This window comes from Manis pentadactyla, chromosome 13, assembly GCF_030020395.1.
Source record: "Manis pentadactyla isolate mManPen7 chromosome 13, mManPen7.hap1, whole genome shotgun sequence".
Lineage (NCBI taxonomy): Eukaryota > Metazoa > Chordata > Mammalia > Pholidota > Manidae > Manis > Manis pentadactyla.
Window position 1 is genome coordinate 44,905,173 of NC_080031.1, and position 72,089 is coordinate 44,977,261.

The 72,089-nt window shown below is 42.0% G+C and overlaps 2 long non-coding RNA genes across 2 annotated transcripts in view; both read left to right on the forward strand.

Annotated features, from left to right (window-relative positions):
* The first annotated feature begins 23,070 nt into the window (after positions 1-23,070).
* On the forward strand, positions 23,071-57,694 carry LOC130680395 (uncharacterized). Its single transcript, XR_008993387.1, has 3 exons — positions 23,071-23,173; positions 38,284-38,368; positions 57,613-57,694. It is a non-coding gene; the product is annotated as an uncharacterized LOC130680395 (long non-coding RNA).
* Positions 57,695-70,620: 12,926 nt separating this feature from the next.
* LOC130680349 (uncharacterized) overlaps positions 70,621-72,089 on the forward strand; it is an 18,253-nt gene continuing 16,784 nt past the window's right edge. Inside the window, exon 1 of the long non-coding RNA XR_008993334.1 lies at positions 70,621-70,703. This is a non-coding gene — a long non-coding RNA (uncharacterized LOC130680349). The remainder of the gene's footprint in view (positions 70,704-72,089) is intronic.

Consider the following 72,089-nt stretch of genomic DNA (forward strand, 5'->3'; position numbering starts at 1 on the left):
CTTTTGTATTTCTTTATTTTGTCTGATTGCCCTGGCTAGGGCCTACAGTACTATGTTAAATAACAGTGGAGAGAGTGGGCATCCCTGTCTAGTTCCCGACCTCAGAGGAAATGCTGTCAGCTTCTCGCTGTTCAATATAATGTTGGTTGTGGGTTTATCATAGATGGCCTTTATTATGTTGAGGTACTTTCCCTCTATTCCCATTTTGCTGAGTGTTTTTAACATGAATGGATGTTAAACTTTGTCAAATGCTTTTTCAGCATCTATGGAGATGATCATGTGGTTTTTGTCTTTCTTTTTGTTGATGTGGTGGATGATGTTGATGGACTTTCGAATGTTGTACCATCCTTGCATTCCTGGTATGAATCCCACTTGGTCATGTTGTATGATCCTTTTAATGTATTTTTGAATTTGGTTTGCTAATATTTTGTTTTGTATTTTTGCATCTACGTTCATCAGGGATATTGGTCTGTAGTTTTCTTTAATGGTGGTGTCTTTGCCTGGTTTTGGTATTAGGGTGATGTTAGCTTCATAGAATAAGTTTGGGAGTAACCCCTCCTCCTCTATTTTTTGGAAAACTCTGAGGAGAATGGGTATTATGTCTTCCCTGCATGACTAATAAAATTTCGAGGTATATCCACAAGGCCCGTGGTTTTGTTCTTTGGTAGTTTTTTAATTACCGCTTCAATTTCGTTGCTGGTAATTTGTTCTGTTTAGATTTTCTGTTTCTTTCTGGGTCAGTCTCGGAAGGTTGTGTTTTTGAAGGAAATTTTTCATTTCTCCTAGGTTTCCCAGCTTGTTAGCATATAGGTTTTCATAGTATTCTCTAAAAATTCTTTGTATTTCTGTATGGTTTCTCGTGATTTTTCCTTTCCCCTTTCTGATACTGTTGATTTGTGTTGACTCTCTTTTCTTCTTAATAAGTCTGGCTAGAGGCTTATCTATTTTGTTTATTTTCTCGAAGAACCTGCTTTTGGTGTAATTGATTTTTGCTATTGTTTTATTCTTCTCAATTTTATTTATTTCTTCTCTGAACTTTATTATGTCCCTCCTTCTGGTGACCTTTGGCCTCATTTGTACTTCTTTTTCCTATTTCGATAATTGTGACATTAGACCATTCATTTGGGATTGTTCTTCCTTTTTTAAATATGCTTGGATTTGTATTACTATATATTTTCCTCTTAGGACTCTTTTTGCTGTGTCACACAGAAGTTGGGGCTTAGGGTTGTTTTTGTCATGTGTTTCCATATATTGCTGGATCTCCATTTTGATTTTGTCATTGATCCTTTGATTATTAAGAGCGTGTTGTTAAGTCTCCATATATTTGTCAGCCTTTGCTTTCTTTGTATGGTTTATTTCTAGTTTTATGAATTTATGGTCAGAAAAATTGGTTGGTAGAATTTCGATCTTTTGGAATTTTCTGAGGCTCTTTTTGTGGCCTATTATGTGGTCTATTCTGGAGAATGTTCCATGTGCACTTGATAAGAATGTATATCCTGTTGCTTTTGGATGTAGCGTTCGATAGATGTCTATTAGGTCCATCTGCTCTACTGTGTTGTTCAGTGCTTCCGTGTCCTTACTTATTTTCTGCCCGGAGGATCTATCCTTTGCGGTGAGTGGTGTGTTGAAGTCTCCTAGAATGAATGCATTGCAGAATATTTCCCCCTTTAGTTTTTTTAGTATTTGTTTCATATATGCTGGTGCTCCTGTTTTGGGTGCATATATATTTAGAATGGTTATATCCTCTTGTTGGTCTGATAGCTTTATCATTATGAAGTGTCCTTCTTTATCTCCTCTTACTTTCTTTGTTTTGAAGTCTATTTTGTCTGATATTAGTACTGCAACCCTTGATTTCTTCTTGCTGTTGTTTGCTTGAAATATGTTTTTCCATCCCTTGACTTTTAGTCTGTACATGTCTTTGGGTTTGAGGTGAGTTTCTTGTAAGCAGCACATAGATGGGTCTTGCTTGTTTATCCATTCTATTACTCTGTGTCTTTTGATTGGTGCATTCAGCCCATTAACATTTAGGGTTACTATTGAAAGATATGTACTTACTGCCATTGCAGGCTTTAAATTCGTCGTTACCAAAGGTTCAAGGTTAGCCTCTTTAGTACCTTACTGCCTATCTTAGCTCGCTTATTGAGCTGTTATATGCACTGTCTGGAGATTCATTTCTTCTCTCCCTTCTTATTCCTCCTCCTCGATTCTTCATACGTTGGGTGTTTTGTGCTGTGCTCTTTCTAGGAGTGCTCCCATCTAGAGCAGTCCCTGTAAGATGTTCTGTAGAGGTGGTTTGTGGGAAGCAAATTCCCTCAGCTTTTGTTTGTCTGGGAATTGTTTAATCCCACCGTCATATTTGAATGGTAGTCGTGCTGGATACAGTATCCTTGGTTCAAGGCCCTTCTGTTTCATTGTATTAAATATATCATGCCATTCTCTTCTGGCCTGTACGGTTTCTGTCGAGAAGTCTGATGTTAGCCTGATGGGTTTTCCTTTATAGGTGACCTTTTTCTCTCTAGCTGCCTTTAAAACTCTTTCCTTGTCCTTGATCTTTGCCATTTTAATTATTATGCATCTTTGTGTTGTCCTCCTTGGATCCTTTCTGTTGGGGTTCTGTGTATTTCCGTGGTCTGTTCGATTATTTCCTCCCCCAGTTTGGGGAAGTTTTCAGCAATTATTTCTTCTAAGATACTTTCCATCTCTTTTCCTCTCTCTTCTTCTTCCGAAACCCCTATAATACGGATATTGTTCCTTTTGGATTGGTCACACAGTTCTCTTAATATTGTTTCATTCCTGGAGATCCTTTTATCTCCCTATATGTCAGCTTCTATGCGTTCCTGTTCTCTGGTTTCAGTTCAATCAATGGTCTCTTGCATCCTATCCATTCTGCTTATAAACCATTCCAGAGTTTGTTTCATTCCTGTGATCTCCTTTCTGGCATCTTTGAACTCCCTCCGTACTTCATCCCATATCTCTTGCATATTTCTCTGCATCTCTGTCAGCATGTTTGTGACTTTATTTTGAATTCTTTGTCAGGAAGACTGATTAGGTCTGTCTCCTTCTCTGGTGTTTCCTCTGTGATCTTTGACTGCCTGTTGCTTTGCCTTTTCATGGTGATAGGAATAGTTTGCAGAGGTGGGACGAGTGACGGCTGGAAGGACATCACTTCTTGTGGGTTTGTGGTCCTGCTCTCCAGGAATAACAGCGTCCTCTAGTGGCTTGTGCTGGGCGGCTGCGTGCAGACACAGTTTCTGCTTCCTCCCTGGCTGCTATGGAGTTTATCTCTGCTGTTGCTCTGGGCGTGGCCTGGCTTGGGCAGCTGCTCCAAAGTGGTTGAGTCGTGTTGGAGGGGGAGCGGCTGGGAGGCTATTTATCTCTGTAAGGTGCCTCCCTGCTCCCTGCAGCCCAGGGTTTAGGGTGCCCAGAGATCCCCAGATTCCCTACAACTGGATTAAGTGTCCCACCCTGCCCCTTTAAGACTTCCAAAAAATACCCGCCAAAACAAAATGAGAACTACAAGAAAAAATTTTTAATTAAGAAAACAAAAAATATGTTGTCCGCTTGTTTTACTTTATTCTCTGGCGCCAGCCTCAGGCATCTTCTCACGAGTCTTTCTGCCCTCTTTCCCTAGTATTGGGGTCCGTATCCCTTTAAGACTTCCAAAAAGCGCTCGCCAAAACAAAACAGAAAAAAAAAATTGTCACTCGCTTTTTTGGTGTCCTCCGGTGCCAGGCCTCTGGTGCCCGCTCACTGTTCTTGCTGCCCTGTTTTCCTAGTATCCAGGGTCCCCTGAAAACGCATTGTGTCTACACTCTAGCCAGGATGGCTGGGGCTGGGTGTTCGGCAGTCCTGGGCTCCTTCTCCCTTCTGCTCTGCCTATTCTTCTCCCACCGGGAGTTGGGGGTATGGGCGCTCGGCTCCCGCCCGGCTGGTGCTTGTATCTTACCGCCTTTGCATGGCGCTGGGTTCTCTCAGTTGTGGATGTTGTCGGATATTTTCCTGTGTCCTCTGGTCTTTATTCTAGGAAGAGTTGTCTTTGTTATATTTTCATAGATATATGTGGTTTGGGGAGGAGATTTCCGCTGCTCTACTCACAACGCCATCTTCCGATCCCTCCTCCTGGTATATACTTCTTGATATCACATTTATATCTACCCAGTTGATCTTACATTTCCAAATTCTCTTCTGAGCAGACGATTGATATAGGGCTAGTAACATGACTCTATATCATGTAAGCCTGGCTTTAAAAATATTAATGATTATGAGATATTCCTATCAACATTTACCAAAAGAAACAATCAATCAATATTGCCACCTTTACTGGGCAGCCTGCATAGAATTACTACTTCTAGGTCTGCCTTTAGATTGAATAATTCACTCCATTAAATTACATCTATAGCTATAAAAGAGGAGAGAAAAAGTGTGATAGAAATTTTAATGCCTTGACATTTTAATAGCTTCCTATAGAAGAAACCATTGTTTTATAGTCCTAAAAATTTATCAAATATTGAAGTAAAAACGTCTGCCAAAAGTCAGATCCACAATAAATAGCTACTCCAAAAATGACATATTCATCTTTTATGGCTTTCCAATTTTTTAGAAAACATTATGAATACATGGAATTCTTTTAAATGAAAAAAATTAAAAACATGAAAGTAAAGAACACACTTGTGATACCACAGGCCCTTTAAGAAGATTCCAGAAAGAAATGGCCTGTGCCTCTAGCTCCTGGTGAGGATGCCACCCCCCAGTGACTTAGTGGCCAGGAAGACTATACCCTGAACCCCAGAGCCAAGAGTAAATCCCATTGCTCCACTGCCGACACTCCATGCAGTCTAACTTTTATTTAATGTCCAGCCCAATACTGACATGATACACTTCTATTTTTCATCCAGAGAGCAAACAAATACAAGTATTGAACAAGAGAAAACAAAAAGAGCCAAATTTGGCTATTATTCCTCATTAAAACTTAAAGAGTGTCAAGCTCCAAACCCCAAGGAAGATGCTGAGGCCGTAGCAGGAGACTTCACCACCCGGGAAAGGCAGGGAGAGGTGGAGAGAAGCATAGAGCGATCGCCCCTGATCGTCTCTGTCATTTTACAGGTCTCACTGTGGGGATCCCGGGCTGCAGCAGGAGTTTGCTTCGTGTGCCCGAGGCCACGTCTGTCACACTTCAGCCCCCACTGCTGCATCCCAAGGCCTGCGGTCTCGGCTGTGTTCATGCCAGGAGGGATGACGTGGGTCCTGTCTGTGCAGCAGACCTGGGGAAACATCGCAGACTCACCACTAACAGAAACAAAAATGCCCTATCTCGTTTACTCTTCACTCCGACCCATTGTAAGGCCGTCTCCATCCTCATTTTGTACTTGAGGAAATTGAGGTTTAGAGAGATTACAGAGGTTGGAAGTGATTACAACCATTAAAAGATGTCTCAGGATGCAATCTTGGTGCCTCCTGTCTGGGGTGCGGGCAGAAATGGCAAAAGCGCCCCCTTTAAAAAGACGTGTGTTTCCTACATTTTCTAGTTGCTCCTGAGTAGCAAGGGGGTAGAAACATCGATGAGGTGTGAGGTAGTGGATGGAGGCAGAGTGGCCCTGGGGACGCCAGGTGTATGGGAGTTGCCATCAGTCCTCACGGCATTCCTGGGAGGCATCAGCATCTTTCCCATTTGCTCACAAGGGGCTGAGGCTACTGCTCCACATGGGCCCCAGGCCACATAGGCAGGAAATGGAGTTGCTGAAAGGGGAGACCTGCCCACTCTCATCAGCTGCCCCTGAACTCTCCCTGTCCTGGGATATGCCCCAAGCTGCACTGTGTGCCTATTATTTACTTAATGCCCACGGCAGCCTGCCTATGTGGTGTTTCACTGTGCATTTACAATTACCTAGTGTTAGAGCTTTGAGAATGCCGCATGAAATGCAGTCTCTTTAGTTTTCAATCCTTGGATTGTATCCAAGGTTTGGGCATTCTGAGAACAGTCAGGCAGGGGACACATTGTCCATTTTCACTATATTTCATCTCTGGGTCTGAGAGACCTAGAGATCAGAAGAAGGGAAAAAGTCATAAAATATGCGGAGAAGATTAGAGTTCTTTTTTATTAAAACAAATTAAAAATGGAGAAAAGCTTATTTCTCTGTTGATTCAACTAGCCTAAGTAACAAGCAACACCTCAGGTCACCTCTTAACATCACTCCACATGACAGCAGACAGCCTCCTCGACATTACCATTACTCATTTGAGGCCGACACTGAGGTTACTTTAAATAACACATAAATTTCTTCATCCCACCATCATAGAATTTTGCGTTTGCACCTTTTATGACTTTATGTTCTTGAAATTAGCTGTGAATCAGGAAAAAGCTTGCCTGGAGCTGCTGCATTTACTTGATATTATAAAGTGAGAGTCACATGTGTAATACACATGTCTGAGTTGTGATGTTCTGTGAAATTTTGCAAATAGGTCCTTTTGAACAAAAGGGAAAATGTAGGATCATCCTTTTGTCTGGCAAGGTAATACTCAGAGGAATGTTGGGGGCTGGGCTCTAAACTCTGCTTCTGCTCCTCACAGTGGCATTCTGAGTCCTGCTCTTGGGGAGGGTGTGGAGGTGAGTGGGGTCCTGGGAGACTCCTGGCTGACGGGCAGGACTCTGGGTCCTGTGGGTGGTGGCGGTATTACTGCCGAACAATTCATTAATCTGTCTATCTGTTTTAGGAAGTGTTCTGGGTTTGTGTTACATTTAACAGTTTTAAAAAGTAGGTTGGCTTTAAAGAGGCTTACTGTATACAAGGCAGCGTACCTAGCTCCAGAGGTTAATGATCCATTGTGTATGTTTCATTCAGAGTTGAATCTTCAGCACCTAGAAAAGTTCCTGGCTTCCAGTAGGGGCATTATAAACATTTTTTTAGAAAGATTACAACAGATGAAAAAGTCATTAATTCACTCATTCCTTCATTGAGATGGGTTATGTGGTAAAATACAGATGTCAGCAAGGATTTAGGTTCATTTGGTGGGTCTGGGTTGGAGCCTAGGAATCAGAATTGCTTTAACATTTTATCATAAATATTTCCAAACACACAGGAAAATAGAGTATAATGACTGCCTATATATCCATTACCTAGATTAATAGTTATTAACAGTTTTGCCATGTTTACATCATCAATTTTTTTAGCCAAAATATTTTAAATAAGTTAAATGGACATCATGAAAATCAGAACATTTTCCTTCTTAAAATCAATACAATTGTATAGCTAACATAAGTAATGGTAGTTTTCTATTATCATCATCTAATATCTGATCCATATTCAAAATTTTCCAATCGCTCCAAAAATTGTATGTTACCCCCATTTTTGTCCTAGCAGGATCCACTCCCCACTGTATTTGTTCGTCACATTTCTTAAGTCACTTATAATCTAGAATGGTGCTCCCCTGCCCCTTTCTCTAGCATGATATTAACTTGTTGAAGAGACAAGGCCAGATGTCCCTCAGAATGGCCTAGTTCCTGAATTTGTCCAGCTTCTGAATTTTTGGTGGCATTTACCTTATTTCACTTACCCATGAATTCTCTGTAACTGGAATGTGGATATAGAGGCTGAATTACATTCAGGTTAAACATTTCAGGCAAGACATCATCATTGATGCTGTATGATATTACTTTACCTCATGAGGTACATCTAACTGACTCTTTATCAGTAGTAAAGACAGCCTCATCTCTCCCTCATAAAGTTCTATTTCTTTTTTTAAACCATCACATAATCTGTGGAGTCAGTATTGAGCAGTACTAGGGGATCCAGCTCTCCATAAATGTATCACCTAATTAATGGCTTAATCATCCATTGATGATTCTTGCCTCCATCAGTGACTTCACCAGGGGTTGCAAAATGTTGATTTCTCTATTTTTATTATTCCTTTTATGTTTATTAGTTGGCCATCTTTGTCAGAGAGAAAGAGCGAGGGAGAGATTAATCTCATCAACTGCTTCTTCTGGAAAGGCAAGGTAAATAGTTATGTATTTGGATTGTCCCTATAATAGTAAGGAGTAGACCTCAAATGTTTTTTTGCCTGATTTATCTTTGTTTTTCTCTTTTCTTAGTATCATTTTATAGACTTACAGGTTTGCATATAGTCAGTGTATTTCATTCATTTTGAAGTTGCAATTTCCCATCTTTGGCCAGTAAGAGCCCCTTCTAACTGCCTACTTTCCTGTCACAGGAAGGTGTCCCCAGCTCACCAAGTGCATTCCCTCTCCCAGACCCAGAATCAGCCACTTCTCTAAAGAGCCCTGTTTCCTTTCATGGGGAAACTAGGTAAAGACAAAACTCTAGCTGCTGAGTGTGCTCATTGCCACTGGGTCATCAAAGCTTCTAGGTTCTTCAATGGTCAAAAATAGGGAAAATACACAGGTATATATTTTAAATTCTTTGTTCATATTGAAATTTTCTATACAAATGTAACAATACTGAAGTTCTACTTTAACTTAAATTTTTATACTAACATTGCTTTTCTCTTACACAGAAAACATTTGCTAATATTAACATTTATTTCTGTATCTTTTAATACATATATTAATTCTAAAATAACAATATCAGTATTATTGCTTTTAACTCCTGAGTTAAACTTTACATTTCTTTTATCCTGAGAACACATCCCCCTAAGCAGGCTAAAACATTTGCCTTAAAGCATTGCAACAATTATTTTCTTGATGTGTTACCAATTAGGGATGTAAGTGTACTTACTTTCAATTTTAGGAACTCTTGTTATAAATATTTAAGGATTTACTTGGTCAAAAATCAACATTAAATAAAAACACATGAGTCTTGCTTCCATCTCTGTCAACTCCATCTTCTGATTCAAAAAAAATGTGTGCGTTTCAACTTTTTATCTTACCCTTTTTTTTCTCCCCTTCTCTTCCGGAAATGTGTTGTTGTCGAGCTCCTAAGGAGGTCTGAGTGAGGTAGGTGGCTGTTGAGGAGTGTAGGGATGCTGTGATGACTGAAGCAGGGCCCAGAGCCCAGGCAGGATGAAGGGGGTAGCCTCAGTAGGTGGTGGCCTGGCCTGGGATGGGTAGTCAGATCCTGAGCAGGTTGTGGAGGGAATTTCGAGGGGGGCCACCTTGGAGCCCCAGCAAGTTGTGGGCTTCCACACAGTGATTCCAACTGATGCAAGTATCAGAGTACAGGTGGAGGGCGGAGAGTGTCTACGGTGGAGAAAGGGGCAGAGACAGCTGCGGAGCTAGTGTACACACAGGTGGAGCACAGTCTACAAAATATATCTATGCACATAGACATAAATATATATGTATCTGTGTACACACAGACACGTACATGTATTCCTCTGTACCCAGCACTGTCTGATAATTCAGAGTAACATTTTAAGTTTTAGATTTTTCTGTGAGGGTATATATACAAATTTTTAAAAGTAAAAATGTACACAAACCAAAAGGACTGGACTGGGTTAGGCAAACACATTCTTCCATTTTCTTCCTGAAACCTGGAAGGAGGGGCAAGCCCCTGTGTGCACTGCACCCACTCACATTTCCACCCCTCCAACCATGGCTCCTATTTCATCCCAAGTCTATTCAGACACCTTTTAACCAGGCTCCCTGCACTCACACCTGGCGTCTCTCTGCCGTAAGCCAGGGAGCTTCCACAATTCACAGCTCTGCCCGTCTCCTCTTGCTGGTGCCCGTTAATGCATGAAGGCCACTTCCTGGCTGGCCTTTTCCATCTTCTCCAGTCTCATCATTTATCACTTCCTTTTTCCACACTTTCAACATTCACTCTTTGCTCCAGCCCTACTTACAGACATGCGCTTCTCCCACACAACATGCTATTTGATGTTTGGAGTTGTGTACTTAGTTGCTTCTGTGTGGTTTGTCTCCTTCCACTAGAATATGGGGTGAGGCGAGTGGAGGCCTTGTCTGTTCTGTATACAGCAGCATTCCCAGAATTTTGAATGATTTCTGGCACTTCAAAGACACGTTTATAGTATTTGTTGTATAGATGATGGGATGAATTCTCCAGTACGTTTGCACATGCCGTTCCTTATATTTAAACTGTCTTCCTTCTCCCAGTGCCCTTCATGAGTTAAATACTATTTCTCCTGTAAAACTTGGTTAAAATATCAATTATTCCATGGAGATATTGCTAAGATCTGTCCCAAACCCAAGAAATACACACACACACACACACACACACACACACACACACACACACACATGCACAGTTGGGTTATCTCTCTCCTCTGAGATGCCCTCATATACCACCTCCATGTATAAGTCCCATGAACAGCTGGCTGTTAAGAAAAGATTAATTCTCCCCCTTCATCCTGTAGAATTGTTACCAGAAAATGGCTGCCCAGGTACTGCATTATGTGGGGCCAATGTGACTAACTCTGACAAATGGCTTGTGGGCACCACTTCCAAACCTAGCCCAAAAAATATTCCTGTGACACCCTCTAGTTTCCTCTTTCTTCTACCTGTTGACTGGATGTGAAGTATCCAAAAGAGAACTCTAAGGCCATGGGAATAGTTAGAGCCACATGAAAACTACCTTGCAAACTCCTGCACTATTCTGCAATGATGGCAGGAAATGCCGTCTATTGTGGCTAGCAACTGGGCTTTCGGCCCTTTGTTACTGAGGTTACCATTCCCAACTTACACAGCATGCCTTTCCACAGCACAGAGTGCTGTCACTGCCATGTGTCTCTCCTTGTCTGTAGTCTGAGCTACTTGGGGCAGGGAATATGTGTCACATCCCACATGACCAGGGTGTAGTCCAGGGTCTGGCATATAACTTTGAGCAGTTAATCTGTCTGGCTGTGGGTTGATGACTCAGAAAAAGTAAGACAAGGCCAATTACTGCTTTTCTCCCTAACAAAGGTTTTCCTGTGAATTCATCTACTATTTCCACTATAGATGATGTTTTACCTTGAGCATCACTGGGGCCCCCTCCTCTCTGCTGAGACACCTCAACTGTCTAACCAAGGTCCTGTGCTGGCAGGCTGTTCATCTCAGGCTCTACCCACAGAGCTCACGGAGGAGAACTAATTTTGGAAAAGCCATCTATGCCTGACCTTTATTCTACCCTGCTCTGAAATATTTTACTTTTTTTTGCTTTAAGTGTCAATTTTTCCCTGCTCACAATGACATTGTGCCTAATTTCCATTCTCCTTTCCAGCTTAAACTGGTCATTACTGTTTCTTCCTTTGGTGGCTTTATTCTGGTGAGCCCTACATTCAGTTGAGATTGTAAAACAAAATTAGGTGGGCGTTATTTGTTTCTAAAACAAAGTGCAAAAACAAAGTGGACTTTTCAGTTCTAAGCTCACATCCAGCTCACCACATCAAGTAATCCACTGAGGTCTGGTTGGAAGATCAGTTCAAATTATTATTAATAACAGTAGAAGTTACCATCTCAAGGAACTATTTACTGGGCACTATAGTAGACACCTAAAATGTCTCATTTTTATGGTCTGTTCAGGATACTTGAGACATTGAACAGAGGCAATATTGATGAGTATGTCAGGATACACAGCATACTCCTAGACTTGCCCAGAAATAGCAGGTCAAATGGTGACCCTGGCTACATGTCAAATGAAGGAACAGTGACAGGGTGGAGCAGGCAGCTTATCAGGTCACACAGCTTGGGAGGTGGGAGGATTCAAAGACAGGTGTGCCTGACCCCAAAGTTCATGTTCTATTTCCTTTGTCTAAAGTCCTGGTGAGAGTCTGAGAAAGTGGGAAGGCAGAGGGTGGAAGTGAGGAGAAGGGGAGATGAGGGTGAGAGACTGGTTATATCAGCCTGATCAGCTGATCAGACCCCCAGACTGCCATTCCCACTTCCTACCTGCCCCCTTCTGGGATGCAAAGCCACATGGAGAGTATGGTGGAAAACAGTCAACACATGTTCAGTAATGATGACTTTCTAAATTTTTCTTGGAGAAAGAAAGAGAAAGTGAGAAAAAAGGAACCAAAACAGAGGCTTGGGAACCACAAGGTAATCTAAAGAGGTTCATGGGAAATCAAACTCCTGAGGCTTCACAGAAGACCTCAGGTTTTACCAGAAAATGTAACTTATTTTTCAGCTTTAAGACTATTTCATGACTCAACCAAAGTTGTCAGGAAATTGTTTACCATTGCATATGCAGGTGGGTTTACACAATAAAGCTTCACGTTACCAAGAGCTTATCACAGAATAAGAAACTGTATCTGACTTGTGAATGCTATATTGTTTCAAAGCTGTTGCTTTTTAAATAAATGTTTTACTTGTGCATTTTACATTAGCTAACATGCCTTGGTTGCATCTGAAGAAATATGAAATTTAAAGAAATGACAACCACTTCAACTGAACATAAAATCACTCCCACGGGGTATATTAAATGGCAGTTCATACTGAGTCACTTAATTGATGTGACTCTGCCTATTACCCTTCAAGTGCTATAAACAGATACTTATCCACTCCACATCCAGCACATTAGTTCATGGAAAGTTACAATTACTTCTGCAAGTAAACCTACCAAATGTTAGAAATGAGTTAGGAGGCAGCAACATGGAGATTGAGTTGTGAAAGTTTTAGGATGGAAAAAGTTGGTAAAGAAAACAGCAGAGAGAAAGAGAGAAGGAGCATTAAAAAATCTTCACCCCAAATCATGATAGGCTCAGGGAGGGGAGAAAAGCTGGGTTTTGCATTTTTCTGATAGCTGCTGGGTCTGATGCTGTCATTTGCATATCAGCTCACTTTTCCATTAGATCTCAGGTCCCTGACAGGTCAGCACTGACGGTACAGGATATGCAGCTGAACAAATATCCATTTTTTAAACAAGGTAAAAAAAATGTTTTAAACTGAAACTGCTGCCACTAATATCTAGCTGTGTTTCCACCAATCTGTGTGGTTACATCTTAATGCTTTCCTGTATTAAGAGCCTTTCCTGAAATCCCCTGATGGGCTCTGTTTGGTTAATTCATTCTCCTTTGCCATCAGTGATCTAGAGAATTCCTGAAAGGTCATCTTGCCATTCAACGATGCTGTGACCCAGACTGGTGCAGCTTCATTTGATAAATAGGAAGAGTCTTAGCCTCCGCTGGTAGTACACCTAAGGCTGCAGTGAACCCACCATTTGCTGATGAGGCATATTTTTGCCTCTGGTAAAATGCAGGCATCAGCTGTCAGTTCATTTTGAGTTTACAAAATGAGCTAAGATTCAGGAAATTGTTTTATACCCTTCAGAAATGAACACAAAGGTGTTATCTTTGTCTCTTACATACTCCGGAAGACTTGTAAATGTCTTCCCCATCTAATCTTGTCCAATTATGTCTCTTTATGATAACCAGTGGGAAGGAAAAGTATTGCCCATCAGCACTTAGTGCTGAAATATGACTCAGCAAATCATCCTCAGTTGAATGATTCATTTCCAAGTCTCCTCAATTCATTTGAGTGATATTACATCATATGTGCACAACTGCAGGGGTAATTAGGTATTATTTGTTAAGCATTTATTATGTACCAGGCCCAGGACTAAACATTTTACATTCATTGACTCAATGAAGTCTCTTAAATACAATTTGAGGTTATTACTATTATTATCTCACTTTATGGATATTCAAGAACAATATTTAGTAGAAGAATTAAAATACAAATTTGTCTTACTCCAGGCAGACTTGTAAGTATTGTAGAATGATTCTAGTAGAGACTGAGACTACAGATTCTAGGTCATCTCAACCACTGTAATGATGGGGTCCAGGATATGCTACCACAAACTATAGTAACTTGGCATGTTGAATATTTTAAAATGAAGGAGTTTGGTAAAATCAAAGAGGCAGGAAGTTCACTGTGACCTTATCCCTGTCCTTACTCCCTGAAACAGATCATATATCCCTTATGAGACGTACCCTCCCTATGCACAGAGGAAAGGAGAATCCTTTTCTTTGAAGGCATAGGGACACAAAGAAGAATCCTAATGAGCAGGCCTTGATAAGTTCCCCGTATTTATTACAGTACCTCATACTCCTTAACCTGTATTATTTTTCCACAACTGTCCACTCATTATCAATCCCATCACTTAAATACTCATGGCCAACTGTTTCTGTGGGTCATCACTTCATTGTGAAGTCTGCCATATCACAAAAAACTTATAAATATGTGGGTGTACTTTTCTCTGGGTAGTCTGTCAGTTTAATTTTCAGACCCAGCAACCCTAAGATGGTCAGGAATAATGCCCCACCTCCTGCAGTGGTCCCAGTTGACGCTAAGCACAGCACTCTACAGTGGACATCATACTATCATTTATATAAGGAAACTGAAGCTCCAAGCATTTACATGACTGTCCTAAGTTAGGGCTGTTAAATGGGGTGAAAACACAGGATATAGTTCAGATGATTGCAAAAAATATTTTATTGTAGGTATGTCCAACAAATAATTCCTTCTCTGAAATGCAAATTTAACTTGCGTTTGTATGGCAACTTTAGGCTGAAGTACCAGTTCTGGTGTAACACAGGCTTCTCCTCAGAGCCCAGGGCTCTTTCCACTGCTCCAGGGGAGGGGTCTACATTCCCAACCAAGAGCTGCAAATGGACAGGAATAGAAACTGCCTCAGTCAGACCATCACAAAACTGTGGAAGCTAACATTTGGCAGTACAGCCACGTCAGCTTTGTAGTTGGAATCTAATCCATACACCTTGGGGTCAAACATTACAACTTTTTTTGATAAGTCAACTTAGTTTTTGTTGCAAATCCTCCTGGAATAGTGGAAACACAGCTTTCTGACCCTCTCCCTGGATGTGCCAACATGAACACAGAAATACAATAGAAAGTGTATATTGGTCTGGGCCTCATTCCTGACACTGGGTTCCTAAAGCCCTGGGAAATTCCTGGGTAATAGCAGCATCTTTTATTGTAAGTAGGTGGTTCTGGGTGGGCTCTGCTTTGGTGCCTGAAAGGCAGAAAGCCCAAGCCATGACTAGAAGCTTGGAATTTTCAGCCTCACCCCTCCATTCTCCAGAGAAAGGGGAGTGGATAAAAACAGAGTTAATAATAGGTCATACCTGTGTCTCAACATTTGGAGTTTGGAGAGATTCAAGGTTGGTAAACACATCCATGTGGTGTACTGGGAGGGTGATGAGTCCCAACCCCACAGGGAAGAATGAAGCCTTCTGCTGGCCCAAGGGTGATCCCTCACAGTAAAAGAGAAAGTGTTAGAAACCATTTCTCACATGGGTTAGACCTTCTGTAACTTCCATTGATCATGGCACCAGCTTCACTGGGCAAATCCTACAAGTCTTAATGAAAGGTAATGGATGTACCCCAGTTTGCTAATGCATTCATCTACTGAAGCACATCCTGATTTCCTAAGATTTTTAGCCATTATGCATAGAGGTTCTGTGTAAAATTGCATGGTGAATTTTGTTGAGACATAGTTTTTCAAAGCAGTTGTCTAATAACAGCGACGCAATTCTTGGATCCTAAAGTGAGACTTTTCTTTTCAATGGTAAGATAGTTTTAATGGTTCTTTTTTGTTTTATGGAATTTTATGTATCTTGAGTACAAATACTTTATAAAATATGTATTTGCCAACATTTTCTCCCAGTGTGTAATTTGTGTTTCGGTTCTTTGAACAAGGTTATTTAGAGTAGAAATCTTAATTCTATAAATCCCACATGATGTATCCTTTTTCTTTTTTGTATAGGATTTTGGTGTTGGGAGTTAAAAGTCATCAGCAAGAGTATATAGATTTTCTTGCTTTTACATAGAATTTTTATAATTTTGCACCTAAAAATTGTCTATGGAGAATGTTGAGTGAATTTTTGTGTAAGTTGTAAAGCTTGTGCTTACCTTCATTGCATTCTGTATGTTCTCCAACAAATTATACAAGACATGGGAAACTCCAGCAAATTGGGTTTTGATTTTCCAAAATTTTGTGATTCATCAATCGAGCCACGAGGGGGCGCCACCTTCCTCGAGCTGTGAGCCCTCGTCCCATATCACATAAAACTTAGAAATAAGTGGGTGTACTCCGCCCACCGTGGCCCACAGGCGACGCCTTTGCACTCTCTGTGGACCTGCATGGCACATGCGCGGTCAGGCCCCAGGACAGCCTTCCGGTTCTGGCGGCAGCCAGGATTCCTTGGGCTCCTGTGTGGCTCCGTCCAGGACACCGCCGTCTGTGGCAACCGTGAAAGCTCGGTTTTCTGAGGAGCCACGGGACGGAAAGGTGAGGAGAGGCTCCCCGTCCGTTGCCTGCAGAGTGCTCCCCTTCAGGGACCTTGGGAGGAAGGCCTGCGGCAGGGAAAGGGGTCTCATTTGAATGTGGGCTAGCGGCTGACGCGACGGGTGGAGTTGAGTGGGGGGTTAGTCCGGGACACGGCTGAGTCCATGCCGGGGCGAGTGAGCGGCGCCCAGATCATGCCCGGGAGCCCATGCGGTGGGTGGATTGTCCGCACCTGCGGGATGCCCTCCAGGCTCCAGGCGTCCTTCCTGACAAGGCTCTGAGACGGTAATGGGGCGGACGGTACTTGTTTGCTGAATGGCCCGCAAGACCTGGGCTTCAGGTCTTGCGGTGTGCCAAGCACACAGGGTGGTTTCCTGAGAAGAGTCCCCAGTGTGGGGTCTGCCTAGGAGCCTCCCCCCAGTCTCAGCACGGCACTGACACAGCTCAGCTTCCCGAGGGCTTTCCCCATCCTTGGCCTGTGCCCGGGCCTCGTGCACTGCCTCCAAGGAAAGAGTCGGTTTGGGGAAGCAGAGGGCGCCCCGTGTTCTGTTACCACACCCGCTTCTGCTTGGGTGCCACACGGGGTCTCGGTTGCTGCAGCACTGCATTGTAATGGGATGAAAGGGCACCATGCTCCTGCTCCGCTTTCCCAGGACGGCTGTACGGATGGGGTCCCTTGCAGTTAAACCAAGCCTGCAGGGAGTTTGCTTGATTTCTGTGAGAAGTGCGATGGAATTTTGGTGAGGGTCGCAGGGGTTGTGCACATTGCTGTGTGTGGAGGGACTTGTAACAACCTAACTCTACCCATCCACGTCTGCAGGGTCCACAATTTTCAGGTCTCCCACCTCCTCGGTTAAGTTTGTTCTTAGGTACCTGTAACTTCTGGAGAAAATTCCTGAACTAAATACCTTTTAGCCGAAATCAGTCAAAGGGAGAAATAAAGTGGGAGAAACCCGTTTGTTACTTACTAGTAGTCATCCACTTTAGCTTGCCCGTGTCTGTCACAACCAGGCTTCAGAAGAAGGGGCCCCACCGAATTTCTCCAGTCCAAATATGCCCTCGCTCGCCCTCGTAATACCTGTTGATAGAGAGATGGACTACTTCTCTTCACTTCTTGGAAGCACCTACTGATGTGGAGATGCACGAAGGCCAGGTGAGATACTTTGGAAATACTGCAGTTTTTTCCACAGCACGTTAGTCTTATTTATTTATTTTTTTGGTATCATTAATCTACTATGACATGAACAACATTATGGTTACTAGTTTCCCCCCATCATCAAGTCCTCAGCACACACCCCATTACAGTCACTGACCATCAGTGTAGTAAGATGCTGTAGAATCACTAGTCTCCTCTGTGTTGGACAGCCCTCCCCATACCTCTCCTGGCACATTATGTGTGCTAATCATAATGCCTTTCCCCGCTTACCCTCCCTTAGCACCCTCCCTCCCCAGGGCCTTTCCCTTTGGTAACTGTTAGTCCATTCTTGTGTTCTGTGAATCTGCTGCTGGTTTGTTTCTTCCGTTTTTTTTCTTTATTCTTACACTCCACGTATGAGTGAAATCATTTGGTACTTGACTTTTTCCGTCTGGCTTATTTCACTGAGCATAATACCCTCTAGCTCCATCCAAGCAGTTGCAAATGGGAGGAATTGTTTTATTCTTACACAACACTTTCTTCTTCATGATGCACTTGTAAAGGGCATTATTTTCTTAATCTCTGATGGTTGGTTATTAGTGAATACAAGCAACCGACTTTTATAAGTTGGTTTGGTATCTTACAAGTTTACTGAATTCATTTTTAGTTCTAACAGGACTTTGGTGAAGTAGGGCGGGAAATTGGAATTCTAAAATTCCACTGTTTGTACCCCAGGTCTTCCCAACATCCAAGGCAGAGTGGCTGCAGGGGATGCTCCCACAGGCCTCCTAATGAGCCCTGGACCCCTGCAAGGTGCCATTTGTTTGAACTGGGTAGAAGGGCTTGGCCTCCCTTGACAGGGTGTTATGTCTGCTGTGCTTTTCTTATGGTTATTTTGCAAACTAATTTACTTTCCAGCAATTTAAAACCTACAGAAAACTTGTAGTGTCATTACAGATTCACTTTATACTGAATTTCCTAGCATCTCACTTTAGCACAGTTTCCACTTCACACAAAAGTTCTGTGGTGTCTACCCCAAATAGGGACACGCTTCCAGGGAAACAACACCTGACTCCAAATGAGGGAAGTATTAGGGTCTCCACAAGATAATCCAATGCACAGAACCACCGCAGCTGTCACCATCCGCTCCAGCTGTATGCACATTTCTTACTATCCTGATGCAGTTTTCTTTTTCTGGAACTGTTCCCGAGACTTTACCTCAGTTGGTTTCTCTGGGACCTTGAATAAGCAAGATCACATAATATTTGTCCTTCTTGGAGGGGCGCATTTCCCTGAGCATAATGACTTTGTGTGGACCATCTGAGCAGCAGGTTCTAGGACTCCTTGTTTACTCCACTGTGTATAGACCACATTTTTTTCATCTGTCTGTGGACACCCGTGTCGTCTCCACCTTTTGGCTGTTGTAAATCATGCAGCTGTAAACAGAGGTGTGCTATATCTACGTCCCTGCTTTCCTGTCATTTGCGCAAATGCCCTGAAATGGAATTGCTAATTATATGTTAACTATGCTCGAGTTTTGGTGAACACTCTTCACACACAGTGTTTTCAAATCAGCTTTGAACCATTTTTCTTTATTTCTATATTTGGCAGAATAATATGGTTTATGGATCAACCCTGTTTTGTTCATCTGTTTATCCCTTTTGGGCATTTGAGTTGTTTCTACCTTTTTACTGTGTTGAGCAGTGCTGCTAAGAACTCTTGGGCCAGTTTCTGTTTGAACAGATTTTCATTTCTTTGTGGTATTTATCTGGGAGCGGTTCTTTACCCACAATTAGGTAACTGTATTATATATTATGAGGAAATGCCAAGCTGTTGTATACAAGCTGCATGTTTTATATTTCCACAAGCCAAAGTTAGGGGCTTTAATTCCTATGCATCCTTGGTAACATGTGATTTTGAATTTTCCTGAGTATGGCCGATGCCATATGCTTTCATTGGGTGGGGGTCACTGTGGTCTAATTTGCATTTCCATAGCAACTAATACTGTGTGAGACCTCTTCATGTGCTTGTTGAACATTTGTATGTCTTACTTGGAATCTTAATCCACTTTAAACATTTGTCTTGTCTTGTTGCCTTGTACTAGTTTGTGGTGTTTCCTGGGATACAGGCTCTTTTCAGATGTACAACGTGGAGATATTTCCTTTCATTCTGTGACTGTTTTTCACTTTCTGGTTGGTGACTTTTGACGCAGAAAAGTTTTTAATTTTATGTTCTCTTCTGTTGCTTGTACTTTAGTGTCAGATCTGAGAAATCATGGCTAAATCCAAGGTCATGAACGTTTATCCTCATGTTTCCTTCTATTGTCTGTTTCTTTTTTTACCTATTATGTAAGTCCTTTGTCTGTTCTGAGTTAATTTTTGTATGTGATATGTGTTAAGGGTTCAGTTTCATTCATCTGCATATGGACAGCTATTTGCCCAGCACCGTTTGCAAGGAAGACAATTCTTTCCCTAATTTAATGTTGTCCTCCCTTGTCAGAAAGCAAGTGACTCTATATGGTTGGGGTCACTTCTGGGCTTTCCACTCAGTTCTGTTGATCTGTGCATACAGTTGACCTTTGAACAAAATGGGGGGTTGAGTAGCTGACATCCCACAGAGTCAGAATACACATAAAACATCTCACTGCCCCCAAACTTAAGTATTATCCTAATCTCATTGCTTATTTTGACTGGCAGACTTACCAATAGTATAAATAGTTAACACATACTTTGTACATTACACATGTTTTGTGCTGTATTCTAACTGTAAGGGAAGCTAGAAAAAAATTAAGTGTTTCTAATTGTCTTAAGTCTTATGTGAGAGGTACCCTCCCTATACCAAGAGGAAAGGAAAATCCTTTTCTTTGAAGACAAAGGGACAGAAAGAGGAATCTTAATGAGCAGACCTTGATAAGTTCCCCCTATTTACAACACTATCTCATACTCCTTAACCTGTCATATTTCTCCACAACTGTCCACTCCTGATCAAACCCAGCACAAAAATGCTCAGGGCCAACTGCTTCTCTGTGTCTTCACTTCTTTGTGAAGTCTTGTATATCACATAAAAACCTATTAATAAATGGGTGTGCTTTTCTCTGGTTAATCATTTTCAGTTTCATTTTCAGACCCAGCAACCCTAAGAGTGTCAAGAACAACTCGCCCACCCTTTGCAGTGGTCCCAGTTGATACTAAGCACAGCAATCTACAGTGGGCATCATTCTATCAATGAGATGAGGAAATTGAAGCTCCAAGCATTTAGATGACTGGCCTAAGATAGGGCTGCCAGTCTTGAGGTAAAAACACAGGATATAGTTCAGATGATAGCAGGAATTATGTTAATATAAGTATGTCCAAAAAATTATTTGTTCTCTGAAATTCAAATTTAACTTGTGTTTCTATGGCAACTTTAGAACAAAGTCCCAGTTCTGCTGTAAGAGAGGCATTTTCTCTGAGCCCAGGGCTCTTTCCCCACTCCAGGGGAGGGGCCTACACTCCCCACCCAGACCTGCGAATGGACAGTCATAGAAACTGCCTCGGTCAGACCCTCAAATCGCTGTGGAAGCTAATACTTGTCACTTCCGCCATATCAGCCTTTTAGTTGGAATCTAATCCATACACGTTGGGGTAAAATATCATAACATTTTAAAGAAGTAAACAGTTTTTGTTGTAAATCCTCCATATCCTAGGATAGCAGAAGCAGATCTTCCTGAACCTCTTCCTGGGATGCGCCACCGTGAACACAGAAATACAACAGAAAACATATTCGGGTCTTTGCCTCATTCCTGATCCTGGGCTCCTAAATCCCTGGGAATTTCCTGGGTAAGAGAGTTTTTATACTAAGTAGGTGGTTCTGGGTGGGTTCTGCTCGGGTGTCTGACAGGCAGAAAGCCCATGCCATGATTAGAAACTTGGGATTTTCAGCCTCACCCCTCTATTCTCCAGAGAAAGGGGAGGGGATAAAAATGGAGTTTATAATACATCATACAAGTGTCTAAAAATATGGATTTTGGAGAGCTTCCAGGTTGGCAAACACATCCATGTCGTGTACTGGGAGTGCAATGTGTTCCAACCCCACAGGGAAGAATGAAGCCTTCTGCTGGCCCAAGGCCGATGCCTTCATAATCCCAAAGAAGCTGTTAGAAACCATTCCTCAGGTGGGGTACACCTGTGACCTCCAGTGATCAAGGCACCAGCTTCACTGGGCAAATCACTGTACATTTCACTGTACGAATTGTAGTGAAATGTAATGGATGTACCCCAATTTGCCAAAGCAATTCATCTGCTGAAACACATCCTGATTTAAGTTTTTAGCCTTTATGAATAGAGCTATTATGTAAAACTGCATGGTGGCTTTTGTTGGGGCATAGCTTTTCAAAGCAGTTGTATAAATACTGGTGATGTAATTCTTGAATATCAAGGTGAGACCTTTTCTTAATTGTAAAATATTTTTAATCGCTCATTTTTGTTTTATGGATCTTTGTATATCTTGAGTACTAATCCTTTATCAAAAATGTATTTTGGAAATATTTTCTTTTAGTTTGTCTCTTGTGTTTGGGTTCTCAGAGTAAGGTCTTTTAGAGTAGAAATTATAACTCTATAAACACATGTGATTATTTTTCTTTTGTGGATAGGCCTTTGGTGTTGGGTTCAGCAAGGTTGTGTAGATTTTCTTGCTTTACCTACAAATTTTATAATTTTGCATCTAAAATTTGCCTATGAAGAATTTTTTTATGAGCGTACCACTAAAAATTTTTTAAAATTAAAGCATTATTGACATACACTCTTATGAAGGTTTCACATGAAAGAACACTGTGGTCACTACATCCACCCATATTATCGAGTCCCCTCCATGCCTCATTGCAGTCACTGTCCATCAGTGTAGTAAGATGCCGCAGAGTCACTACTTGTCTGCTCTGTTCTACACTGTATTCCCTGTGGTCCCCCACACCATGTGTGCCAATCATAATACCCCTCAATCATCTTCTCCCTCCATTCTCACCTGCCCTCCCACACCCCTCCCATTTGGTAACTGCTAGTCCCTTCTTGGAGTCTGTGAGTCCGCTTCTGTTTTGGTTCTTCATTTTTACTTTGCTGTTATACTCCACAAATGAGGGAAATCATTTGGCATTTGTCTTTCTCCACCTGGCTTATTTCACTGAGCATAATATCTTCCAGCTCCATCTATGTTGTTGCATATGGTAGGATATGTTTTTTCTTATGGCTAAGTAGTATTCCATTGTGTTTATGTGCCACACCTACTTTATTCATTCATCTCCTGGTGGACACTTATGTTGCTTCCATATCTTGGCTATTGTAAAAAGTGCTGTAACAAATATAAGGGTGCATATGTCTTTTGGAATCTGAGAAACTATATTCTTTGGGTAAATTCCTAAGAGTGGAATTACCTGGTCAAATGGCATTTCTATTTTTAGTTTTCTAAGGAATATCCCTATTGGGAATTTCGAGTTAATTTTAGTGTAAGTTGTAAAGCCTTTGCTTACTTCATTTCACACATTTCACTCTCAAAGTGGAGAAGACACAGGAAATTTGTGCCCATTGTGGCTTGAATTTCCAAAGATTTGTGGTTCATCAGTTTAGCCACAAGGGGGCACCACCTTCCCTGAGTTGTAAGCACGCATCCTGCAATGCTCACCGTGACCCGCAAGTGGCGCCTCAGCCCTCTTTGAGGACCAGCAGGGCTCATGCGCGGTCAGGACGCAGGCCTTTTCTCCCAGCTCTGACTAGTGCCGGAATTGCTCCGGCTCCCGTGCAGTTCCGTGACACCGCTGGCCGCCTCCGCAGGGAGGGCTCGGTTTCCTGAGAAGCTGCGGTAGGGAAAGGTAAGGAGAAGCTTTCTGTGCGTCTCCGGCTGAGCGCTTCTCTTCAAGGGCCTGGAGAGGAAGGCCTGCGATGGGGAACGGAGTCTTTGCGGAGTCTGGGCCAAGACGGGTGCGGCTGAATTCAGGGTGTGGCGGGCGGCACTCAGGGAGAGTTCGGGCCCGGGCTGAGACCGGGCTGGGGCGGGTATGTGGTGTCCAGCACTTCCCAGGGAGCCTGTGTCTCCACGCTGCGTGCCTCGGGCCCCGTGCAGTGGGTGGATTGTCCACACCTGTGGGACACCCTCTGGGCTTCAGGCATCCTTCCTAACAAGGCTCTGAAATGGGAATGGGGGCGGAGGGGACTTGGCTGCTTAAGCGGCTCACTTACCTGTGCTTCAGCCTTTGCTGAGCGCCCAGCACACAGGGTGGTTTCCTGGGAAGGGTCCCCAAGGTGGGGTCCACCTGGGAGGCCCCCCTGGGCACAGCATGGCGCTGACCCAGCCTGGCTCCCTGAGGGCAGTCCACACCCACAGCCTGCGACCGGTGCCTCGTGAGCCGGTTCTTCATGCCGAGCAGGTTGGGGGATGAAGGGCACCTGGTGTTCTGTTTCGACTCCCGCTTCTGCTTGGGCGTCACAAGGGGTCTCAGTTGCAACAGGTCCACAGTGTAGTGGGAGGTCAGGGCACGATGCCCGCTCTCTGCTTTCTCATGACGGCTGTGAGGATGGGGTCCTGTGTGGTTCTATCCAGCCTGTAGGGTGTTTGCTTCTTTGTGAAGTGTTGTGGAATTTCGATGGGGGGGTCCCACGGAGTCTGAAGGTTCCTGTTGGTGGACAGGACTTGTAATAACCTAACCCCCCCCCCGCCCCATCCTGGTCTGCAGTGTCCACAGTGTTCAGGCCTCAAGCTTCAAGCCTCCCGCCTCATTGGTTAGGCTGTCTTTAGGTTCTTCATTCTTTATGATGCAGTTGTAAAGGGCATTGTTTTCTTAATGTCTCTTCCTGATGGTTGGTTATTGGTGAACAGAAGCAAACAACTTCTGTATGTTGATTTTGTATCCTGCAAGATTATTGAATTTATTTTTAGCTGTAACAGGTTTTTGGTGGAGCAGTGTGGAAATTGGAATTTAAAAATCCCAGTGTTCCAATCCAGGCCGTCCCAACACCCAAGCCCAGTGTCTGCAAGGGAATTTTACCACGTTCCTTGTAGTGACTCCCGCAGGCTAAGTAGCGGTCCACTTCGGGTGAACTGAATGGGGAGGGCTTGGCCTCTGTGACCGGGTTTGATGTCTGCTCTGCTTTTCTGGTGCAGGAATGACATGGTTGTTCTGCAAAGTAATTTACTTTCCAGCAATTTCAAGCACACAGAAAACTTGCAGTGTCAGTACAAACACTCTTTACAATAAATGCCCCATGGTCCCACTTTACCACACCTGCCACTTCACACAAAATTCTCTTGGCCTCTACCCTAAATAGGGACAAGTTTATAGGGAGCCACCACCTGACCCTAAATGAGGGAAGTATTAGGGTCTCCACATGATAATCCAGTGCACAGACCCAGCACAGCTGTTTCCACCTACCCCAGCTGTGTGCAAATGTCTTTCTATTCTGATCGCATTTCCTTTTTCTGGAACTGTTCCAGGGACTTTAGCTCAGATGGGCTACACCAGATCTCACGTAAGTGGGATCACGTAGTATTCATCCTTCTGTGACTGGTACATTTCACTGAGAAAATTGGCTTTATGGTCCATCCATGCAGCAGGTGCCAGGATGCCCTTGTTCACTCCACTGTGTGGAGACCACACTTTGTTCATCCATTTGTCTGTGGACACGTGGGTGTTTTCCACCTTTTAACCATTGTGAGTCATGCAGTTGTGAACATAGGTGTCCAAATAGCTAAGTCCCTGCTTTTGGCAGATGCCCTGTGGTTTGGGCAGATGCCCTGAAATGGAATTGCTGCTCATATATTAACTGTATGTTCAAGTTTCTGGGGACACCTTCCCCCCTCCCCACACTGTTTTCCATGAGGCTGTAGACCATTTTCCTTTCTTTCTGTATATGGCAGAAAAATGCAGTTTATGGATCAACCCGTTTTTATCCATCCATTCACCCCTTGATGGGCATTTGAGTTGTTTCTGACTTTTTGCTGTTCTGATCAATGCTGCCAAGAACTCGTGGGCCAGTTTCTGTTTGAACATCATAGTCATTTCTTTGCCGTATTATCTAGGAGTGGGTGTAGAACCACAATTAGGTAATTGTATTTTATCTTTATGAGGAAACACCAAGGTGTTGTACACAGGCTGCACGTTTTACATTTCCACAAGCAAAGGTTAGGGGCTCCAGTTCTTCTGCATCCTTGGCAATGTGTGATTTTCAGTTTTCCTGATTATAGCCATTCCCATGTGTGTGCAGGGAATTCTATGTGACACCTTTCCATGTGTTTGTTGGAGCATTTGTATGTCTTGGAGTCTCATCCATTTAAAAAGTTGGGATGTTGTCTTGTTTCCCTCTCCAAGTTCATGGTGTATTCTGGATAACAGGCTCTTGTCAGATGTACAGTGTGCAGATATTTTCTTCTATTCCATGACTTTTTTCACTTCTTGGTTGGAATCTTTTGATGCAGAAAACATTTTAATTTGGAGGAAATTAATTTATTCTTTCTCTTGTTGCTTGTACTTTGGTTTCAGATCTGAGAAACCATAGCTAAATCAAAGGTCATGAACATTTATCCCCATGTTTTACCTATTACATGTAAGCCGTTATGTATTTTGAGTTAATTTTTGTATATGATATGAGTTAGGATTCATTTTCATTCTTCTGCATGTGGACAGCTGGTTGCCAAGCACCATTTACTGGAAAGACACTTTCTCTCCATAAGCTAATGTTGTCCACCCTTGTCAGAAATCAACTGGACATTGGTGGTTAGGGCCATTTCTGGGCTTTCCATTCAGGTACGTTGATCTGTATATACAGTCGACCCTTGAACAACATGGGGGTTAGTGGTGCTGACACCCCCACAGAATCACAATCTACATAAAACATCTGACTCTGGCAACACTTTGTTATCCTAAAACTGATTGCCTGTTTTGACTGGAAGCCTTACCAATAATATAAACACTCGATTAACAATATTTTGTACATTATACCTATTATGTGCTATATTCTTACAGTAAAGTAAGCTAGAGAAAAGGTAATTTTTCAAATTGTTGACTTAACATTTTCCCAATATATTTGTGGGGAAAAGTCAGTTTAAGTGGACCTGTGGAGTTCACATGCCTACTGTCCAAGGGTCAACTGTGTAACTTTATGAAAGTGTTACAGTGTTTCATTTACTGCTCACTTTGTACTAAGATTAGATTTTGGGAAGCCTGTGCCTCCAGCTTTGATTTTCTTTATCAAGATTCTGCTCAAGGGCTCATTGTGGTCCCTTGCAATTTTATATTTAACAGAATCAGCTGGAGCAATTCTTCCCAAAAAGCTTTGGGAATTTTCATAGGAACCACATTGAGTGTGTAGGGTGCATTTGTGCCATTGCCATCTTAGAGATATTAAGTCTGCCATCACCACAGCAGGACCTTACATTTATTTTGCTTTTCTTTATTTTTCCTATTATCAATGTTTTATAATTTTAAATGCATAATACTGGCACTTAACTTAAGTCTGTTCCCATGTATATTATTAATGTTGACATTATTTAGTAGAGAATTAAAAAATTCCTTTTGTGAGTATTCATTGCTAATGTACACAAAGAAAACATGTTTGTGTAATGTTCTTTTTTCTTGTAACTTCGCTTAGTTAATTTAGAAGCTTACATTTGGAATTTAAGAGTTCAGAGCTTTGGGATTTAATAATTTAGATATTTAGGATTAAAATAATACTGCCTAATATTTAATAAATGGAGGATTGGAACACAGTGAAGAGTAGGGTTTGTCGTAGGGGTTTTGTTTGAAATAAGACAATAGGAAGAGAAGGTGTTAGAACTATGGATAGAGTACAGGAATGGGTTAGTGTTAGGGTTAGGGTAACGTGATAGAGTGAGGCTATCAAATACAGCTAGGAGGCTTCAAACAAATTCCAGCCCTTTTCGACATCTTCCTCAGACTTTGCAGGCATGAAAGTGGTCTCAGGCTGCCTGGTAGTTCTGCTTGGTTCAGAACCCTAGGTGGGAAATCTTTCTGGCAACCCAGCTTTATTATCATCTGCTCTCCAGTGCTGCAGTGGACAAGTCTGAGGTCGTTTTCCTTGATCTTTTGCATGTTTTTGTCATTTTCTTCTGTACTAGTTTTTTAGGTCTCCTACTCATGTTTATCCTAGAAATTGTTGGTGAATTAACCACAATGTAAACTATTTTTCCTTCATTGAGTTGAGTGCTCAGTGGGTCCCTATAACCTAAGATTATGTGGTTGAGTTATTGAATATGTTCTTATAGTATTTCCTTTGAAGATTTTTTTCTGTTTCCCTTTTTTTGACTGCATATTATTTTTGGTATAAAATTTTGTAGCGTTGATTTTCCAGTGTTCTTACCTTTTTCTTTGTATTGTCCTCTTCTCTAACTTTTTGTTCTCCTTTCCGTGAGATTTCTTTAACTAACCTCTGAATCCTTTCCTTGAATTTTTTGTTTCTTCTCCATTCTTCCTGATTTTTTTCTTTTTAATAATAGACTCTTATGAGATGAATGCAGTATCTTAGCTCAACGGAGATATTAAATATGATTTCTTTGAAGTTTTCTTCTTTTACCAGTATTGACTGTTTTCACTATTATACTTTTTTTCACGTTATTTTGGTCTTTTCTCCTAATTATCGTGGGCTTAATCAGATGTCTGGTGATCCTTCTCTTTCGCTTATTTAAGAGGTGAGGTACTGGAGATCTATCAAGAAATGGAGTGTGCCCATTGGTGCCACGTGCGCCTATATGTCTGCGGGCTTGTTTTCTGCCGGACTTTGTAGGGTGACTGGGTCCCCAGGTGGCATTATCATTGCAGAAACTGATAGTTTATCTGTAAGTCTTTTCAGTATATGGGTTAATTTTCTGAGAGGATGGCCCCTTGGTCTCTTGTTTTGGGAATATCAGCCCAGATACTGGAGTTCTTGACCTGTGTGGGAGAGTTCCTGTAGGTCTGGAGGATCTCGTGCTCTGACATGCACATGTTTACTTTCTAACCTTGTTTACACCCCTATTTTCTTCACTGCTCGTGTAACAATTTTGTTGCTCTACAACAAAGGGGACAGTGGTGTAGCCTTGGAGTCTAACTACTCCTTGTACAGGCTTTCAAATGGTCTCCCTGTTTCTGCCTTTGCCCACACGCACTTTCACAGGTGGTCCCTGCAGCCTGTTTATGTTGATGCTGCCTCCTCAGACACTGAGGTTTGGCCATCCTCTGTGTCTCACATCCCTCACAATTTCAACATACATTTTGCATATATTGTGGTGCAGGGATCTAGATGTCTCCTAGTTTTAATTTAAAAAATGGATTTCAATTTTTTAAAAAGGCTTGTTCTATTGACTTTTCAAGAAAATAAATGTGGTAGAGACATCTTTGCTCTATCATAAAAGTAGAAGCCCTTTGAACAGAGGAATTTCAAAGGATTTTGAGTAGAGAAATGTATTGAATGAAAAGAGAATGTAATCTTATGAAAGTCCTCTGTCCTTACTTTCACCTCTTTGTGACTTTCTAAATCTGTGCATCTTTGCCCTACAATATCTGTGGGAGTTTGTTCAGGTAGACTGGAAGCTGGTTAGTGGCTTTCATATTGACCAAACTGTGCCAGATAAATGGCATATTTTCTGCTTGGGTATTGTTAGCCCCATGATGCTGGGGTGTACACTCTGTCCTTACTCTGTTCTGGCATGAGTTTGGAAGACAGTGTCTGCTCTGATCAAGGTCAAGCAGGTTTGAGACAAAAGCAAAAGGCTTAGAGGGCAACTAACCATGGCCTCATTCATTCCACCTGCTTTTGTGCAGCTTGCTTAACCCATGATGGTCTATGACTAGTCTTATCTGGTGATAATGTGTGGAAACCTACCGCATCGCAAGTGGCAGGATCTAGTGAGCATGAAGATTCTGTTTCCTGGAACTGGCTGGAAACTTATTTTAAAGTGAATGAGCTAGGCCTGCAGACATAAATGGCTGCTAAGCTCCTTGGTATCCAGTGTAGAAAATTGCCTTCTCTCTGTCCTCAGCATTTGAATGCGCTGCCTATTTGGAGGAATTCTCCACTGAAAAGAAGCTCCCTGGCATGCCCAGTCAGTTCTTCCCATCCCAGAATCTGAACACTGAGAGAACAGTACAGAAACACAGGACCAGTTGGAGGTGGTAGTAAGTGCACAGGGGTGATGGGCTGATCCTGGGGTAAGGTCAGGTGTGTCCTTGGGTACAGTCATGGAAATTTATTCTAAGTAAACTGGTCCTCTGCCTTCAGTGTGAATTCTGTGAGCTCCTACTGTACTGCCACGGTTTCCTTTCCCTTTTAAGTTGCCAGTGTTCATTTCTGTTGTTTGTAGTTAAGAACCGGATTGGCACAGACTGGTTGTTCTTGCTCTTTCCTTCTGGTGTCCCACCGTGAGCTAGATTTCTCTCTTGAAATGGGGTCCCAACAACTAGTCTTTTTTGAGAAGCTTTAGTGTCTGATTTGGACTTTAGGAAACTCAGGCCCTCATGTTCAAGGTTTTTAAACTTTGTTTTTTCTTTGTGGAAATCGCATGTGTAGAATGCACCAGAAATGAAAACACACACATCTACTACACAAAAGGAGAATATTTGCTCCCCTTTCATTTCTTGTCTGATCTTTTCAGGGAAAAAATGATGTGGGTTTCATTAAATGATTTTTTAATTTTGTTTTTCATTAAAAATTTTTCTTGTGCTAAAAACATATTACAGAATTTACTATCTTAACTGCTTTTAATTGTACATTTCAGTAATGTTGTTTATTCACATTGTAAAATACATTTCCATAATTTGTTCACGTAAGTGTTGTTTGATCATAAAAAGAGGATGGCTCAGTTGAGAGAAAGAAGACTGTTTTTATAGAAGAATAACCTTTTGGCCATTTTCCATGAAGCAAGTTAAAAGATTATTTATCTTTTAAAACTTTTGAATTTTTGTAATTTTAGATAATACTTGTGGAGTATTAATTTTGTACCTAAGGATTAGTTGTAATGGCAACCAAATAATTTTATATAAAAGTTTCCTTGTTTAAGTAATGAGTTGGGGCCAACTGTGACAGCATTTCCCCATTTTACTTTGTTAATTGGAGCCTGAAGTAGACTGGAGATGGTTGCAGCTGGTCTTAAGGATGTGCAAAAAGGCTCATTACCCAGCAGTGGTCCATTGTGGCGTCTCTTCTCCTTTTCTTTTCCATGAATGGAGACAAGATGTATTAGCATCTTCTAACCACTGGTGGAGGCTCAGAGGTGCACCACAAAATCTCCTAAGTTTTATGAAGCTGTGTTGTTCCCAAGTGAAGTGTTTATGTAAGACTTTTGGGAAGATCATAGTGAGGGATATATTTAGAGTATTTGGGGTTGTCTTTTGAAGCATGAGGAACCAACTCTCTTAATTAGCAGTTTTTCAAATCCCTGATTCATACATAGATAATTCAAAAGAAAGAGTTATTCATATGTATGTGTGTCACACACACACATACCCACACATAAATACATGAAATGCTGTTTAGACAAGGGTCTCACAGGAAGTTGTTAGAAAGGGTTATTTAAAGTTTTCAAACTGAACTGGTTACTCAGTGGTCTGTTTGTCATTATTTCTTTTTCCCAGCCCTAAAATGAATATGAAAGCAGTGAATATTAGAAAATTGAGAATGAGAAAGAAGAGTGGGAGTAATCAGTTTTATCTTTCAAGGAAGACAGCAAACATTTGGTCTATGTGTTTTTTAAAATATGAAGATATTGCTGATATACACTCTTATGAAGGTTTCACATGAAAAACAGTGTGTTTACTACAATCATCCATATTATTGATTCCCCCCATACATCTTTTTTTTGGATCATTCTGTATATACCATTTTGTGCCCTCCTTTGTTGTCTAACAAAAATAGTTTCCAAATACAGGTAACTTATTTTTAGATACATGTCATTCCTTTAAAGGATTATTATTGTTAATGTAGTCATTTCTCTGCTATGGGCTATTTAGTTTGTTACTAGCCATATTAGTTTGCAACTGGCAAGCTATTCCAAAGAGTTTGTTAAATTGAATGTTATTTTAGAAAGTACATTTTCATATTAGGCTATTTCACTATTTGTTTTAGTCCTCTGTCAAAAACAAAAATACTTTAGGGCATACTGTTGTCAGGCTATGATGGGTTATGTTGGTGGCCCTGGATGAGTTCAAGGTCAAGAAATAGTCACTTGGTGAAATGGAAACTAGGAAAAGTAAAGATGATTATTATCTGTATTGCTGGCAAAACCATAATTGTTTTTCTCAGGGCCTAGGACTTCCCAAAGTCACAGAATAAAGATAGCTCTCTGCCCAGAGCATCCGTTTGACTTGCGGATTTTGAATACATTGTGAAACATAACAAGTTTTACTAGCAAGACAAACACTGATATATTGTGGGGCAGGATGCCTTGACTGATTTCCCTGAATTTTTAAGATTAAAATGCCATATTCACTTTAATAAATTTAAGATTTAAGAAATTTTACATTAGTAAGGGCTACTTCAAAGTATATCCTCCAATCCCCTATATCATGAGTTGGGCCATTTGGTGAATACTTTAGACATTGTGTGCCACATAGTTCTCTCCTGCATATTCTGTTTGGTTGTTTTGTTTTGGTTTCTAACCCTTTAAAAATGACAACAGCACACTTGCTCACAGGCTCCTCCATTGCTGACCCCTGCTGTAGACAGTCCATTCACATTTCCTGCTACCTCCTGGGGCTCCTCAGTGATCACACTTGAGAAACACAGGCTTAGCTGTTCCCAAACTCTCCTTCATTAAAATTAAGCATATATTTAGGCAGAATGGAAATGAATGTAGTGATGGACAGAAATTTTGACCTATGTTGAAGCCCAACTGGGTGCAGCAGTTGTGTGCTAATAGAACTCTTCAGAGACAAAAAGGGAAGCTAAAGTTCCAAATTTCATTGTTGTTCACAGGAGATTTTGCTCTGTCTTTAAAATGTAGACATTATTAATATAGGGTTAATGGCTACATCTACAGAGTGAAGCCCTGCAAGTAGCCCCACCCCATATGCCTCACCTCATTACCCAGTTGGTTGCTAAATCCTGTCTTTTCACCTAATGCATAAGTAGGTACTGTTTCTGTCTCAAAACCCAATTTGAGCAGGCCTTGTTGTTGATCTTCCTCTAATTGACCAGGACTCTCATTATTTCTCTCACCCCATGCCCAGAAAACCTTATTACTCTTAGGACATTTATTATCTTGAAGTTTTTTTTTTTCATGTCTTTGCCTTCAGCTAGGCTCTGAGTGCCTTGTGCTTCTCCTCAGCTGGCTCTGTGGTGTCTTTACTGTAGTGTCTGTCACCTGTTGTGATGCTAGGAACACAGAATGTACTCAACAAAAATTGTTATGTGAAGGGGCAATAGCTACAGGTGTTTTCAGCTGAGTGTGTTTAACCAGTTCTTTTGGGTCTCGCCTCATCCAGCATTTGCACTCTTGTTCTAATAGCAGTCAGAGCCAAGTGTCTCCAAAGCAAGCTTACTGAACCTTGTGGTTTTTAAGATGAAATCTGTTTGGGAAATTGCCTCACTTAGAAGCTCGCATATCCTGCAGTTAGTATTTTCTTAGGAAATTTGATCTGAATTTAAAATTCAGTATTATTCTGTCTACAACTTCACTTACCTAATCAAGGAGGTCTTCACTTGTCTTACCTTCTGTCCGAACGTTTAATCTTCCATTTACACTTTACTGAGATGTCTGCCACAGTGTTCTACAGTGATGAAGCCCTGGGGCATGTCATCCTTAAAAACAATGCCTTGTGCTGTGAATATTGAAAGGCCACCCTGGTTGTGCTTCCAGCCATTTATATTAAGTAATCCAAACTGGTGATTTTCTCTCCATTAAAATTTTTATCTCATTCTTAGCCTTATGCAGCAAAGTGAATGAAAAGGAAGCAGAACGCTTAAGATACTAGGGCCATGTTAATGCCAATGTTCAGACAGTAAAGCCTGTTGACAGGACGGTCAAAGGTAAAGAGTAAGTTTTCCTCTGCCCCTATTTTCATGTGACCTCTCCCAAGTATCTAAGTTGTATCTTCTTTATGAGGTTCCGCTTGCAGTTTTATGATCACCCTGTCCCTCATACTAGTGTCTATAATCCTTGATTTTAAATTTGGACAGTATTTACTTCTTTCTTTAAAAGATGACAAATTTGCATTCTTAGAACTTCTCTCATCTCACCCATTTGATTTATACACGGAAAATTTTTAGTTTTTAAGTCTCATTCTCTTCTGTAACTAATAACTATTATAAAGTAAAAATACAATACATGTTATATTTGTATTGTTTTAGACATGTAAATACTGTTCTCTACAGAGCTGTTCAGTTGTGTGAGCAGTGAGAGGAGGGCAAATAATCCTATTTTATTAAATTACTGTGGTTTAAGAAGGACATAAATGTCAATAGCCAAGAGATTATCTTTCTTAATTGATTTTGTCTTTCCACTTACTCCTCTGATATTTCTTAAAATTTTATTACTGGTTTCTTTTCCTGTTGAGCACAAGAAATTTTTCCCGTGCAATTTCAGTTGGTGCTTGTAGACCCACCTGCTTGCTCTTCCTTCTTGTACCAGTAGGGTTTGAATTGGGAATTTAAAATCCTCAGCAGCATATTCTTTTTTTTGTATTTGGCATAAAAATTGCTGAATGAAGCTGTTTCAGACAACTGCATCGCACATATCCTACCAGGATTAGAACTGCCAACTGTGTTTTCCTTCTATACTCAGATTCCATAAAATTTAATATAGCATTAATGGTCCTTATCCACTAAATGAGGAAACTGCCCAGAGGCTACCCTCAGGCTTAAAAGACATTTTTAGAAGGAGCCTGTGGTCATTTTCCACAGCTGCAGCAACTCATAGTCTTAGAAAGAATGTCTTTAAAAAATTCTGTGGGAAACCAGGTTTGCTGTGTCTCACTGAGAACCCGTGGCTGCCACTGTTCACTCGGGCCTCATGCTTTTCTTGCTCCTTGTACCATCCTGTCAGTGAAGTGTCACGAGAGAGCATGGGTAGTGGGACAGCCTTCCAGTGAGCCTGCTGTGGGCCCTCCTCACTGCTCCTGGGGCACTGGGTGGATGGAGCACATCCCTGTCTCTGTCTGAGATGGTTGTTGAGCCCATGACCATCCCATTGTAGAACCGGTGAGTTCCCTAGTGAGCTCTGAAGAAAGGCTCTTGTGGGCTCTGCCAGTTGTAGATTTGATCAGGAGCTAATGAATGTCTCTCACACTGGTTCTCACTGGAACACAAACAAGTACAGGTGAAGTAAGCTTTTTTTCTTTTCCTTTTTAACAGCTGTTTAGCTTGCTTTATTCTTAAAATTGTAGTGTTTCTGTAAATGTGCCATTAGGAAAAGTGTCAGTTATGCTGATATCTATATAATTCAGAAATTTTCTTTTCATAGGCAGTTGGCACTACAAGCAAAGTGAATTTATCATCCCTTTTCCTAAATGAAATAAAAATGTATTGTCTTCTGAAATGGGGCAAATTTATCTTGAATACACTTTGTGTGTCTGTGCCTTCTCAAAAGACATATTATCTGATCATTGGTGTTATAGTTACAGAAGGTTGATTGTCCAGAATGTGCAATTTGCAGGTGTGCATTTACAAGCACTTCAGAGACAGTATCTTTGACCATAAGAAATTCAGTAAGCCTATCTAGAGACTTAATAGTGAGTTTTTAAAGTAGTGTATTTTTAACTTTCATAGTATGAACTCTAATATATATATTTAAAAATAGATACATGATAAGTGAAGTGATATAAGAAAACAGATCTTCCTTTTTTATTGGGGAATGCCTCAGGACAAAATATAAGAATGTTTATCTTAATAGGATGTGGTTTTTAAATTTCTATTTTAAACTATTTCACATCATACTGTATGTTATTATCTCTGAAAGGAGGTATTAACTATGAATAAATCCTAAATTTTAGATTATCACTCCCCTACTCTGCTTAAATGTGACAAAGAAAACAATTTAACCTCTTATTTGAGATTCATCAGGACACTCAAAAACTTTTGAATGTCAGAAAGTAAATTTTTACACAATTCTTTAAAACCTGTAGTTAATAGAGTAGAAATAGGATTTACTCAAATTATGTTACTAGCATGAGGTTAATTTAAAGCATGGCACATTGGTCATTAACTAGCAAACAGAACTCATTCATCCACTTGACAATTACTATTAGTAAGCTGCTGTGTCAGGTCCTAAAATTAATGGTAAAAGTGATTTCTTTTCAATTATTCCACTTTTAAAGTTGACTAGCAAATCTTTTATTTGTCACTTTGGAAAGAGTTAATTACCATAAGGGACAGTTTCTAAGCTGTTGGGAGGGCGGGTCCATCAGTGTTTAGGTAAGAAGCTGTCCAGCTGTAATGACGTAGTACTGAGTTGAGGGACCATAAAATTAAATAATGCTTCTAATTTTGGTAGAAAGTAGACTTAAAGAGAGTTTTTATATAAATAAGGAATGTTGCCATTATGAAAGTTCTAAATATCTGAAATTTCTAAATACCTTTGTTAGTATCTGAAATGTATGAGAATAGTTTTGGTGCAATGTGTGGTTAAATGGACTGTTTATAATGTTACATATTCTTTCTATGTGTTACATGTATATATTTTATATGTCTTGTTTTATATATATGAAACTTGCTTAGAAGAGTACCTTATTTCCAGGTTTGTGATTTGGTGAATTACTATCATTTTAAGATTAAGGTTTTTAATGTGAACATTGAAACCTGAATTATATGCACTGAGTCTCACTGTAACTGACCTTTTGCTCATTCATGTGCATGGTATTTTCATGTTAACACTTGAGTCTTTCAAAGTGGAATTCCAACTACGTCTGTAGAGTCTGGGTGAGGTGTTGTTTCCCATGTTATTTCTCATTCGTGCATCCTCACTGACATAAGAGTCATTAATCAAGCAGGAGCAGGTGAAAGGCCTTCAGGGACTGGGCAGCATTTCGATGCCTGAGCCACCAGACATTATTTTTTCGCCCACTCTGTCCCTTCCCTTTCCTGTTCATTTAAACCAGTTAGCAGGGGTAAACTTTTCAAACAAGTATCTCTAGTAACTGTAATGTGTAGGGGTAACTCCAGGGAAAGGAAATCCCAGGACAAAATACCTCTAAAACCAAAATCAGTCAAAGGGAAAAATGAAGTTTAAAACCCGTTTATTGCTTACAAACTGCAGTCTGGGCCATCTGTTTCTTGCTGGGGCAGAGGCACGTATGTCCTCCCCCTAGCCTCTCAGATTCAGATAAGTTCTGGGTTGCCCAGGTAATTACCCATTGATATGGAGATGACCAATGACTCTCCACCCCCTGAGGAACGCCTGTTGATATGCAGATGCACTAAAGCAGGCGAGATATTCTAGAAGTAGTACAGTTTTACCTACAGTAGGTTTCGTTATCACAGCTAACAAATGTGCCATCATTTCATAGAATTCTGGGCTTCAGAGGACTTGTAGTATCTGCTACGGAAAGGGAGGGACAGTCTGAGGAGGTTGAATGCGTTGGTCGAAGTCACGTAGCTCAAGTGGTAGATTGCCAGCCACTGCACCACAGCTGACTGAGCACGTGTACCAGTTCTCAGAAGGCAATCTGCTCTGGGCGGTGGTTGGTGGGGGTGGAGGTGTACCACTCTTCTCCCCGACTTTGACTGAGCTAGAGCTGGACCGTACAGCACCTTTTGTGCCATAGGAAGAATTTTAACCTATATTCTGAGAGCATTGAGAAGTCTTAAAGGAAACTATTAAGCAGAGAGAAGTGTGATCAAATTTGCCCTTTTGAAAGGTCAGTTGGTCTTCACTTGAGAGTGATTGGATAAGAATAGGTTAGATCAGAAAAGGGTTGATAAATTGAGTGCTGTTGCCAAAGTCTAGTTTGGATGAGGGCATTGTGATGTCTGTGATGACACAGACTTGTGAAGACTTTCCTGAGCTCAGCAGTGGACATATTAGGCTCAGTGTTCCTGGTATACAAGGTGCCCCAAACCTGCTTGCCTCTTGGGCAGAAAGCATTGTAGAGTACAAAAGGCATCAATCCAGCGTCAGTGAGAACTGGGCCCAAATCTCAGCTCTCTCGAGTACTGGCTGTCCAACTTGGATGGCATGATTTTGTTCTGAGCCAGTCTCTAGCCTGGTGGGCTGTGGTGGAGTTTAAACAGTGCACAGATCATGAGACACCCAGCACAGAGCAAATGCCTAAGAATGAGCTGCATCATTTTCTGCTTCTATTTCTCTTCAGGATAAAGTAATCAGAGGTACTTTTACCAAATTTTTAGACTACTTCACATTAACTTAGAAATGATGTAGTTATTATACATGCAAATTTTTGAAAATAAACCATTGGTGAGCAGAACAAGCTCCATGAAGGCTTCTCTTATGAAAGAAGGAAGAGGAAATGACTCTGAGGCCAAGATGAGTGTTGCAGAGAATATTTCCTTTCATTTTCATTTGATCATATTCCCTCTGAAGACAGGCTCAAGGAATGTGGAAACTTCAAAAGCATAGTAGAAGTGCTCACAGTGACATAGGGCGACCTTTCCAGCTTTCTGTTCACTCTCACTTTTTTTAAGTCCTAATAACAAAATAACAAGAGTAGAATGGGGAGGCAGCCTTCTGTATTGAAGTGCTAGGATCAAACAGAGCCTCAGGCCGGAGTGGTTCAACACCAGGTAGTGTGGCTGGGCACAGCTAAAGGAATGTGTCACAGGTTGATTTCTGTTGTCATCATTGTACATTCTGACCCTGCCTCAAGTCCCATCCGCCATCACAGTCAAGGACATCTTTCAGCTCAAACAGAGCTAGTCCAGTAGATCTACATCGCTCTCCCCTTTCCTGGACGGAGCAGGGGCACATCGTTTATTTCTGGAAGCATTTGTCAGAGTACCAGACACAGGGATAATTGCTTTTGTTTCCTTCTCCATCATTTTCTAGGACTATGACAGTTTTTTTGAATCAAAGGAGAGCTACACGGTCTTCTCATTCTTAGGCCTGAAATCGCAGTTGGCCTCAAAGGCAGGTACATATTTTCTTGTTTTAAAATTCATGTCTCTTGTATTGTTCTTACGGATTAAGGATGAAGGTGTTGCAGGAATGCATATGTAATCCCCTTTATTGTTGGCTTTTGCTCTTTCAGATGCATAATTAGAAACTCTCTGGGGTAGAATCACAAGTAAACCCAGTGTTTTTCCTTTATAATTTTTAAGTGTTACTACATATTGGAGTTTATTTTTATTATAGTTAAGTTTATTTATAATTTATAATCTCTTCTTCTAAGAATTGAAGGTACCAAAAATTACTGCGCGCTTTCTATTTTAAAGTGAAAGTTTATACTACTTTACATTTTTTTAAGTAGTCATATTTTTAAGGCCTTTTACATGCTTAATTCATTTACATTGGGAGGTAGGTCATTTGCAGTAACAAATGGCCAGCCTTGGGGAAAAAAAACAGTACAATTTCTAAACTAAGCAAAATATTTTTGAAGCCATTTGTTATGTCTTACTTGTTTGAGAGAAGATAAAAGGCCCAAGGTTTCTAAGGTTTAGACCTAGAAATGTTGTTACCTCAACTTTGTGAAGCACATGGATTCACTTTCAAAATAAAAAATAACATTTCTCTTTTAACTACGGTAATATTATATTTTTTTCCATCTTAGAACCACTGTATTTTTTTTTTCCGATTATAAAAGTAGACTAGGCTCACTTGGAAAAATTGGGAAAATATAAAAACATATAAAGTAAGAAATAAAACCATCCCTATTCCACCACCCAGAGATAACTACATTAATATTTTTGGTATATTTCTTTGCAGTCTTTATATACATAGCAATTGAGGATTTGACTTTATTTCAAATGAAACTGGATTCTACAGTGTCTATTTATAACACTGAATTGAAATGAAAGTACATTACCGGGAACTTTGATGTCTGTAAGTAATAGGTCTTTTGAGGCTACCCAGGATTTGTACCATTTCTGGAGCAACTGTGGGAGGAAGGCAGAGATTCTCAGTAATATGAATTATACATGAGCACCTGCAGTTCACAACCAATATAAAATTTTGCTTTGTTTTTACATCAGTAAGTCCACAGATGGTTGTGGGTGGTTTCCAAGTACATTTTAAACAGAGGAAAAACCCACATATATAGTTTTTAAAGGTTCTCAAGTCTATTTTATAAAGGTAGGATATTGGAATAATTGTTAAGAAAGTAATAGTATTTTTATAACATTTAATCTAAATATATTAAACCAGATTTATCTTCAAAGAACTGGAAAAAACTGGGTGGGAGTTACATGTAGGAGACACATGAATCCAGTGGACATCATTCTTTGCAAAATTTTTAAAAAACATTGTGTGCTTGCCATCTTTGTTCTCATCTTCCCTGAAGGTGCAGGATCCCTGGAGATGCTGCAGACACACTCCTTTACTCTTTAAAATATTTATTACATAAGGAGGTGGAGCCAAGATGGCGGGGTGAGTAGAGCAGTGGAAATCTCCTCACAAAACCACATATATCTATGAAAACATAACAAAGACAACTCTTCCTAGAATAAAGACCAGAGGACACAGGACAACATCCAAACCTCATCCACACCAGCGTGAACCCAGCATCTCATGAAGGGGGTAAGATACAAGATCCAGGCTGGCGGGACACGAGAGACCCTCCGCCCAGATCCCAGTGGGAGAAGAGGAGTCAGAGTGGGAGGGAGGGAGATCCCAGGACTGCTGAACACCCAGCCACAGCCATCCAGACAAGAGCGCAGGCACAGTGCGTGCACGGGGCCCTGGATACTAGGGAAACAGGGCAGCAAGAACAGTGAGCGGGTACAGGAGGCCTGGTGCCAGAGGACATCAGAAAAGTGAGCGGCCATTATTTATTTATTTATTTAATTTATTTTATTTAAAAAAAATTTTTTTTTGTGGTCATTATTTTGTTATGGCGGGTGCTTTTTGGAAGTCTTAAAGGGGCAGGGCGGGACACTTAATCCTGAGGTAGGGAATCTGGGGATCTCTGGGCACCCTAATTCCCTGGGCTGCAGGGAGCATCTAGGCCTATTACAGAGATAAATAGCCTCCCGGCTGCTCCCCCTCCAATGCGACTCCACCACTTTGGTGTAGCGGCCCGAGCCAGGACACACCCACAGCATCAGTGGAGATAAACTCCATAGAAGCCGGGCAGGAAGCAGAAGCCCTGTCTGCACGCAGCTACCCAGCACAAGCCATTAGAGGTCGGGAAGCAGAAGCCCTGTCTGCACGCAGCTACGCAGCACAAGCCACTAGAGGTCGCTTTTCTCCCAGGAGAGGAAGGCTACAAACCAACAAGGAGGGAAGTTCTTCCAGCCGTCACTCGTCCAAGCTCTGCAAACTATTCCTATCACCATGAAAAGGCAAAACTACAGGCAGACAAAGATCACAGAGGCAACACCAGAGAAGGAGACAGACCTAACTAGTCTTCCTGACAAAGAATTCAAAATAAAAATCATAAACATGCTGAAAGAGGTGCAGAGAAATACGCAAGAGTTATGGGATGAAGTCTGGAGGGAGATCACAGATGCCAGAAAGGAGATTACAGAAATGAAACCAACTCTGGATGGGTTTATAAGCAGAATGGATAGGATGGAAGAGGCCATTGATGGAATTGAAACCAGAGAACAGGAACGCATAGAAGTGGACATAGAGAGAGATAAAAGGATCTACAGGAATGAAACAATATTAAGAGAACTGTGTGACCAATCCAAAAGAAACAATATCAGAATTACATGTGTACCAGAAGAAGAGAGAGGAGAAGGGATGGAAAGAATCTTGGAAGAAATAATTGCTGAAAACTTCCCCAAACTGGGGGAGGAAATAATTGAACAGACCATGGAAATACACAGAACCCCCAAAAGAAAGGAACCAAGGAGGACAACACCAGGACACATAATAATTAAAATGGCAAAGATCAAGGATAAGGAAAGAGTTTAAATACAGCTAGAGAGAAAAAGGTCACCTATAAAGGTAAACCCATCAGGCTAACATCAGACTCCTTGATAGAAACCGTACAGGCCAGAAGAGAATGGCATGATATATTTAATGCAATGAAACAGAAGGAGATTTGAACCAATGATACTGTATCCAGCACAACTATCATTTAAATATGACGGTGGGATTAAACAATTCCCAGACAAACAAGAGCTCAGGGAATTTGCTTCCCTCGAACCACCTGTACAGGAAATCTTATAGGGACTGCTCTAGATGGGAGCACTCCTAGAAAGAGCACAGAACAAAACACCCAACATATGAAGAATGGAGGAGGAGGAATAAGAAGAGAGAGAAGAAAAGAATCTCTAGACAGTGTATATAACAGCTCAATAAGCGAGCTAAGTTAGGCAGTAAAATACTAAAGAGGCTAAACTTGAACCTTTGGTAACCACGAATTTAAAGCCTGCAATGGCAATAAGTACATATCTTTCAATAGTCACCCTAAATGTTAAAGGGCTGAATGCACCAATCAAAAGACACAGAGTAACAGAATGGATAAAAAAAGCAAGACCCATCTATATGCTGCTTACAAGAAACTAAACTAAAACCCAAAGATATGTACAGACTAAAGTCAAGGGATGGAAAAATATATTTCAGGCAAAAAACAGCGAGAAGAAAGCATGGGTTGCAGTACTAATATCAGACAAAATAGACTTCAAAACAAAGAAACTAACAAGAGATAAACAAGGACACTACATAATGATAAAGGGCACAGTCCAACAAGAGGATATAACCATTCTAAATATATATCCAACAAACACAGGAGCACCAGCATATGTGAAGCAAATACTAGCAGAACTAAAGGGGGAAATATACTGCAATGTATTCATTTTAGGGGACTTCAACACACCACTCACCACAAAGGATAGATCCACCAGGCAGAAAATAAGTAAGGACATGGAAGCACTGAACAACACAGTAGAGCAGATGGACCTAATAGACATCTATAGAACTAGACATCCTAAAGAAACAGGATATACATTCTTCTCAAGTGCACATGGAACATTGTCCAGAATAGACCACATACTTGCCCACAAAAAGAGCCTCAGCAAAATCCAAAATATTGAAATACTTCCAACCAACTTTTCAGACCACAAAGGCATAAAACTAGAAATAAATTCTACAAAGAAAACCAAAAGGGTAACAAACACATGAAGGCTAAACAACATGCTCCTAAATAATTAATGGATCAACGAACAAATTAAAATAGAGATCAAGGAATATATAGAAACAAATGACAACAATAACACAAAGCATCAAATTCTGTGAGACGCAGGAAAAACAGTCTTAAGAGGAAAGTATATAGCGATCCAGGCACCCTTGAAGTAGCAAGAACAATCCCAACTGAATACTCTAACATCACAATTATCGAAAATGGAAAAAGAAGAACAAATGAGGCCTAAAGCAGTGGAAGGGGGGAGATAATAAAGATCAGAGAAGAAGTAAACAAAATTGAGAACACTAAAACAATAGCAAAAATCAATGAAACCAAGAGCTGATTCTTTGAGAAAAACAAAATAGATATGTCTCTAGCCAAACATTTTAAGAGAAAAAGAGAATCAACACAAATCAACAGAATAACAAATGAGAACGGAAAAATCATGACAGACACCACAGAAATACAAAGAATTTTTAAAGACTACAATGAAAATCTATATGCCAACAAGCTGGAAAACCTAGAAGAAATGGACAATTTCCTAGAAAAATACAACCTTCCAAGACTGACCAAGGAAGAAACACAAAAGTTAAACAAACCAATTAAGAGCAAAGAAATTGAAACGGTAATCAAAAAACTACCCAAAAACAAAACACCCGGGCTGGACAGATTTACCTCGGAATTTTATCAGACACACAGAGAAGACATAATACCCATTCTCCTTAAAGTTTTCCAAAAAATAGAAGAGGAGGGAAGACTCACAAACTCATTATATGAAGCCAACATCACCCTAATACCAAAACCAGGCAAAGACCCCACCAAAAAAGAAAATTACAGACCAATATCCCTGATGAATGTACATGCAAAAATACTTAATATAATATTAGCAAACTGAATACAACAGTATATCAAAAGGATCATACACCATGACCAAGTGGGATTCATCCCAGGGATGCAAGGATGGTACAACTTTCGAAAATCCATCAGCATTATCCACTTCATCAACAAAAAGAAAGACAAAAACCACATGATCATCTCCATAGATGCTGAAAAAACACTCGACAAAATTCAGTGTCCATTCATGATAAAAACTCTCAGCAAAATGGGAATAGAGGGCAAGTACCTCAACATAATAAAGGCCATATATCATAAACACACAGACAACATTATACTGAACAGCGAGAAGCTGAAAGCTTTTTCTCTGAGATCGGGAACTAGACAGAAATGCCCATTCTCCCCACTGCTATTTAACATGGTACTGGAGGACCTAGCCATGGCAATCAGACAAAACAAAGGAATACAAGGAATCCAGATTGGTAAAGAAGTTAAATTGTCACCATTTGCAGATGACGTGATATTGTACATAAAAAAAACTAAAGACTCCACCCCAAAACTACTAGAACTGATATTGGAATACAGCAAGGTTGCAGAATAAAAATTAACACACAGAAATCTGTAGTTTCCTATACACGAACAACGAGCCAATAGAAAGGGAAATCAGGAAAACAATTCCATTCACAATTACAACAAAAAGAATTAATACCTAGGAATAAATCTAACCAAAGACGTGAATCACCTATACTCTGAAAATTACAAGTAACTCTTTAGAGAAATTTAAAGGGACACTATCAAATGGAAACTCATCCCATGCCCGTGGCTAGGAAGAATTAATATCGTCAAAATGGCCATTCTGCCCAAAGCAATATACAGATTTGATGCAATCCCTATCAAATTAACAGCAACATTATTCAATGAACTGGAAGAAATAATTCAAAAATTCATATGGAACAACCAAAGACCCCAAATAGCCAAAGCAATCCTGAGAAAGAAGAATAAAGTACAGGGGTTCTCACTCACCAATGTCAAACTCTACTATAAAGCCATAGTGCTCAACACAATTTGGTACTGGCACAAGAACAGAGCCACCGACCAGTGGAACAGACTAGAGACTCCAGACATTAACCCAAACATATATGGTCTATTAATATTTGATAAAGGAGTCATGGACACACAATGGCGAAATGACAGTCTCTTCAACAGATGGTGCTGGCAAAACTGGACAGCTACATGTAGGAGAATGAAACTGGACCTTTGTCTAACCCCATATACAAAAGTAAATTCAAAATGGATAAAAAATCTGAATGTAAGCCATGAAACCATTAAACTCGTGGAAAAAAACATAGGCAAAAACTTCTTAGACATAAACATGAGCGACCTCTTCTGGAACATATCTACCCGGGCAAGGAAAACAACAGCAAAAATGAACAAGTGAGACTATATTAAGGTGAAAAGCTTCTGTACAGCAAAAGACACCATCAATAGAACAAAAAGCAACCCTACAGTATGGGAAAATATATTTGTGAATGACAGATCAGATAAAGGCTTGACGTCGAAAATATATACAGAGCTCACATGCCTCAAGAAACAAAAATCAAATAATCCATTTAAAAAGTGGGCAGAGGAACTGAACAGACAGTTCTCCAAAAAAGAAATATAGATGGCCAACACACACATGAAAAGATGCTCCACATCACTAATTATCAGAGAAATGCAAATTAAAACTTCAGTGAGGTATCACCTCACACCAGTAAGGATTGCTGCCATCCAAAAGACAAACAACAACAAATGTTGGCGAGGCTGTGGAGAAAGGGGAACACTCCTACACTGCTGGTGGGAATGTAAACAAGTTCAACCATTGTGGAAAGCAGTATGGAGGTTCATCAAAATGCTCAAAACAGACCACTCCGAGGATTTTAACCTAAGAACGCAGCAATCAAGTTTGAGAAAGACATATGCACCCCTATGTCTACCGCATCACTATTTACAATAGCCAAGAATTGGAAACAACTTAATGTCCATCTGGAGATGAATGGATAAAGAAGATGTGGTAAATATACACAATGGAATACTACTCAGCCATAAGAGGGCAAATCCTACCATTTGCAGCAACATGGATGAAGCTGAAGGGTATTATGCTCATTTTAAAAAGCCATGCGGAGAAAGAGAAATACCAAATGATTTCACTCATCTGTGGAGTATAAGAACAAAGGAAAAACTGAAGGAACGAAACAGCAGCAGAATCACAGAACCCAAGAATGGACTAACAGGTATCAAAGGGACAGGGACTGAGGAGGATGGGTGGGTAGGGAGGGATAAAGTTTGGGAGGAAGAAGGGGAGTATTAAGATCAGCATGCATAGGGGGGTGGGAGAAAGGTGAGGGCTGTACAACATAGAGAAGACAAGTAGTGATTCTACAACATTTTGCTATGCTGATGGACAGTGACTGTAAAGGGGTTTATAGTGGGGACCTGGTATAGGGGAGAGCCTAGTAAACATAATATCCTTCATGTAAGTGTAGATTAAAGATAATTAAAAGAAGAAAAGGGGGATTACTCCATGATAGGATAAAACTAACTGTAAATCAACAATTAATGCATGCTTTAAATATCCTTAACTTCGATCACATGAAGGGTGTCAGATGATCGGCTATGGAGGTACACTTTTACGATAATATTCTTTTCTCTTCAAAAAAAAAAAAGCAGTTCCTGTGTCGTGACCTCCAATGAGTTCTACACAGTGGTATAAAGGGCAGATCAAAGTGTGGGCTAAGGGTATGTTTGTATTTATACAGAGGATCAAAGCCTAATGTGGCTACCCAGAAAATGAACTAAGGTACGATATGAAGAAAAACTTCCAACATCAGCACACTCTGGAAGATTCATACCAGCAGATGATCATCAAAAAACCTCAACAAAGCTCCAGGCGATGCTGCAGTTTTAGCTGCATTCATCTCACTGGTTCCTGGACTTTCCGTTGGAATGAAGAAGGAGATATCTAAGCTGGCCTGTGCATACAGTAAAACAACAAATTTGACTGGATCTACACTGTTGGAACTCAACCAAGATTTAGGAGAAGTGCAAGTTGTATCGCTCCAAAATCTTACAACTACAGACTATCTATTGTTAAAAGAACATATGGGATGTGAACAGTTCCAAGGAATGGGCTATTTAAATTGGTCTGATTTCTCTCAGACTGTTCAAGTACAGTTGGCAATATCCATCATATCATAGACAAATTTTCATAAATGCCTAGGGTGCCTAACTGGTTTTCTTGGCCTCACTGGAGATGGCTGGTAATTGTAGATCTGCTTTGGTTATGTAACTGTATTCCTATTATGTTAATGTGTGTTTTCAATTTAATTAGTAGTTTAAAACCTATACATGCTGAAGTTACACTACAAGAAGATATGTCAAAGAAATAATCAATCTCCCCATGTTTTCTTCCATCTGTAACCTCTATAGCTTTTATTCTTCCTTCCTAATTACAACCCTTAAATGGAATTCATGCCTCATATCAAATTTACCGAGTATCATAATTCCTCCAAGTGCTAAAGATACCTCAAGACAAATGCTGGGCATAGAAGCCACAGGGCATAAATCTGCATAGAAGTAAAAAGCTAACCTTCTCAAACGATAAGGCTTCTCTCTCACTTACCAATTTTATATCTCCCTGTATGGTTCTGGAAGATGACTGGTTAGCCAGAGATGGGTAAGATTCCTCAACGGAGGAACAACCTAAGACAGGCACAGTCGCAGGGTGGCCATCAGGTGAGAAAATGGGGATCAACAGAGGTGAGGCTTAGAACTTCTCCCCCCATGTTTTGAGAGAAATCTTCTGCATCCGTGGATATTTTATTGCCCTTGTCTAGCTTTGATTAACACATAGTCTACAGGCACACACCCGATCATCTACATTTGCTCTCTTACAACACTAATCTAAGTTTTCTAAATTTATCTTACATCTAACTGCCACTTCAGCATTTTATTTAAAATAATAATAATAAAAATAAAGGGAGAAATGAGGGATCCATATATAAATCAAGTATAAAAATCAAACGAATATTCATATTTGACATGATTGTTTATTGTTCATAATGCGTGATCAAAACCAAAAGTTTCTGTGATGACTGCCCTGGCACTGTTCACCATGTAAGAACTTATTCACTATGTAAGTATTTGTTCACCATTTAAGAAATTGTTCATTATACTTTAGAAGATTGGAGACTCTTGAGAATTTGGCTTGGGGTTGATTAATGATTGTGCATTGTGTCCCCTATACAGAATTTTATTGTTCACTACCATTTGATCAATAAATATAAGATATGCCCTCTCAAAAAAATATATTTATTACATCAGCAATTTCTCTGGAAGCAGATGATCTTTAAAAAGTGGATCCTAGTATTTAACTTAGTTTTCTTGATTTCAGTTGACCATTCAGAAACAGAAGATCTATGGGGGTACCCACCCACTCATCCTACCATTTTCCGGTGCCTTAGATGTTCAGCCTGAGCCACGGTGGAAGTCCATGGTGCAGCATTTGAGCCTCCCGTTCAGAACCATTCCGCCTTGTCCCATCTTATTGTTCATTTTTTGTCCTGGAAGTCGCTCACTCTGAGCCTGCCCTGTGAGGCCCAGGCAGCACTCGCAGCTACAGGCTCTGAAAGGTGCAGCCCCTTTCCTACCCTCCCTGCAGTACATACAAGTGAGAGGGCCAGAAAGCCCACCCAGAGACAGATACAGATAGCATGAGTGTGCATAATTGCCCCTACACAGGCAGGACAGAGCATCTCATGGCCTGCAGGCCCAGTGTGGGCATGGGGCAGTTCTCAGAAGTGGAAAGGGCAGGAGGTAGGTGGTCACAGAACACAGGCCATATTGGCTTTGGGTGTTTGTCTGGCACAGAATTCTAAAGTAATTTAAGTGGGTTGCTTTTATTTAAGATACAGATTTCTCCCTTTTTTTGAGAAATTGGAAAGCAAGGAAACCCTGGCAGGACCCACTTCCTCTTGTGGCTGGTTGGCCAGTAGTGGGCCCACCATGTTTCTACCCAAGAGAAAAGGAAGCCTTTTCACTCATAATTTTCAGGAAGAAAATCATCAAGTGTGTTATTTTGTTAGATTCAGGTAGGGCCAGAAATAAAAGTTTCTACTTCCCTGCCTTTCAGGGGGAGAATCAAGAGACAAGACAACTGGTAAATCCTGTCCTGGTCCCGGTAGCTAGCAGCTGACCATGGGCCAACCTAGGGATGGCAGGTGTGCTCCTCGCCTGTGGCCGTCCTTCGTAGGCCCTGAGTAGGGCAGCCCACAAACAACTGCCCCGCCCCTGAGCCAACGGAGCAGCACCTCTGAGGAGTCAGCAGGGGTTGGAAATGAGGTTTCCTTTCCACTTTTACATCTGGCAGGTCAGGAAGGTGAGATTTAAATCTGGCCTCTGGGTTAAGTTTATCAGTTTATTTTGATTCCCAAAATTTCAGTTCATTACATGTACAAAGGTACTCCTAATGTGAATTTTCTTGTCAACACAATCCAGTAACTGACTTTTTAAAAAATAAATAAGTGGAACCTTAGGGAAGACAAGTGGAAGATGATGGAGGTGCATGTTGGAGCTTCCCTGGTACTCAGCACACACCTGCGTACCTGGTGTGTCACTGGGACACAAACCACGTGCATCACCGGCAGCTTTGCTTGCTGTTAAAAGGTGTTTTTGGGAGACATGGGTAGAGTAGGACTGCATGATTGCTTTGAACCAAATCAGGACTGTGGTGGGTTTTTTATTTTTATTTTTATTTTTATTTTTTTATTTTTTTATTTTTTGTAGATAATTATTTTTTATTTAAAGGAAGTTGACACACAGTATTACATTAGTTTCAGGTGTACAATGCAGTGATTCAACATTTATATACTTGATAATTCTAGCTACTAGCTATCACCTTACAAAGTTACAATATTTTGACTATATTCCTTATGCAATAAATTACATCCCAGTTACTTATTTATTTTACAATTGGAAGTCTGTACTTTTTATTTTCTGGAGAGGGCATCTCTCATATTTATTGATCAAATGTTTGTTAACAACAATAAAAATAAAATACTGTATAGGGGGGTCAGTGCTCAATGCACAGTCATTAATCCACCCCAAGCCTAATTTTTGTCAGTCTCCAATCTTCTGAAGCATAACGAACAAGTTCTTACATGGAGAACAAATTCTTACATAGTGAATAAGTTACATGATGAACAGTACAAGGGCAGTCATCACAGAAAATTTCGGTTTTGCTCATGCATTATGAACTATAAACATTCAGTTCAAATATGAATATTCGTTTGATTTTTATACTTGATGTATATGTGGATACCACATTTCTCTCTTTATTATTATTATTTTGAATAAAATGCTGAAGTGGTAGGTAGATACAAGATAAAGGTAGAAAACATAGTTTAATGTTGTAAGAGAGCAAATGAAGGTGATCGGTTGTGTGCCTGTAGACTATGTGCTAATAAAAGCTAGACAAGTGCAATAAAATATCCACAGATGCAGTAGATTTCTCTCAAAACAGGGGGGGTCAGGTTCTCTGCCTCACCTCTGTTGATCCCCAATTTCTCACCAGATGGCCCGCCTGTGACTGTGCCTGTCTTAGGTTGTTCCTCCCTTGAGGAATCTTACCCGTCTCTGGCTAACCAGTCATCTTCCGGGGCCATACAGGGAGATATAAAGTTGGTAAGTGAGAGAGAAGCCTTATCGTTTGAGAAGGTTAGCTTTTTACTTCTATGCAGATTTATGCCCTGTGGCTTCCATGCCCAGCATTTGTCTTGAGATATCTTTAGCACTTGGAGGAATTATGATACTCGGTAAATTTGATATGAGGCACGAATTGTATTTAAGGGTTGTAAATAGGAAGGAAGAAGAAAAGCTGTAGAAGTAGCAGGCAGAAGAAAACATGGGAAGATTGATGATTTCTTTGACATATCTTCTTGTAAAGTAACTTCAGCGTGTATAGGTTTTAAACTACTAATTAAATTGCGCACAGACATTAACATAATAGGAGTACAGTTACATACCCAAAGCAGACCTATAATTACCAGCCATCTCCAGTGAAATCAAGAAAACCAGTTAGGCACCTTAGGCATTTGTGAAAACTTATCTATGATATGGTGGATATTGCCCAACTGAACTTGCACAGTCTGGGAGAAATCAGACAAATTAAAACAACCCATTCCTGGGGACTGTTCACATCCCATATGTTCTTTAACAGTAAATAGTCTGTAGTTGTAAGATTTTGGAGTGCTACAATTTACACTTCTCCTAATTCTTGGTTGAGTTCCAACAGTATAGATCCAGTCAAGTTTGTTGTTTTACTGTATGTACAGGCCAGCTTAGATATCTCCTTCTTCATTCCCATGGCAAGTCCAGGAATTGGTGCAATGAGTGCATCTGCACCTGTAGCAGTGCGTGGACATTTGGTGGGTTTTTTTTGATCATCATCTTCTGGTGTGAGTCTTCCCAAGATTGCTGATGTTGGAAGTTCTTTTTCATATCGTATCTTAGTTCATTTTTGCGGCAACCAAATTAGGCTTTGATCCTCTGTATAAACACAAACAGACCCTTGCCTACACTTCTATATGCCCTTTATATCATTGTGTAGAACACATTGGAGGTCACCACACAGGACCTGCTTTTTTTATCATTAATCTACACTTACGTGACGAACACTTTGTTTACTTGGCTCACCCCTATACCAGGTCCCCCCTATATTCCCCTTTACAGTCGCTGTCTGTCAGCGTATCAAAATGTTATAGAATCACTACTTGTCTTCTCTGTGTTGTCCAGCCCTCCCCTTTCTCCCACCCCCCAATGGATGCTAATCTTACTACCCCCCTTTTTCTCCCTCCCCTTATCCCTCCCTACCCACCCATCCTCCCCAGTCCCTTTCCCTTTGGTACCTGTTAGTCCATTCTCGAGTTCTGTGATTCTTCTTCTGTTTTGTTCCTTCAGTTTTTCCTTTGTTCTTATACTCCACAGATGAGTGAAATCATTTGCTATTTCTCTTTCTCCGCTTGGCTTGTTTCACTGAGCATAATACCCTCCAGCTTCATCCATGTTGCTGTAAATGGTAGCATTTGCCCTTTTCTTATGGCTGAGTAGTATTCCATTTTGTATATGTACCACATCTTCTTTATCCATTCATCTATCGATGGACATTTAAGTTGCTTCCAATTCTTGGCTACTGTAAATAGTGCTGCGATAAACATAGGGGTGCTTTGGTCTTTCTCTTACTTGATTTCTTCATTCTTAGGTTAAATTCTTAGGAGACCAATCCCTGTGTCAAATGGTATGTCTGTTTTGAGCATTTTGATGTACCTCCATACTGCTTTCCACAATGGTTGAACAAATTTACATTCCCACCAGCAGTGCAGGACGGTTCCCCTTTCTCCGCAGCCTTGCCAACATTTGTTGTTTGTTTTTTGGATGGCAGCCATCCTTACTGGTGTGAGGTGATATCTCATTGTAGTTTTAATTTGCATTTCTCTGATAATTAGTGATATGGACCGTCTTTTCATGTTTCTGTTGGCCATCTGTATTTCTTTCCTGGAGAACCATCTGTTCAGTCCTCTGCCCATTTTTATTTGGGTTATTTGATTTTTGTTTGTTGAGGCATGTGAGCTCTTTATATATTCTGGACCTCAAGACTTTAATGGAATGTGTCATTTTCAAATATATTCTCCCATAGTGTAGGGTTCCTTTTTGTTCTATTGATGGTGTCTTTTGCTGTACAGATGCTTTTCAGCTCAATATAGTCTCACTTGTTCATTTTTACTGTTGTTTTCCTTGCCCGGGGAGATATGTTCAAGAAGAGGTCACTCATGTTTATGTCTAAGAGGTTTTTGCCTAAGTTTTCTTCCAAGACTTTAATGGTTTTGTGACTTACATTCAGGTTTTTGATCCATTTTGAGTTCACTTTTGTATTTGGGGTTAGACAATGGTCCAATTTCATTCTCCTTCATGTAGCTGTCCTGTTTTGCGAGCACCATCTGTTGAAGAGACTGTCATTTCGCCATTGTATGTCCATGGCTCCTTTATCAAATATTAATTGACCGTATATGTTTGGGTTAATATCTGAAGTCTCTAGTCTGTTCCACTGGTCTGTGGCTCTGTTCTTGTGCCAGTACCAAACTGTCTTGGTTACTATGACTTTGTAATAGAGCTTGAAGTAGGGGAGTGAGATCCCCCCTTCTTTATTCTTCTTTCTCATCATTGCTTTGGCTATTCGGGGTCTTTGGTGTTTCCATATGAATTTTTCAATTATTTGTTCCAGTTCATTGAAGAATGTAGCTTTTAGTTTCATAGTGATTGCATCAAATCTGTATATTGCTTTAGGCAGGATGGCCATTTCGATGATATTAATTCTTCCTAGCCATGAGCATGGGATAAGTTTCCATTTGTTAGTGTCCCCTTTAATATCTCTTAAGAGTGACGTGTAGTTTTCAGAGTATATGTCTTTCACCTCTTTGGTTATTTTTATTCCTAGGTATTTTATTTTTTTTGATGCAATTTTGAATGGAGTTGTTTTCCTGATTACTCTTTCTGTTCTTTCATTGTTAGTGTATAGGAAATCCACAGATTTCTGTGTGTTGATTTGTATTCTGCAACTTTGCTGTATTCCGATATCATTTCTAGTAGTTTTGGGGTGGAGTCTTTAGGGTGTTTTATGTACAGTATCATGTCATCTGCAAATAGTGACAGTTTAACTTCTTCTTTACCAATCTGGATTCCTTGTATTTTTTTGTTTTGTCTGATTGCATTGGCTAGGACCTCCAGGACTATGTTAAATAACAGTGGGGAGAGTGGGCATCCCTGTCTAGTTCCCGATCTCAGAGGAAAAGCTTTCAGCTTCTCACTGTTCAATATAGTGTTGGATGTGGGATTTTCATAGATGGCCTTAATTATGTTGAAGTAGTTGCCTTCTATTTCCATTTTGCTGAGAGTTTTTATCATGAATGGATGTTGAACTTTGTCAAATGGAGATGATCATGTAGTTTTTGTCTTTCTGTTTTTTGATGGGTGAATGATGTTGATGGACTTTAGGATGTTTTGCCATCCTTGCATCCCTGGGATGAATCCCACTTGGTCATGGTTTATGATCCTTATGATGTATTTTTGAATTCGGTTTGCTAATATTTTGTTGTGTATTTTTGCCTTTACGTTCATCAGGGATATTGGTCTGTAGTTTTATTTTTTGGTGGGGTCTTTGCCTGGTTTTGGTATTAGGGTGATGTTTGCTTCATAGAGTGATTTTGGAAGTATCGCCTCCTCTTCTATTTTTTGGAAAACTTTAAGGAGAATGGGTATTATGTCTTCCTTGTATGTCTGATAAAATTCCGAGGTAAATCCATCTGGCCGGGGGTTTTTGTTCTTTGGTAGATTTTGATTAATGCTTCAATTTCATTGCTGGTAATTTGTCTGTTTAGATTTTCTGTTTCTTTCTTGGTCAATCTTGGAAGGTTGTTATTTTCTAGGAGATTGTCCATTTCCCTTAGGTTTCCCAGGTTGTTAGCATATAGGTTTTCATAGTACTCTCTAATAATCTAATAATTCTTTGTATTTCGGTGGGGTCCCTCATGATTTTTCCTTTCTCGTTTCTGATACTGTTGATTTGTATTGACTCTATTTTCCTCTTAATAAATCTGGCTAGAGGCTTATCTATTTTGTTCATTTTCTCAAAGAACCAGCTCTTGGTTTCATTGATTTTAGCTTATGTTTTATTCTTCTCAGTTTTATTTATTTTTTCTCTGATCTTTATTATGTCCCTCCTTCTGCTGACCTTAGGCCTCATTTGTTCTTCTTTTCCACATTTCAATAATTGTGACATTTGACCGTTCATTTTTGGTTGTTCTTCCTGTTTTAAATATGCCTGGATTGCTATATACTTTCCTCTTAAGACTGCTTTTGCTGTGTCCCACAGAAGTTGGGGCTTAGTGTTGTTGTTGTCGTTTGTTTCCATATATCGCTGTATCTCCATTTTGATTTGGTCATTGATCCATTGATTATTTAGGAGCGTGTTGTTTAGCCTCCATGTGTTTGTGAGCCTTTTTGCTTTCTTTGTACAGTTTATTTCTAGTTTTATGCCTTTGTGGTCTGAAAAGTTGGTTGGTAGGATTTCAATCATTTGGAATTTACTGAGGCTCTTTTTGTGGCCTAGTATGTGGTCTATTCTGGAGAATGTTCCATGTGCACTTGAGAAGAATGTGCATCCTGTTGTTTTCAGATGTAGAGTTCTGTAGAAGTCTATTAGGTCCATCTGTTCTAATGTGTTGTTCAGTGCCTCTGTGTCCTTACTTATTTTCTGTCTGGTGGATCTGTCCTTTGTAGTGAGTGGTGCGTTGAACTCTCCTAGAATGAATGCATTGCATTCTATTTCCTCTTTTAGTTCTGTTAATATTTGTTTCAGGTATGTTGGTGCTCCTGTATTGGGTGCATATATATTTATAATGGTTATGTCCTCTTGATGGACTGAGCCCTTTATCACTATGTAATGTCCTTCTTTGTCTTTTGTTGCTTTCTTTATTTAGAAGTCTGTTTTGTCTGATACCAGAATTGCAACACCTGCTTTCTTCTCTCTGTTGTTTGCATGAAATATCTTTTTCCATCCCTTGACTTTAAGTCTGTGCATGTCTTTGGGTTTGAGGTGAGCCTCTTGAAAGCAGCATATGGATGGATCTTGCTTTTTTATCCATTCTATTACTATGTGTCTTTTGATTGGTGCATTCAGTCCATTTACATTTAGGGTGATTATTGAAAGGTATGAATTTATTGCATTGCAGGCTTTAAGTATGTGGTTACCAAAGGTTTAGGGTTAGCTTCTTTACTATCTTTTTGTCTAACTTAACTCGCTTATTGAGCTATTATAAAAGTGGTCTGATGATTCTTTATTTCTCTCTGTTCTTATTCCTCCTCCTTCCTTCTTCGTATGTTGGGTATTTTGTTCTGTGCTCTTTTTAGGAGTCCTCCCATCTAGAGCAGTCCCTGTAGGATGCCCTGAAGAGGTGGTTTGTGGGAGGCAAATTCCATCAACTTTTGCTTGTCTGGGAATTGTTAATCCCTCCTTCATATTTAAATGATATTCGTGCTTTATACAGTAGTCTTGGTTCGAGGCCCTTCTGTTTCATTGCATTAAGTATATCATGCCATTCTCTTCTGGCCTGTAGGGTTTCTGTTGAGAGGTCTGATGATAGCCTGATGGGTTTTCCTTTGGAGGTAACCTTTTTTTCTTTTCTGGATGCCTTTAATACTTCGTCCTTGTCTTTGATCTTTGCCATTTTAATTATTATGTGTCTTGCTGTTGCCCTCCTTGGATTCCTTGTCATGGGAGTTCTGTGTACCTCTGTGGTCTGAGAGGCCATTTCTTGCCTTAGTTTGGGGAAGTTTTTGGCAATTATTTCTTCAAAGACACTTTCTATCCCTTTATCTGTCTTTTCTCCTTCTGGTATTCCTATAATGCCTATATTATTCCTTTTTGATTGGTCACTCAGCTCTCTTAAAATTCTTTCATTCCTGGAGATCCTTTTATCTCTCTCTGCACCAGCTTCTCTGCGTTCCTGTCTCTGTTTTCTAGTCCATTAATGGTGTCTTGCATCTCGTCCATTCTGTTTTGAAGTCCTTCCAGAGCTTTTTTATTTCTGTATTCTCCTTCCTTAGTTCTTGCATATTTATCTGCAAGTCCATCAGCATGGTTATGACTTTTGTTTTGAATTCTTTTCAGGAAGACTGGCTAAATCTATTTCCCCAGAGTCCTTCTCAGGGGAAGATGTAGCAGATGCCGAAGCTGTCTGGGTTAGTCTTGTCTGGATCATATTTTTTTGCCTTTTCATTTTGACAGCTGCTATTGACCGTCTGCTGGGAGGGCCAAACTTTTCACATGGTACTGGCCTTTCTTTACTGGGACAACTGTGACCCCTAGTGGCTTGTGTTGGGTAATTGCGTGTAGACTGAGTCTTTGTGTCTTGCCTGGCCAGAATGGAGGAACTTCCATTTCTGTGGGCGTTTTGCCTTAATCTGCTTCTCTGCTTTTGCAGCGCCCATACAGGTAATGGACGGGGGATCTGTTTGGCGGTTTACCTCCATGAGGGGTCTCAGAGCTTTTGCCCAGGGGGTTAATGTGCCCGGTTTTTCCTGTACTTTCCAGCTGCTGGAATGTGACCTGTGTGGTTTCGGTCTACCTGTTAAGTCCCTGTCCCTTTAAGACTTTCAAAAAGCCCCCGCTCTTCTTTGTCACAGGGGCATCAGCTTCGGCACCTGCTCAGAGGTCTTGCTGCCCTGTTTCCATAGTGTCCAGGGACCCTGCGCACGCACTGTGTCTGTGCTCTTGTGCGGGAGTCTGGGGCTGGGTGTTCAGCAGTCCTGGACTCCGTCTCCCTCCCTCTCTGCCTATTCTTTTCTGCTGGGAGCTGTGGGGAGGGGAACTCGTGTCACGCCGTTCTGGGGCAGCTGTCTTACCCCTTTCACCAGGCGCTGGTTTCTCGCTGGTGTAGTTGTAGTCTGGCTGTTGTCCTGTGTCTTCTGGTCTCTCTTTTATGATTATTTGTGTTTGTTGTATTTTCAAAAATATATGTGATTTTGGAAGGAGATTCCCACTGTCTTACTCATGCCGCCATGTTGGCTCCCACCTGCAGTTTTATTTTCTGTAGCTCACTGAGCATACTCCTGATGTTTATTTTGAGATCACTTCCTCAGGAAGATAGATCTGAGTCCAGTTACCAGGTTCCTTTGAAGTTTCATACTTGTAGGTGGCACCCTCTAGCTCCCAGATGCGTGACTCTCTGGAGATGCTCAGACCTTGGGCGGATGGCAGGGGTCCCAGGGGAGCGGTGCCACTGCCAACCCCCGCTGGAGGAAATAGGTCTTTCCTGCTTCCCGGTCCCAGTTCCCGTCTCCACTGCCAGGGCCAGTTTGCGAAGCATGCAGTTAGAAGCTGCCGTAGGTGGGGGTGGCCATTTTGCAGGCCGGTGCCTGTGGGGATGCAGGCCATGTACCATTCACAGCACGGTAAGGGGCCTCAGAACTGCGAGGCCAGCCAGGGGAATGGAATGCCTGGAGCTCCTGAAAGCTCCCCTGACTGCCGGCAAGAATGCACCCGGGCAGTTTGGCGCACCTGTCCTTTCTCCTGAGTGGAAAGCCCTGTGAAAGCCTTGCCCCTTTAGCAGTTCTCTCGCTGTTAGGAAGTCTCTCAGACTGTCCCCCTTTATTTTGTCCCACAGTGGCCGGATGTGGATCCCTGTGTTGTCCCACAAGTGGCTGGAATCTCAAGTCTCGTGAAGTCTCCGCCTGTCTTTGCTTTCCAACTCCACCGGTCCACCAGAGTGCAGCACGTGTACGGTAGGTTTGTGCTCCCAGAGCACATCTCCACGACTTTACGTCACACTTCTCCTTGAGTTGACAGCCTGTCACAGCAGCGTTGTTCCCTGCTGCTCTTCCAGGATTTGGTGTAGTTGTTCTATTTCCATATAGTATGTATGTATGTAGTTTTGGTTTTGGGAGGAGGATTCCGCCTCCCCTCTCACGTGAGTCGCCGTCTTTAAACCCATTAGCACATCTTTTTTTTTTTTTCAGTTTCTCTTGTCTAGGGTACCTGTCCAAATCCCCTCAATTTGTAGTTTGTCTTTGTCCTTGGATCTCAAGTGAGTCTCCTGAAAGGGAGCACGTAGGTTGTCTTAAGTTTTCATCCCTTCTTTTAACCCTGTGTCTTTTGATTCGAGTATTCAGAGCCTGTCCTTTTATTCTGACAATTGATAACTGTGCACTTATTGCCCTTAAAAAATATTTTTTGTTATCATTAATCTACAATCACGCGAAGAACATTATGATCACCAAGTACACCAAGTCCCCCCCAAAACCCCGTTACAGTCACCGTCTGTCAGCGTAGTTGGATGCTGTAGACCCCTGCACCATGTCCCCTCCCACACACCCCATTACAATCACTGTCCACCAGCGTGTAGTAAGATGCTGTGGAATCACTACTTGTCTTCTCTATGTTGTACAGCATTCCCCATGCTCCCCCCACCCCACATATTATAAATACTAATCCTAATGAACCCTTCCTTTCTCCCCGCCCTTATCCCTAACTTCCCACCCACCCTGCCCAGTCCCTTTCCCTTTGGTAACTGTTAGTACACTTTTGGATTCTGTGAGTCTGCTGCTGTATTTTACCTTCAGTGTTTCTTTGTTGTTATACTCCACACATGAGTGAAATCATTTGGACCTTGTCTTTCTCTGCCTGGCCTATTTCACTGAGCATAATACCGTCTCGTTCCATCCACGTCATTGCAAATGGTTGGATTTGTTTTCTTCTTACGGCTGCTTACTGCGGATTTTAACTGGACTTCATTCTATGATTTTGATTGTAGTTTTGCTTTGTGCTTTCACCATTGATCTCCTGGTTATGATCAATAGCTTCTTGTTAATCGATATGTATCTGTATCTATCTGCCTGTCTGTCTGTCTATCTATCTATCTGTCTATCTGTCAATCTATCTATCTATCTATCTATCTATCTATCTATCTATCTATATCTATCTATCTATCAATCTTAATATATATCTATCATGTCTATCATCTATCTATATATCATCTGTCATCTATCTATCTATGAATCAATCATCTTTTTGTCTGCCCATCTATCCGTATGTACAGAACATTTAACCACATCGCCTATGTACTTCCATACATTATGCTTCCAAAAATCTTGCAAGGTATCTAGGCCGTAGCGAGAGCACTGGGTTCACTGACACACTTGTAGGTCGAGTCAGCTGTGTGTGCTTACAAAAACAGTAAATGGTGGTGCAGGGACTTGAACCTGTATCTCTCTCCTCTGTCCTCTTTTAACTCCGTCTCTCTTGCTAACTGTATTTAGCCACATTCATTGACTAAGTGCTCCCTGAAGACCACAATTATCCTTCCTCTGGGCCTGTTGTAGACAGAAAAGTTAACTTGGTGCTTTGCTCACCAACATGTTTGAGGGACATCAGCGTTATCACTGCTGATAGGAGGAGGGACAAGTAAAAATGAACACCAACTTCAGGACAGGAGCAGTTGGAAGCAAAGAGTGTGATATGGAGTGACATGTTTATTTGAGTGTCCAAACTTCCCTCTTTATCTGGTTTTTACTTCTTTACATTCATGAACATCATAAAACCCACTGATTTCAAAGGCCCAGATGGATATTATTACAGAAATACAGTTGTTGAGGTGAGAGAGAATGAGAAGGACGTTGCTGCAACACTAAATCTATGGCTGGGCACAGCTGAAACCAAACAAAAAGAATTCACGGTGGCCAGATAGGGCTATTTTCTACTGACTGTCTCTGGGGACTCAAAAAGAATCCATTTGTTTGTTTCTTTGTTTCACAGATTCAGTTGTGTAGGGTAACTGTCCTCGCCCCTTCTCCTTGTAGTTTGTCTGTGTCCTTGGATCTCAAGAGAGTCTCCTGTAAGGGAGCACGTAAAAGGTCTTGAGTGAAAGATAGCTTTGTTTAGTATGATGCTTTCCTTTCTACCTACCTACTTATCTCTTTTACTATGTAATCTATCTACCTATCTATCTATCTATCTATGATCTATCATCTATCTACTATCATCTGTGTATCTATCTAATGAATCTATCATCTTTATGTATGTATAACAATCCAATCTATGTATCAATCATATGTCTATCTATGTATCTGTTTTCTCACTTTTGTCAACGTTCTGTCACTAGGTGCACTTTGATTCCTCTGTGTCCTTCTCAGTCTCAATTCCTTGTGTTTGTTTATATGAATTAGGTATGTGTTTGGGTCTTGAGAAGAGTGGCCTTGTGAGGGAACTTGTCCTGCGTAGGTGGCACGAGTCTGCTGGTTGTGGATGTTGTGGTTGGTGTGCTGGTCTTTTGAACCTGTGCAGTCCATGGCCCTCCGGCTGCTCTGCCCCTGGGCCATTCCTGCTGTGGCAGCTGCGTGAGCTGCAGGGCATATCCGAGGCCCCACGCAGGGAGCACCCTGGCTGGCCTGCATGGTCTGAGGCAGGTGCATGCCCAGTAGTAGGTCTTTTTGAATGTGCACCGATGTCACCTCGGTGGCCTTGCTTGGTGGCACATCTCCAGAGAGCATGTGTGTAGTCACTGGTTAGGGAACTGCCTTTTGTGACACGCGGTGCTCTTGTGGGCTGGTAGCATATGGGCTTGGTGAGGTGGTGGGCCAGCTGGCTTGTGGGAAAACTGCTCCATTCTACTGTCAAGGTGGAGTTTGAGTTTCAGTGCATTTAGGCATTTAGGTGTGAGTGAGGTCTATCTGTAATGGAATAGTAGAGTTGAGGGCTATGTTTCCGTTTGTATGAAAAGGGTGCTGAGCATAAAGAGCTGGGTGATGTTGTCAGGAGTTCTAGGAATATTTATATCCCCACACTTATTTTTTTTCTGTTAAGGGAGGAGATTCTGAAGTAACATTTTACTCACAGATGAAGGTGGTGCCTAAGGTCATCCCACGTCAGCCATGGTGAGATGAAGTGGTGTAGTAGAATTAAAGCCTGTACACCTTGGCCTGATACATAGGAGACACACCATCGGTGCTCTTTGCTCCTCTCCTGTCCTGGCTTATTACCTTAACTAACTTGATGGTTCAGAGTGGTCCCAGCATCATTTCCAGAAAGATCTTTCTAAAATTGCATAGAAACACTTGGCAAAGATATCCCAAGAGGCTAGTGGAAAATTTTACTCTTTCTGGTCATTGTTTGCAAGATGTTTGCCTATCCTGTGTTCCTTTGTTACCTTTGCATCTCCTGTGATTGTAGAGTGATAGATGCTGTGGTGTACACACACACACGCCCACGCACAATCACACAAACACGGCTGAGTGTTAACAGTGACCCCAGTTCTCGGAAACTGCAGCCCACACTTTAAAAAAGAAACGTGTATAATTTTGCTCCTGGTGTTCCCCCCATAGGGAGCAGACTTAAAAGTGCAGAGGTGGTTGGACACAGATACCTATGCAGACATCTAAGAACAGATATCTATTCGTAGGCCCTCTCCATCCATCGACAAATTGCGTCTCTGTTTACCTTCATATCTTTGTTAGTTTACTCAAGCTGATAACCAGAGTGTCATTGAGTTTTGACTTCATCCATAGGCACTGATTTCTCGCCATTCTGGAAGCAGAAGTCCAAGACCAAGCAGGATCAGTTCCTTGTGAGGTCCCTATTTCTGGCTTGCAAATGGCCGCATTCCTGCTGTGTCCCCACAGGGTCGAGCGAGAAAGAGCTGTCTTCTGTTCCTCTTAATAGCACTGATTGTGTAATGGCAGGCCCACCCACACCCTCATGATATCTTCCAAAACTAATTATCTCCAAAGGCCGCATCTCCAAATACCATGACATTGGTTGTTATTCATTCAACACTGACTCAGTTCAATTATGAACTTGTGCATGTGTGTGTGTGTGTGTGTGTGGTGGTGGCGGGAGGTTAAGAGGAGCGGAAGATGGTGAGGTGAGGGCCCAAAAATTCAGTTCATAACTCTGTATCTATTTGTCTAAACTAACCTAACTATATTATCTATCCTATTTAGTCTGTGATCTGTCATATATGTATATCTTATCTATCTGTTATCTCTGTCAATCTATTCTCTAATCTACAAATATCTATCATCTAACTAATGTATCTATTTCTAATCTATCATCTATCACCTGTCATCTATCTGTCATCTACCAGTTGTCATCTTTTTGTCTTCCCATCTATCCTTACGTACAGAACAGTGTAAGATAAATTCTAGCTAAAATAAGCAGGTGAAGAGAGTCAACAAAAGGCCCGGTAGTTTATTTGAATGCAAATACCCGGGTGAGATTTCAGCAGTCTATAGAAATGGAGGCTGGGGAATTCACACTTAAGTAGACAGGCAGCGCGATTTTAAAGAAGGTAGGGGGAGGCAGAGCTTAGATTTACAGCAGCGCGAGGATTGGCTAGCCCAAGGCATATTTTTTAGGTTTGGAGGGGGCAACTGCCAAGAACTTCGGCACTTCATCAGTGTCCTATGTGAGACGGGGCAGTAGCCGGAGACATTGGCACATCATCAGGGTCCGAAGTGCTCGCTCCTCCCATCAGTGCCCCCAGCCTTAAAAACAGTTTACAACACGGCTATCTATCTATCTATCTATCTATCTATCTATCTATCTATCTATCTATCTATCTATCTATCTAATCTATCTATATCTATCTAATCATCTATCTATCTATCTATCTATCTATCTAATCTATCTATCTATCTATCTATCTATCATCTATCATCTATCTATCTATCTAATCTATCTATATCTAATCTATCTATCTATCTATCTATCTGTCTATCTATCTATCACCTAATCTATCTATCTATCTTCTAATCTATCTATCTATCTATCTATCTATCTATCTAATCTATCTATCTAATCTATCTATCTTTCTAATCTATCTATCATCTATCTATCTATCTATATCTATCTATTCTATCTAATCTATCTAATCTATCTATCTAATCTATCTATCTGTCATCTATCTATCATCTATCTATCATCTATCTATTTATCATCTATCTATCTATCTATCTATCTATCTATCTATCTATCTATCTATCTATCTATCTATCTATCTATCTATCATCATCATCTATCATCTATCTAATCTATCTATCTATCCAATCTATCTATATCTATCATCAATCCTATCTAATCTATCATCTACCTATCTGTCCTATCTATCTATCATCATATTTTTCCCTACACATCTATCCTTATGTACAGAACAGTTCACAAGATGGCTTATATGTCACTTCCCTACTTATGTTTCCAAAAGCCTGCAAGGTAACTATGCCCTAGAGACAGCACTGGGTTCTTTGAGACATTTGCACATCGAGTCAACAGCGTGTGACTTCAAAACTGGAAAATGGTGGTGCGGGGACTTCAACCCATATCTCTGTCCCCGTCCTCTTTTCCCTCCGTGCTGATGGTATTCTAGCCACATTTGTTGACTAACTGCTCCCTGAAGACCACAAGCATCCTTCCTCTTGGCTTTTTCAGTAATTTATCCCATTGTAGGGAATGCTTTAAACTCAGATAACTGGTTCTGTCACCTCCTTCTAGACTGTTCAAGTCCCACCTTCCTGGTGAGGCTTACCCTGTCCACTGTTTATTTTGAAAGCCCTGCTTCTCTCTGCCTATAATCTCAGTCCTCCATATCCTGCTTTTTATTCTTCATAGTGTTTGTTACCGGCTTAGCTACCAGAGAACTTACATATATTTATTGTCTCTTTCCTCCCCTCCAACTAGAACGTGGTCTCCACAGGTTAGGATTTCTGTATGTATTAAGTCTGGTGGAGACCCTGCAGGCTCTAGGGTCAGCGAGAAGTGGGCACAGTTGTAACTCAACGTGGTTTGACATGTTATCAGTTTAGGTTAGAGTCAGGCCATGCAGTCATTAAGGAGGACCTTTTCTGATATTCTAAGCAACCTGACATAATCTAAATAAGCATAAATTTTCAATAAAGCACAGCAGGCAGAAGCACTTCCTTCTGTCGTTCCTCCAGCCTTGAGGACCTGGATGCCAAATCCGTTCTCTCATGGGGAAGTGGGAATGTGTGATGATGATTGGCCAAAACGTTAAGTTACACAATTCACACACATACAGAATTAAACATGTTTAAAATCCAAAATGATAAGAGTGCTTTCCTGTGTCACAGCAGGAATTCCCTAGCCTCCAGTGAGCTCAGAGCAGTGGGAGAGGAGAGGGAAGGGGCCACATAAGCCAAGCCGGTGTTCTTCCTCTGGACTTGCCTCCCCCTGGGTTGTCATCCATTAAATGCTCAGAACACTGACCTCGCGGTCAGCATGCACAGTCTTACAACACCGCTACTTCCACATCTCAGTCACTGGGGCATGGAACACGTTGCATAGTTAAGTGTGGCTCAGAACATTATCACTCATGTATGTGTGTTCTTCCTCTGTTGCCGAGTCAAAGAGTAAACAGAGCAGAGGCATACTAGCAAGAGCAGATTTTAGTGTGAATATATAATATACACACATATTGTGGGAAAGATTTTGTTAAATGGATAGGAGGACATAGGCCTTGTCTGGAGCCGGGGGAGACCTGTAGGTGTCATTAGCAAGGGCAGTGGCATGTCCACAGGGTCGGAGGCCGAGTTAGGGGTAGGGCCGAGGCCATTGGCTGTGCCTCCCACGGCATCGTATGGGTTCAGGGCTTACCGGAGGACGACCGTCCTCACTGTTGGTGTCTGAGGCACGCAGGTTGCCAGCAGTGTTTCTGCTCACGGCCTCATGTGGGGCCGTGGGGGGCTAGCAAGTGACTTTCCTTAGGGCGGTGGTGTGCCCATCGGGTCATCGTCCGACTTGCGTTTATGTCTGAGGCCGTCGTCTTTGCCTCCCATGGCATTGTGTGCGTCCAGGTGAGTCCGGAGGATGACTTCCCACGTGGTGCGTGTCTTAGGTGTGCAGGAGGCCGGCGGTGCTGCTGCTCCCGGCCTCGTGTGGGGCTGGGATTTGACAGGAAATGATGACCATCATGGGGGGTGTTGTGTCCATGGGCTCATCTTGAGCGTCATTGCCGGCCCTCGTGCCGAAGGTGGCGGTGCCCACGGACCCATGCAGGGCCGGGGGTGACCGGAAGATGACGGCCATCGAGGGAGGTGTCGTGTCCATGAGCTCGTCTTGAGCGTCATTGAAGGCTTTCGCGCCGAATGTGGAGCTGCCCACAGCCTCGTGTGCGGCCAAGGGCGAACGGAAGATGACGGCCATCGAGGGTGATGTTGTGTCCTTCAGCTGGTCTTGAGCATCATCCTTCAGGCTAGCGCCTGTGTAGGCCACGGACTTGTCCGGGGACATGGGGCAGTTGTAGGTGCCTTTCCAGAAGGCAGCGGCGTGCACATTGGGTCATTGTCCACCTTGCGGGTAGGGCCGAGGCTGTCAGCTGTGCCTCCCAAGGGAACGTATGGGGCCAGGGGAGATCACGTGGTTGTCTGAGGCGCACAGGAGGCCGGCACTTGTGTTGCCCACGACCTCATGCTGGACCAAGGGGGACTGGAAGATGATGGCCATCAGTGGTGGCGTCATGTCCATAGACTCGTCCCGAGTGTCAGAGCCAGCCATCGGGCCGGCGGTTGTGCTGCCCACAGATTTGTCTGTTGGCTGACTCTGGATGGCGGTTTTGCAGAGGCAGGACACCTCGAGGCTGGCTGGTAGTGTTACCCATGTGTCATGCCGAGAAGGAGCTCATCTCGGTGGTCTCTCTCCAGCTGTCTGCTGGGAGCCTAGGATGCTCCAGAGGCCCAGGACTGCTCCACGTGGAAGTGGGAACTCTCCTGGGAAAATTTGGAAATGCCAGCCGCTAAAGGCACAGGATCCCGGTGGAACAGCCTGTGACCAGGGTAGCGGGCAGGTGCAGGGTGCTCCCTGGCAGGAGGGATAGAGGGCAGCGTCCCAGGGATGTCAAGGATCGGCGGGCGAATAAGGTGTGGCTGTGGAGGCGGCGGGTGGGGTGGGGCACGAACCATAGGACGGAGGAAACTGTCCACACGGAAAAATGGGTTGTGGTGTGCGCCAAAGGATCCGAGGAAAGGGTCTGAAGCTAGGAAGAGGGTCTCCTTTGCCATTAACTCCTTTTCAGGCCTAGCACACACTGAGCTGCCAAGCTAGAGCGAGACTGGTATGTATGTCAGCCAGGGGATACATCACAAAGCGGCCTGGGCCGCTGTGATGTCACCCAGGGGATGCATCACCAAGCCCCCACAGCCTTAAGCACACCGGCCCTGCCCAGAGGAGACCCTGGGCCAAAGCCATGGGGCAGCCCCAAGGCAAACCCCAGTAGAATCCCTAGCCCAAGGGAATGCCCGCTGAGGGCCGTGCAGGTGTTCGGACCAATGAGTCCACCATGCGGACCGTTGAGGGCTGCAGTGCCATGTCTGTCAGAGCTCAGCCCACCTGGGTGCCGGCTCTGCATGGGCTCGGCTCCCGGGGTGTGGCGTGCGGCAAATGCCTTGCCCACCCCCACGCTCCTAGAGGCCAGGGTCTTCTCACAGCCCAGCATGGAGCCACGCAGTTGCTGCCCTTGGCACAGCCCATACTTTCCTGTGCCTTACCAGCTTCTCTGGGACACCTGGAGCCAGCCATGCCTTTTTGGCTATGGCCAGCGAGGCGGCTGACTTCTGAGGAGGGCGCAGACCCCTTTAGTTGCCTTTCTAGCTAGTGGGCAGGTTATTTCCTTGCTTCTCACAGAAAGCATAGGTCAGGGAACACCGGGCCTCAGCATAGACACATTCCAAATTCTGACTGTGCCTGGCCGCCCAGATTTTCTCTCTGATCTAGTTTTGGGGGCCAGTGTCTCGTACGTGAAAAACACAACACAGTAAACTGGGAAACACTTTTTATTTTTAAAATCCTTCTCCTTTAGACTCTTGGTCTCGATGGCGTCACCGTTCTTGCCCGTCAGCCAAGCTGGAAGGTTGTGGGGCAACCTCGCCTCCTCTCAGTAGTCAGTCTGTCCATTCCCGATCCTGACTGTTCATCCTTTATATTATAACCTATGAAGCTCGTGTCCCGTGTCAGTAACCCTGCTTCTAGTTCTCAGGTCTTACCTTTTGGACCTAGGCCCTGCTTGCTCACTGCTTCACTGTGGAAGCACTGACATTGTTACAGAATAAAATGTGAAATTCTCCAGCCCCAACTCATGGTCTGGCTTTCACATTGTCTACATTTCCATCCCTATGAGCCAAGCTCCCTGCTCCTTGAAAAGGTCCTGTCTCGTGTCTTTTCGTCTCTGAATTATTTCCTCTGGGGGTTTCCACCTCTTGCCTCTGGTTTTTAAGACATTTCACCCCAGCAGAAGAACATGGATCATTGAAGACCCACCTCTCTAGTCACCTCCTCTTGGAGGCTTTCCGTGCACTCTCACTTAGGCGTGCCCTCCTCTCCCTTCTCTGTACTTGGTGAGAACCTCCCTTATCAAATGTGAGTGTGTCAGCTCATGCACATCACTCTTCGGGTCACTGGATCTGTTAAACTGTGGCGACAGTGAATGACTGGACTCGGCTTCAAAGCTCAGCTGCCCGTTCAGTGGTATCTGGTGCTGCACGCTCCTCCACCAACCATTCGTTATGTTCCAAACCATGCGGAACGTCAATGCAGGTGAGATGCCACCGAAGATCCCTCTGTCCCTATGTGTATGCCTCCGGGTGCTTAGGGAGAGGCCCAGTGAGCTGAGCCCACGACCTTATCTTTAATGGTGTTGAGCGCAGTGAGTGTGGGGCAGCCCCCAGCTGCTGCTCCTGCTGCTGCTGCTGCTGTGATGACTCCTCTCTCTGGCCCATTGGGGTAAGATTCCAGATCTCTTCTTGTTCTCTGCCTGTAATTTCTCTGTAGTGGTGTAATTTTTTTGTATTGGGGCGGCTGCTTTCGTGTCTCTGAAGGAATTAAGTATGGGTCTCAGAAGTTCCTTATGTCAGTTTTCATTGTACTGTACCATCTTCCTTGTCTACGTCTTTCGGTTTTCTTCTGCTGCTACTGCTTTTGCTCCGAGAGGTTCTGTACCACTGTCCTGTTGTAGACAGAAGAGCAAACTTGATGCTTTGCTCACTATCATATTTGAGGGACATTGGCGTCACCACTGATAGGAGGAGGGACAGGTAAAATGGAACACCGAGTTTTAAACGGGACCAGTTGGGAGCAAAAACTGTGTTGTGGAGTGATGTGTTCACTTGAGCATCCAAACTTCCCTCGGTATCTTGTTATTGCTTCTTTACATTCTTAAAAATCATAAAATCCACTGATTTCAAACGCCCAGACACAAATTATTACAGCAATCCAGTTGTTGAGGTGAGAAAAAATGAGAAGGGCCTCGCTAAACCACTAAATCTATGACTGGGCACTGCCAAACCGAACAGAAAGCATCCATGGTGGCGGGAAGGGCTATTTTCTACTGACTGTCTCTTGGGGCACCCAAACAGAATCTTTTTTTTCTTTTGGTGTCAGTAATGTACAATTACATGAGCAACATTATGGTTACTAGACTACCCCTCCTCCCCCCTCCCCCATTTTCAAGTCCGATTCCCGCACCCCATTAGAGTCGTTGTTCATCAATGTAGTAAGATGCTATAGAATCACTACCTGTCTTCTGTGTGTTATACTGCAATCCACGTGGCACCCCTCCCCCTCAATTACGTGTGTGGATTGTAATGTCCCCTTTATCCCCTTATCCCTCCCTTCCCACCCATCCTCCCAGGTCCCTTTCCCTATGGTAACTGTTAGTCCATTCTTTAGTTCTGTGAATCTCCTGCTGTTCTGTTCCTTCCCTTTTTTGCTTTGTTCTCATACCTCACAGAGGAGTGAAATCCTTGGATACTTGCCTTTCTCCACCTGGCTTATTTCACTGAGCATAACACCCTCTAGCTCCGTCAGTGTTGTTGCAAATTGTGGTAGGATTTGTTTTCTTCTTATGGCTGAATGATATTCCATAGTGTGTATGTACCACCTCTTCTTTATCCATTCATCTCCTGATGGACACTAAGGTTGCTTCCATTTCTTTGGTATTGTAAAGAGTGCTGCGAGCGACATAGGGGTGCATCTGTCTCTTTTAAACGGGGCTCCTGCACTCTTAGGGTAAATTCCCAGGAGAGGAATTCCTTGGTCAAATGGTATTTCTGTTCTTTGGTTTTTTGGGGAACTTCCATACTGCTTTCCACAATGGTTGTGGTCACTGACATTCCCACCAGCAGTGTAGGAGGGTTTCCCTTCCTCCACACTCTTGCCGACATCTGTTGTTGTCTGTCTTTTTTGTGGTTGCCATTCTAACTGGTGTGAGGTGATAACCCATTGTGGTTTTAATGTGCATTTCTCTGATGGTTAGCGATGTGGAGCATCTTTCCATGTGCCTGTCGTCCACATGAAATTGCTTCTGTGGAGAAGAATCTGTTCAGATCCTCTGCCCATTTTGTAATTGGATTCATTTGCTTTTTGTGTGTTGAGGTTCATGAGCTCTTGATACAAGTTTTGGATGGCAACGCCTTATCAAATATGTCATCCATGAATATATTTTCCCATACTGAAGGATGTATTTTGGTTCTACTGATGGTGGTCAAACAGAATCTTACTAAACCTCCGACCACTTCATTCCTAATCTGATTAATTTTTTTTTTTCCAAAACACCAACCAGCCGAGATTACTGGAACAAAGAGGAGAAGCTTTGATGCAGGAACATCTAGTGTAAAACTGAGAGGTGAGGTGGTGTGGAGCTGGTAGTTTGTATCTTTCCATGTGCTGCTTTCAAAGGTCATAGGGAAAAAAGATTGCCAAGGAGATGAAGCCCGGGTTGTTGATGTCACCTGGTATCGGTGGAGCAACATAGCCTCTAGCCATTGATGGGAAGGCTAGCATGCAGCACTGTTGTCTTTCCTGCGGAGTTAGACCTGCGGTGTCTCCCATTCGCATTTCAGTCAGAGCCCGTGTGGGACTGTCCTGGCACTGGCCGGGGTGGACCCTAGAGCTGTGCCATTTCTTCTGGTCTGTCACAGCACCCCTCTCGGAACAGGGCCTCAGCAGCACTCCCGGGAGAGACACACAGAGAGAGAGAATTGCGCTCGAGAGAAAGGGACAGTTTTATTTTCTGTAGCTCCCTGAGCATGCTCCTGATGTTTATTTTGAGATCTCTTTCTCAGGAAGATTGATTTGTGTCCAGTTACCAGGTTTATTTGAAGGTTCATATTTGTGGTTAGCGCCCTCTAGCTCCCAGAAGCTTTACTCTCTGGAGATACTCAGCCCTTTGGGGGACGGCATGGGTCCCAGGGGAGTGGAGCCCGTGCCCTACCCCTCTGGGAGGAAAGAGGTTTTTCCTGCTTCCCGGCCACAGTGCCCGTCTCCACTGCCTGGGCCAGTTTGCGGAGCACGCAGGGAGAAGATGCTGTAGGTAGGGATGGCCGTTTTGCAGGCTGGTGCTGGCAGGGAGGCAGGCCTGGTACCAGTCACAGCACAGTAAGCGGCCTCGGAGCTGCGAGGCCAGCCAGGGTAATGGAGCACCCAGAGCTCCTGAAAGCTCCCCTGCCTGCCGGGCAGAGTGCACCCAGGCAGATAGGTGCACCTGTCCTTTCTCATGAGTGGAAAGCCCTGTTGATGTCTTGAACCTTTAGCAATTATCTTCCTGTTCTCTCAGACTGTCCACCTTTCTTTTGTCCCACAGCGGCCGTATGTGGAACCCTGTGTTGTCCCAGAAGTGGCTGGAATCTCAAGTATCTCGAAGTCTTCCGCCTGTCTTTGCTTTTCTACCCCACCAATCCTCCAGAGCACAGCACATCTACGGTAGGATCATGCTCCCAGAGCACATCTCCAGGGCTGTACATCACACTTCTCTTTCAAGTGACAGCCTGCAGCAGCAGCGTTCTTCCCTACTGCTCTTCCAGGACTTGGTGTAGTTGTTCTATTTCCACATAATACGTATGTATTTGCTTTTGGTTTTAGGAGGAGGTTTCTGCGTCCCCTCTCACATGAGCTGCCATCTTTAATCCAATCAGCACATCTTTTTCTTTCCTTTTTTTCAGTTTCACTTGTCTAGGGTACCTGACCCCACCCACACAACTTGTAGTTTGTCTTCGTCCTTGGATCTCAAGTGAGTCTCCTGTAAGGGAGCACGTAGGTGGTCTTGAGTTTTCATCCCTTCTTTTAACCCTGTGTCTTTTGATTAGTGCACTCAGAGCCTGTCCTTTTATTCTGACAATTGAGAGCTGTGTCCTTATTGCACTTACATTTTTTTTTGTTATCATTAATCTACAATCACGCGAAGAACATTATGATCACCAAGTACACCAAGTCCCCCCCAAAATCCCCGGTACAGTCCCTATCAGCATAGTTTTATGCTGTAGACCCATTCACCATGACCCCACACACACACCCCGTTACAGTCATTGTACATCAATGATTAGTAATATGCTGTAGAATCACTACTTGTCTTCTCTGTGTTGTACAGCCCTCCCCATGCACCCCCCAACCAACACATTATACATGCTAATCCTAATGCCCCCTTTCTTTCTCCCCGCCCTTATCCATCCCTTCCCACCCTCCCTGCCCAGTCCATTTCCCTTTATTTACTGTTAATCCACTCACGGGTTTGGTGAGTCTGCTGCTGTTTCTTCCTTCAGGTTTTCTTGATTGTTATATTCCACACATGAGTGAAATCATTTGGTTCTTCTCTTTCTCCGCCTGGCCTATTTCACTCAGCATAATACCCTCTAGCTCAAACCAGTTTGTTGCAAATGGTATGATTTGTTTTCTTCTTACAGCTGCTTACTGAACTTTTTAAACTGGATTTCTGTCTTCTCTTTTTTCTATAGTTTTGCTATGTGCTCTCACCATTGCTCTCCTGGTATGAGCAATAGCTTTGTGTTAATCGATATGTAACTATATCTATCTATCTCTCTATCTATCTATCTATCTGTCTATCAATGGATCAATCATCTTTCTGTCTGCCCATCTGTCCTTGTGTACAGAACAGTTAACAACATAGCCTATGTCACTTCCCTACATTATGCTTCCAAAAATCTTTCAAGGTAACTAGTCCGTATGGAGAGCACTGGTTTCACCGAGACACTTGCAGGTCGAGTCAGCCGCATGTACCTACAAAACCTGGAAATGGTACAGGTACTTGAACCCGTGTCTCTGTCCTCTCTCCTCTTTTATCTCCTTCTCACT